Source organism: Bubalus bubalis, chromosome 7 (assembly GCF_019923935.1).
Source record: "Bubalus bubalis isolate 160015118507 breed Murrah chromosome 7, NDDB_SH_1, whole genome shotgun sequence".
Taxonomy (NCBI): domain Eukaryota; kingdom Metazoa; phylum Chordata; class Mammalia; order Artiodactyla; family Bovidae; genus Bubalus; species Bubalus bubalis.
The window spans coordinates 53,444,691-53,516,779 of record NC_059163.1 but is presented as its reverse complement, the minus strand read 5'-3'; the positions used below and the strand labels follow the sequence as shown (position 1 = coordinate 53,516,779).

Here is a 72,089-nt window from a genome sequence, read left to right as displayed (position 1 = left end):
CATATATATTTTCCAAGTGGAGGTATTTAAGAGTCATGAATGAGTACCTGTGCACACCTCCTCTGCCACAGCAATAGTGAAAGCACATGCTAATATGTAATGCCATAAAATCAAAGCAACCTGGAATGATGAGTAAAAATATAGAAGGCAGCTTCTCTAGGGAGTCATCTAGATGGTAGATTGCATGATTAAGAAAGAAACTTCAAAGTTTCTGTACATGTCAATCTGAAACAAAAACAGCATTGTTTACCAATCATGCTCCAATATAAAATAAAAATTTGAAATTTTCTGATATTTTGGTGATGTTACTACAATATCATGAAGCCTACTTTGGCTGAACTTCTAGATTCTCAAAAATTTGAGAAATGAAAAGTGATTTTATTTTTTATTTTTTTGAAATCCAACAGAGTAAACTTTGCATTTTATTCTACAATGGAGGTCAAAGTAGAGTGTCTTCCTCCAAAATGAGGCACCAAGAAGTTACTTTCTTTCTCAGACATTTCAAGACAATGTAAAAGTATTCAAGACAATAAAAAAGTAAAAAAAAAATCAAAATGTTTCAGAAGGACATCATCATAGTCTATATTAGGCACTTTGCATATTTACATATCTGTAATCCTCATGATAATATTATTTTTTTAATTTTATTTTATTTTTAAACTTTACTATATTGTATTGGTTTTGCCAAATATTGAAATGAATCCGCCACAGGTATACATGTGTTCCCCATCCTGAACCCTTCTCCTTCCTCCCTTGCCATACCATCCCTCTGGGTCGTCCCAGTGCACCAGCCCCAAGCATCCAGTATCGTGCATCGAACCTGGACTGGCGACTCATTTCATACATGATATTATAAATGTTAAAATACTTATTTTACTCATAAAATCTGTGGTGCGGGATAAAAATTTAAGCTCAGTATGTGGAAGGAAATGGAACTTGTAAGTTAACTTCAAAAGTAGGAAAATTCCTCCCTTCTTCCGACTACAGGTAAAGCTGGAATCCCTACCTGGAATATCTTCTCAATAAAGGATGAAGGAATAGGGATGGTGAGAAATTTTGGAACTTTGCTGGCAGACTCACTACCAAAAAGGAGAGGAGAGGAACCTAGTTGAACATGACCAGTTTATTGTTACCAAATTTTCTGAAGTTATTTCAGCTTCCCTGACATTAAGAGGATAAGGGGCAGAGAGACTGGGAGGGTACCAGCAACCCTACTTGTAAATAAACAGGATGGGGAAGAAGATTTTCTCTTGCTGTCCTGCAAGACTCTATCTGGTCCCTACCTTCTGTGCCAGTTACATAATGCATTCCTGTAGTTAGTCTTGAAGGCATATGAACATGCTATTTCCTTTTAATTAAACACACATCTCTCATTCATCATTCAAATCTCAACTGAATAGCTATTTCCCCAGTTAAACCTTCTTTGCCTCCATAACTAGATGTTTTCTTTATTAAGAGCTATTTTATTGCATCGTTTATCTCTTATGTACTTAACCACATTTGTGATTTTATATTTATTGTATAATTAATTTTATTAATGCCTGTCTCCCTAATGAGATTATAAATGAAATAATATTATGCCTGTCTTGTCCATCATTTATTCTTTGTGTTTTGCATGATGGAGCTGCTTTTCTTTCTCTTCCTCTCTTTCCTTCTATTTCCCTCTCTTCTTCCTGCTTGTCCTCCATCTTCTCCTCCTCTATTGCCTTCTATTTTCTTTGATCTCTCTCTCTTCATATATATGTGTGTGTATATACATATATACAAACAACTATATTTCTACATACATGTGAATATGCATCAAATATACACATAGTATATAGTGCATATGTATTATTTATAAATACACAATTGTATAGATGTATACATAATGTATATTAAGCTAAGCATATAAAATATTTTAAATATATTAAAGATATACATTCACAATGTATGAATGTATACAGGTGAGAAATACTTATAAGGTAGGTGAAGTATCTTAAGTAATTTGTATAAAATAACTGGTAAATAAAATCAGTTTTAAGGAAAACAAAGAATGTCAAATTATGGAGTGTAATAAAGATGTGAAATTAAACAGTTTGAAAGTAAATTATAAGTGAATATTTGTTTGCCAGTGCACTGATTTTGCCTATAAGTGGAGCACTTTGATGAACCAGAAGTGAAATTTCATGATGGGGACTCAGATTGATTTCATTATATATTAATTCATTATTGATATTTGCATGTAGAGTCCATATTAAAGTGTAAGTTAAGTGGCTACAACAAAGGAACACAGAATATAATGAATAAAAGCATACATTTAATGTAGGTAGGATATCTCTACTCCACAGAATCATCTAGGAATTGTCATAATCATTTCTTAAATCTTTTTCATTCAGCCCCCCTTTAATTTTAGTATGTGGTCAAAGCTGAGTTATTCTCAGCACATTCAGACCCTGAGTAAGGAGGTAAGAGTTTAAGTCCAAGAAAACAGATTTAATTTTAATTGACCCAGAATTACCCACTGTCTGTTAACCATCACTAGTTCCAGAGAGGCTGGGTAATGTTCTGTCTGGTAGAGAGACAGTTAAAACTCTTTTGTTAAGGGAGAAATCTGTATTTTGCCATACAGTTCATGTAGGAAAATTCTGACTGCAAGAACAAGAGCATTATTTTGAATATTGATTCTCTTACCTTTTTAAAAAAAATTTTTTTTTTGATGTAGAGCATTTAAAAAAATATTTATTGTGGGGGCTGTGCTGGGTCTTCATTGCTGCACGTGGACTTTCTCTAGTTGCAGCGAGCAGGGGCTGCTCCTCTTTGTAGTCTGGGGGCTTCTCACTGTGGTGAGTTTTCTTGTGGGGAAGCATGGGCTCTAGGTGCTCAGGCTTCAGTAGTTGCGGCAGATGGGCTCAACAGTTGTGGCTCAGGGGCTCTAAGTGTGGACTTCAGTGTTTGTGGCACAAGGGTATAGTTGCTGCACTGCACTGGGATCTTCCCAGACCAGGCATGGAACCTGTGTACCCTGCACTGGCAGGCAGATTCTTAGCCACTAGACCACCAGGGAAGCCCTGGTTCTCTTATCTTTTTAATTTTTTCAGAAAGTTACTTGGTTGCAAGATTTCTTTTTATGTCTTGCTTCTTTCTTAAGTAACTCATTTTTGTTTCAGAAGCATAAATAAATTTGCAATTTCATATTGCAGTTTAATGGAGAAGACAGATTTATTAAAGGAACAGAATTCTGTTTATATAAATTTGTGTTAATTCTGTTTCATTAAAGAAGGATATTTGAAAAAGAAAACAAGCAAACAGTAACATTTCAAAAATCTTAGATAAATTAGAAGTGAATGTTGATTTCCTTAATATGCCTAAGATTGCAGGTTTTCAAATTCTGTTGAGCAGTTACATAATTTTGAAGAGAAGACTGAGGAATGACTGTGAGTATGTGCATTTTGGGGGCAAGGGAGTGTTGCTGTTTTGAAGGAAAGAGAAGACTGAGTTCTAAACTTCTTCCTAGGATTTTAACTATTGCAAGTAGAACTGCTAGGAACATTGGTTGATATATGTTCACATATATCTTTCATATATATTTATGTTGAGAATATATGTGGAAATAGAATTGCTATATCATAATCATATGTTTAACTTTCATAGAAACTGCAAACAAAGTTTTCTATAGTTTTTCTACAAATTATCCACTGAAACTATCTGGGCCTGGAGATATTTCTGATTCAATTTCTTTAATATTTATAGAACTATTCAGTTAATCCATTACATGTTGAAGAAAGTTTGGCAATTTGTAATTTTAAGGAATTGGGCCATTTTCTCTAACTTTTCTAACTTATATTTGTAGAATTGTTGGTTGTTGTAATTTAGTCACTCAGTTGTGTCTGACTCTTTTGTGACTCCATAGTCTGTAACCCGCCAGACTCCTCTGTCTATGGGATTTCCCAGACAAGAATACCGGAGTGTGTTGCCATTTCGTATTCCTTTACTTTTTGTTTAATAGGCACTGGATTATAGTTATGTCAGTATTATTACTCTTTGATCTTGATAATTTTCTCTGCTCTGAAGTCTACTTCTTCTGATAGTAATATAGTTTTTGTGTTTTTTAAAATTCACTTTTGCATGGTATACCTTTTAATCATTTTATGTCAATACATTTTATTGTATTTGAAGTCAAGTTCTTGTACATAGAGTTGGGCATGGGGTACCTTTTGCAAACCACATTCATTTTGAATACAGTTCTTTCAAGTAAATGTGGGAGGATATAAAACCAATTCTACCAGTTTAGCCCACAGCATCATAGAGAAGCAACAGTCTGAAAGTGTAGCATGTGCTTCTTCCAAGAAGTGAGTCATTAAGAGGTATTTTCTAATTTAGTGTAAAAATGAAACAGCTCTTAAGAATACAACTGATAATACATCTTTAATAAAATCTTAAATGTAAACAGAGGCATATGGTGAACTTCAAAAATTTTGGAATTTAGTAATTAGTGAATTTCACAACAGTAAGGTAAATTTCATTTGACTCATTGGAAAAGACCCTGATGCTGGGAAGTGTTGAAGGCAAAAGGAGAAGAGGGTGACAGAGGATGGACAAGAATTTGAGCAAACTCCAGGAGATAGTGAAAGACAGGGCAACCTGGACTGCTGAAGTCCATGGGTTCACAAAGAGTTAGACATGCCTTAGTGACCGAACAACAAAACAAGGTAAAATTCAGGGATGACATGGGACATAGAACAGAAACAATTTTATGACAGAAAAAAATTCAAAGGAAAAAAAATCATTTCCCTTAGGATCATCTTAACATTATCGCTAATTCGTGTCCAACTCTTTTGCAACTCCATGGTCTGTAGTCGGCCAGGGTCCTCTGTTCATGGGATATCCCAGACAAGAATACAAGAGTGGGTTGCCATGTCCTTTTCCAGGGGATCTTCCCAACCCAGGAATCCAACCTGCTTCTTTTGATGAAGTTTTCAGACAGAAATCTTTAGACAATTTCTATCTATATGTATATGACTACCTTTACATTGTTTAGTCTTCATTACAAAGGATTACATTAATCATGCTTCTTAGGGCACACAGTTACTACTGATTCATGCAAGGGCTCTGTTTATGTATATGTGTGTATGCATGCATCTATGCACCTGTGTTATCTATGTATCTATCTATCTTTCCTTTCCCTTATCCAATTCTGATTGGAATTTTCATTCTGTTAACATCACATTTTGATAAAACTGAATTTCTAAAGTTTATTTTATCAATATTTCTATTATGCTTAGAAATGTTTACTTATAAATTATGATAATACTGTTACACTAAACTCTTTATATGGTTTACTATACACTATTTTAGGTGAGGTTCTAATACTTTGTTCTTATTGTAAAGTTCTCTGTTAAACAATTCATCTGAGAACTCTCGCGTTACTGATAAGAATAGGTACATCCCAGATAATAATTCTAGCCAATATTCCTTTGACTAAAAATAGTATAATAAACTCTCCATTACCTGTGGTTCTTACAATTTAGTTATGAACAGAAAAGTAGATTCTTAGGACCAACACAACACAACAATAACTACATATTACACACTGTGCTAAGTGATTTACATGGATTTTCTCACAGAATTATTGCAAAAGTCCCATGCATTACTTGTTATTGCCCTTTTTTTTTTTTTAAACAGAGAAAGCAAATCTAAAGAAGAATTCCATACTCTGAATTTTTAACCAGCACTTCAGATGAGTCTTTGGTAGGTGGTTAGGAATTACATGAGATAAGTTATATCATACAGCTTAATGCTAGGGTTATTAATATACAGATGTGATATGTATTTGCATATTTTATACTAGATTTTTAAAATTCTTGGTTTTACGTTCATTTATAAATAAATGTTGTGCACAAAATATATGTATTTATATAATGATAAGAGGGATGCATTCCTTTAATAAAGAAATGTACGTATGATAAATCCAACAGAGGAAAATATTTCTTTATCCTTGAACTATATTGTATATTCAAAAAACTGGTAATTATTTTTGATAAGGGATTTTCTGTTTTTAGATATAATATTTAATCATAATTTGAATAGTTTAAAAACTCAACATTGCCCTTGTTTGGACAATACTCCAAGCATTTTGATATTTATTTAGGGTTGAATTGCCAAATTATAATGATAGCAGGGTAATCTTCTTAGAATTGTTAAATTGCTTATAAATAGGCAATGTTCACAAACTAATTTCTAAAACTCAGTTTTTTATTTAATTTTGGGAAGGATTCATTTTTTCATTTTAAAGTTGTAAGCTTTCAAATTTCATATAATTTTCCAAGAACAAATAAATCACTTGCATATTATTTGCACTGGGACCATGGTTTCCTTCATCACTTTTCTTTTGGAAAGACTGAGAGTGTCCCTGTGGAGCTTGCCTTGATTCATCTTACTACTTTTTCAGTGAATGATTTTTCCTAAGATTTTCTTGAGTTACTAGAAGTACAGGACTGCTGACCATATTTGGGTGTCAGATAATAATTTTAGATCAGATATAAAGATAAACTACTTCTGTTCTGTGAAGTTAATTGGAATAGAGGACATCTGTTGCATATTTTGGGTGAGGGTTATATTTAGAATTGTCAACCTGACTGCTCCTTCCTTTTCTTGATTAAAAGTTAAAGAGGAATAAAACCAATAGTATATATAAACACACACAAAAGTATTTGCCATTTAGCCTTAAAAATACCTAGAGGATCAAATATGTCTACTGATAGAATTAAGATGAATAAAACAAATGCCTTAGGAGACGTTTAGGAGTTCTGATGTGAAGAGGAAGTTCTGACTTAGAAGAGGAATGTTGAAGTTCAGGTTTACCACCTGAGCTTCTGATTGGAGACTCATGAGCAATGAACTCACAATTTATTGCACATCAATCCATTAGACAATAGTATTTAGGCAAAAGTATTCCCAATACCTGACGGTGAAAATGAAGTATGGGAAATTGAATCATGTTTTTTCGTGGTTTCTTTGCATGAGTAGAAACCCCATCACAACCTGCATCTTTTCCTCACAAATCTTTAATATTTGCTCCTATACATCCTTTCCAATTTAGCAAGCACTGAATAAAAATAAGAACACTCTATTGTCAGACTCTCCTTCTCCAGCCCCTCTCAAGTTTAAACACTGAGTACCTTTAAATAATAGCCTTATTTCTGTCTAGTCCTTGATCATGTTCTGAACAAAGCAGGAGGGTTTTTTCCCTACATTCATATTAATCTCTGTACAGTGCACATTTGGAATAAAATTATACCTTTCTTCCCACTGAGATAAACTGTCCTATTGTCTGTTGTGTTTTCTCATTTCATTCATCTGGAGTTCTGGTAGACATTCAAGATCAAATTTAGTTAAGAAAGCAAATTTCATGATGGTAGCATATTTTAACCTTTTTTTCACTGCTATACTCCAGCAGATACAGCAATGCTTTATTCATCAGTTCAGTTCAGTTCAGTCGCTCAGTTGTGTCTGACTCTTTGCGACCCTATGAATCGCAGCACGCCAGGCCTCCCTGTCCATCACCAACTCCCGGAGTTCACTCAGACTCACGTCCATCGAGGCAGTGATGCCATCCAGCCATCTCATCCTCTGTCATCCCCTTCTCCTCCTGCCCCCAATCCCTCCCAGCATCAGAGTCTTTTCCAATGAGTCAACTCTTCGCATGAGGTGGCCAAAGTACTGGAGTTTCAGCTTTAGCATCATTCCTTCCAAAGAAATCCCAGGGCTGATCTCCTTCAGAATGGACTGGATGCTTTATTCATAGTGAACAACAATAAATGTTTATTCAGTGAATCAACACAATGAATGCCAATATTATTTCTCTGTGCCTTTACATTTTTGAACTGAAATCTGATATTCTGTTGATTAACTCAGGTCAGTGCTGACACTTAGGGATCTAGATCTCATTTCTATCTCCCCTAAATTCTTTCTGAAATTTTGTCCCAGATACAATAAATAGCACAAAAATTTCTATCTAATACAAAATGGTGCTATGAGTTTGCAAACTGTTGTCACATTTTAACCTCCAAAGTAGATACCTAGGAGCATTAACTATCTAGAATTAAATACAAATTTACCTTGTTCCTTTGCTGTATATAAATTGCAGTAACATAAAATAGTGGAAAGATCCTTGATTTTGTAATAACCCACATTAGGATTCCAATACTGTCTCTGACATTGTAATTGTGTGGTGTCCACAGGCAAGTTTCCTCATTCAATTCAATAAAAAATAATTGTGTGTTCCAATTCATCAGGTAGTGTACTATAACCCAGGGTTATGAAGATACATTCTTTATCCTTCAAGAGTTCCATATGTAGTAGGAGAAACAGCCACATAAACAGATAATAAAAAAAGGAGTTTTAAAATGCAATAATAATGATTTAACTGAGAATTATAAGAGGTCAAAAGAGGAGAATATTTAGCCTTAGGAAAGTCCTCATTGAAATTATATCCCATGTGATATTTCCAGCAATATATAGAACAAATTTAAATGTTCCTTGCTGCCTCCAAAGATAATAATCTAGTGTACCATACACCATCATGACATCATCTTTGCAAATAAAGGAGGTGCAAATTTTCTGTTAAAGTATCACCATAACAACCATGTTAACCTTAAAAATATAATTTTCCTGTTTAAAATTATCCAATAGTTTTCCACCATACTTAAAAGTATTATTCCTTATTGTGGCTCACATGGACTTGGCAGAGAATGCCTACCTGCTCACTAAAACTGCTTTCTTCTTATGGGCATATATGGGAATACAGCTAGACACCAAGTTTATATTTCCTTTTAGTGATTTGTGGGTCTATGAATATACTCTAAGTGATGGACTTTGAGCACAATATGAACTTAGAAGTCATATGTTAAAGATAATACTATTTCTGGATACCTTAAAGTCTTTATGGAGCAGTGACACCCCTACCCTACTCCTACCATGGGCCTGTTGAGAAAACTGGGGTTAATTTACAGATATTTCAGGTTTACCTATGAAATCTGTTAACATTAGCTTAACTAAGACCAGGACTCTATTTTGTACCTTCCCTGCCAATCTCTCTGCCTCATCTACCACCACTATACCTGGCCAGTCTGTTCAGTCTCATTGGCCTCCTTCTGATACCTTAAACATCCCCAATTCATTACTATTTCAGGACTCTACACTTCCTTCTCTATTTGGAATTCTATTTCTCAAGATACACTAATAGCTTACTGATCACTTCCATAAGTCTCTGACCAGAGTCACCTGTATAGGATGTCTCCTTGACTACCTCCACTTTTAAAACAGCCACTCCTTCCATCATGCTTTATCCCTTTTCCTTCCTTTTTCTCCATAGTATAATCTCTTCATATGGTTTTATATATTTGGTATTTCTTCATTGTGTAATTCCAATTAGTAAAAGTATACTATATTTATTGGCATTTTCTCTTCCTTACCAGAATATGTGTAGTTCCACAAGGCAGTGACACTTTCTTTTATCCCTAGAATAGTGCTTGTACATGGTAGGAAATTAGTAAATATCAAGTCAAAGGGTATTGAATGAATATTGGTGTTTAGATATCTAACATACAATGATTCTTACAACTGGAAGATCCAGGGCATAGTTTAGGAAACAGATGCCTAAGGTGAGTTTGTTGCCAAGAAATGAAGATAGTCCAACAAGATGAGACTTTCTATATTCATTTATGCAAAAATAGTTTATTGAATATCAGATAAATTCTGGGTATAGTAATATGTTAGCTTGCATTTTAGTGGGAAAAGACAAAGGGTAAAATCAAATTTAAGATGTAACAAGTGGCTTTCCCACATTACAAAAAAATCATTGCTCAGTCATGTCCAATTCTTTGTGAACCCATGGACTGTAGGCCATCAAGTTTCCTCTGTCCAAGGCATTCTCCAGGCAAGCATACTGGAGTGGGTTGCCATTCCTTTCTTTAGGGGATCTTCCAGACCTAGGGATCAAACCCAGGTCTCCTGCATTGCAGACAGATTCTTTACCATCTGAGCTACCAGGGAAGCCCTTTCCCACATTGACAGTAGATTATTCTATGGAAAAGAGAGCTTTGCACCTTTTCATTGTAAGTAGGGATAGCATCCTGAGGGGCAATCCAGTGTTAAAGCTAGACATAGGCTGGTAAAGGTGGAATTTATTGACCTGAAAGATGGAAGAGTTTTAGAAATCAGGTCTTCAATTCTGGATCAGAATTCTTTCCAACTAGTCCACACTGATGCTCAGAGTGTTTTTTTTTTTTTTTTTGTTTGTTTTTTAACTATTTAGAGTCAGCAACCAGGGCTTTCTTTACATGATGAAACACAATGGAACCTCCACACCTTTCCAGGGCAAGAGTCATCATGTCTGTTTATATGATGTCCAAAAGACCACAGTCCTAAGATGTCAAACATAGCCTACAGGGAAAATTTGTATTCAGGAAGGCACCTCTAGGCAAGAAGGAAACCTGCTATTTTGGGCAACAGGTGAAATCAGAATAAAACACCTGAAATGATTACGAGTTTATATTCTCCAAACGAGATACAGCTGATGCCTAGTCTGGACATACCTGATCTGTTGTTCTGCCTCTCTGTCATTATTTTATAGGTTTGCCTTTTAAACAGTGGTAATAGACTGCTATTTGAATCCCTGAACTATAATATAAACATTTTAAAAAATGGACATTCCCAAGCAAAGCACATTGCACATAACAAATCAAAATGATTTATTGAAATGAATTATATTTGTTATTTACCCAATATTCTTCAAAATTCCTCAGTTCAAAATTTTCACCCCTTCCATATTAAAGTGAAAAAGTAAAAGAAAATCTCTAACACTTTAGATATTTTATTTTTCACAGATAACTTATATGTTTATGTAAAATTCTTTTTTTTTTTTTTGTGATTCTGACTGCTAATCTTCATGCTAAATTTAGCAAAAAGTTGTCCTGCTGTGCATATCTGAGTTGCAGGTGCAGGGTTTCATTGCTTAAGTAAACATAAGGAGATTGGTGAGATCCATGGATTATTGGAAATATATTCACCTTTATGTTGGATTTAAAATATGATGTAATGGCCCTTGATTAAGAATGAAGATTTAGAAAGTCTAAGGTCAGAAGGAATTTAAACTCTTTCAAGCAAAATAATGTTACAGGAATCTAGTTCCATGAATAGCAAATACCTATTTTCATTTGTATTTTTAAGTTGTTTATTTTGATAGCATCATCTCCAAAATCGTGGATGATGCCAGCTGTATTCCCCATTACTGCTGCTGCTGCTAAGTCGCTTCAGTCGTGCCCGACTCTGTGCGACCCCATAGACGGCAGCCCATCAGGATCCACCATCCCTGGGATTCTCCAGGCAAGAACACTGGAGACGGTTGCCATTGCCTTCTCCAATGTATGAAAATGAAAAGTGAAAGGGAAGTCACTCAGTCGTGTCCAACTCTTCGCAACCCCATGGACTGCAGCCCACCAGGCTCCTCCGTTCATGGGATTTTCTAGGCAAGAGTGCTGGAGTGTGGCGCCATTGCCTTCTCCATCCCCATTCTAATTCCTGTTATTTATGAAGGGATTAAAGAAAATAGTGGAGGCACCTGGATTTGATGAGGACATGTTAAGAAACTTCAAAATGCTTATCACTGTCAAATTTGGATTCCAGCCAGAGTTTGATATTTGGTTTGGAATATATTTTAAGTGAAGCAAACTCTTTCATGTGTAAAAAATCCAGAAATAGCAAAATTAAAACCACCAGCTCAGTAGAACAGTACTTACGGTTTCTTGTGCATATAAGAATAGCTTATGAACTGGGAGCTGTTAAACCAACAATGAAATGACACGTAGAGATATATTGTTGTAAGACAGCTTATACAGTGAAAATGCAGAAGCTGTTTATTCTTAAAAATGGTTATAGCATTAAGAGTTTTTCTAGTGATAGGGGATTGGTTAAAGAGTGACTTCCCTTTCACTTTTCACTTTCCTGCATTGGAGAAGGAAATGGCAACCCACTCCAGTGTTCTTGCCTGGAGAATCCCAGGGACGGGGGAGCCTGGTGGGCTGCTGTCTGTGGGGTCGCACAGAGTCGGACACGACTGAAGCGACTTAGTAGCAGCAGTAGCTGCCTTATGCCAATTTTGGGGAACAGCTTAAGTTTCATTTATGATTTTCAGAGGCATTTACAAGAAGTGGCCCAAATTGTTTTACTTATTTTGCAGACTAAGGTAAACTGAATTTTGCTAACGAGGCTTAAATGGTTTTGTCTGTTCAGGGAATTCTCAGGTTTAATCTCCTTTTTGCAATTTATTTTAATATATGTAATCTTTTTAAAACATAGCAGCACCATTTCATAAGCAACTTGAAACTAAGAACGTGAATCACCTTTGAGGTTTTCATTTTCCATTTCTAGATTAAGAAAGTCATGTGGAAAGAGATTTGAACTTAATTTCTAAGACATTTGGGATATATAAAGATTTTTAAATGTTATTATATTTATTTGAGCAATGGTAGTATACTATTATATTTTACCTTTAGGTTGATGTCAGTTTTAATGTACAGAATATATTAGAAGAGGGATAAGACCAGAGACAGAGAAACTTGATAGGAAAAGGTTATGTGAGAAATGTTAAGGACTTTTACTAGGGTAGTGGTATTAAGAAGGATATAAAGAAAAATAGCATGTTTTAATAGATGTAAAGATGGTAGATCAGATCAGATCAGATCAGATCAGTCGCTCAGTCATGTCTGATTCTTTGCGACCCCATGAATCGCAGCATGCCAGGCCTCCCTGTCCATCACCAACTTCCGGAGTTCACTGAGACTCACATCCATCAAGTCAGTGATGCCATCCAGCCATCTCATCCTCTGTTGTCCCCTTCTCCTCCTGCCCCCAATACCTCCCAGCATCAGAGTCTTTTCCAATGAGTCAACTGTTCACATGAGGTGGCCAAAGTACTGGAGTTTCAGCTTGAGCATCATTCTCTCCAAAGAAATCCCAGGGCTAATCTCCTTCAGAATGGACTGGTTGGATCTCCTTGCAGTCCAAGGGACTCTCAAGAGTCTTCTCCAACACCACAGTTCAAAAGCATCAATTCTTCGGCACTCAGCCTTCTTCACAGTCCAACTCTCACATCCATACATGACCACAGGAAAAACCATAGCCTTGACTAGACGGACCTTTGTTGGCAAAGTAATGTCTCTGCTTTTGAATATGCTATCTAGGTTGGTCATAACTTTCCTTCCAAGGAGTAAGCATCTTTTAATTTCATGGCTGCAGTCACCATCTGCAGTGATTTTGGAGCCCAGAAAAATAAAGTCTGACACTGTTTCCACTGTTTCCCCATCTATTTCCCATGAAGTGGTGGGACCAGATGCCATGATCTTAGTTTTCTGAATGTTGAGCTTTAAGCCAACTTTTTCACTCTCCACTTTCACTTTCATCAAGAGGCTTTTGAGTTCCTCTTCACTTTCTGCCATAAGGGTGGTGTCATCTGCATATCTGAGGTGATTGATATTTCTCCCGGCAATCTTGATTCCAGCTTGTGCTTCTTCCAGTCCAACATTTCTCATGATGTACTCTGCATATAAGTTAAATAAACAGGGTGACAATATACAGCCTTAACGAGCTCCTTTTCCTATTTGGAACCAGTCTGTTGTTCCATGTCCAGTTCTAACTGTTGCTTCCTGACCTGCATACAAATTTCTCAAGAGGCAGATCAGGTGGTCTGGTATTCCCATGTCTTTCAGAATTTTCCACAGTTTATTGTGATCCACACAGTCAAAGGCTTTGGCATAGTCAATAAAGCAGAAATAGATGTTTTTCTGGAACTCTCTTGCTTTTTCGATGATCCAGTGGATGTTGGCAATTTGATCTCTGGTTCCTCTGCCTTTTCTAAAAGGCAGATACTAATTTTGACTGGATGTGGGATGTAACCATGAAAACTACTCAAGGACTGAATGTTATACGTTGTTAGTTGACACTTAATGGAGTACCTAGGGTATAGAAAGTTTTAGAATGTTTTAGAAGTGTTATTAAACTAGTAATCCATATTAATACTTGTAATAGTGGTGATGATGAATAGAGGTTCATTTTCATGAAGTGCATACTAAAGATAATATTGTAGACTTAAACAATATTCATAACCTCAAAACTGAGTTATGTTTTATTCAATGGGAATTTTTAGACTTCAAGCCCAGGAAGCAGCTTCTCAAGTAACCCTGAGGGAACTGCTCCAGGTGGTTAGGAGGGGACCTTGGTTATATAGAAGTTTTGCAACAAAGGGCAGGTAGTTGAATCATGAAAAGATGATTGTTAAAGAAAACTAGATATTCCAAGTGAAGAAATTTATCGCTTTTCTGTGTATGGGAAGATGCAAAAGTCTTGGTTCACTGAAAGCATTCCTTTGATATGGACCTCAGCTCTGTGGGGCCAGTATTGCTTTCAAATCCTGAGTTCCCTTTGGACACACCATAGCGAGTGGCTGTAGTTTGATGGCTGCTAGATGGCAGGTATTCTTTCCTTCCTGAATTTGCTCAGGGCTCACCAGCTCACTGTCAGTGGTAGCTGCAATCACTGATGACTACAATCCTTTGTTTACTGATAAGGCAGAAAATGATTCAATTTCTCAGTATCAAGGATGTAGGTATTAAAATATGTTGAATCAGTATATCAACAAAGCCAAGGTGGGAAGAATTTCAATAAGAAAGATGTAGAAAATGTCAGTAGCCATAAGGGATTTATTAAGAATATATGTTGCAAATTATGCATTGCAACTGATAGCAAGGTTATCAGAGACCATGGTGAGAAGAGTTGCTATGCAGGACTGGGGACAGAAGCCAGGAGCAGTTACCTGAAGCATGTCTTAGGACCTAAACAATTACTTTTGTTCCACTGTTGTCATTGGAGGCACTCCTGTGGCTACCAACCCTTAATATCCTTATAGGACAGCTGCCTAAGCACCAGCTAAGAATTTGTGATAATTTTCACAGGAGTCTAAGGTCTTGGGCTAATAATTCAGCTCACTTAATTGATTCTGTGCTTGGTATTCCCAATTGGATCACAGAGATAGCACTGGAAGTCTGCATCTCTCAACCCTTTAATCAACAATCTGTATTTGACACACTCTTTTGATATCTCCTGTAGTGTGTGACTAATTACTGCTTGGTGCCTCCAGGCACTGAGAGACCCACCAGGGACTCCCTCTGTATATTTTAGCACAAATAGAAATTTGCACATATTAGCTTGCACAATCAGTTTTAGAAGCTTAACACCTTTAGACATTTCCATCTCGAGCATAAAGGCTGCACCTTGTGACAGTTTTAAATGGTGCGTAAGGATGTTGAATGATAGGTGTGAACCGTTTCCAAAAAGCCAGAGCTGTAAACAGAAGGGCAGAGAGAGGGTGGTAACTAGAAGGACACACAAGAATAAGATAATTCTCTTTTCAACACAAGTAAGACTTGAGTACACTCTTAATGTTTTTGACACATTAATTAGAAACTTGACTACATTTTCAATATCAGGGAATTATAAATAACACATTAACTTGAAATGATCTTGTCATTTAGCTTTTCTCTTTGCTTTATTTGTATAACAAAAGAAGATTTACAGAAAGGACTTTTATGCTACTTTTATTTCTTTATTTCTAAAATTCTGACTCAACAGGTCAGCTTTTATGTAGAACAGAATCCATATAATTTTGCCGATTTAAGAAATTAACAATTATAACATTTGTATGTTTGATAATGTAAATAAGACTGTTCCCTTAACATATATAGCCTGCATTAAATAAAGCTGTTATTTCCCCCTCCCCAGCCAATTTCTCTTGAGATAAAAATTAGGGCAAGAGTTATGACTCAAGAGTTATGATTACTGAATTATTGCTGGCTTTTTAATTAATGACAGTGTTCCTAGGTTCATGTATTTGTGGGAATGATTAGAAAAATTGTAAACAATAGCTTTTTAACATGTTATTAATTGACTTCAAGTTTTTGAAGGTTTCACAAAGATATTTATGAAACTAGTTTGGAGGTGCCTAGGACAGAAATGTCAGTTAATAATCTGAAAGTATTTAAAAACGTTATCAGAGTGTTGACTTAAAAATTAGTCACAACCTGTAAGTAGACTGAAAGCAGAGAGTGTTTTGTTTGGTGTTTTATTTGAAATATTAGAACTTCAAGCCTGGGAGAAGGCATATGAAGTAGCCCCGAAAGACTGCTCCGAGGAAGCAGGAAAGGAATAGGGGTATATAGAAGTTCATAACAAAAAGGGCAGACCAGTTTGAAAAATCAAAGATTATGGTTAGGTATTAAGTAATTTAGCTTTCTTCCCTGCATGGGAAGATGTTAAGAGTCTGGGATTATTGAAGTCATTCCTTTCACATGCATTTCAGCTATCTGGGGCCAGCATCCTCTATTTTTACTGAGGTATTCTCTTTCTTGAATTCCTTTTGTTTTTCCGATTTGTTAAGTATATAGAACTTAAGAGTAGTTGTTGCCTTTTACTTGATATATTTTCCACATAGGACGTAACTGCACATAGTTCCTGGTAGATAAAGGCAAAGTCTTGCTACACCACAGGCCTTTTATAATCAAGCTCACATATGTTCAGGAACAATTAAGACTGTCTCTAAATATGTTTCCATTTAAAAGATTACATAATTAGTTTGTGATAATTCCTACGTACGCTGTATCAGCTGAGATACATCTTTGTTCTGGAAAACTTAAGTGTCCAAGGTGTCCCTGAAGGATGGTATTTCAGTCTTCAAGGCCAGTTTCTCAGCAAGCCTGTTTCCTCCCATGACTGTGTGTAACACATGTGCCTGTACTTACACATGCACACACTATTGATTTGTCTGTCTCTCCTGGCCAAGAAAGATAAAAAGAACAGACTCTTCATTACTACATTAAAATACAGAGATAAAACACTGCCAGTATACAGAATACACTGCAGAGGCCAACTTTGGTATAAATTTATTTTTATTATTTATATTAATGTCTACATTTTATTTTCGTCACTGTAGAAAAGATTCAGATCTTTGACACTAATATTACATTTCATAAGGTTACATTTTGCTAGTAATGAATTGGATTCAGCATTAAAATCTTTTTACTCAATTTAAGGTACTTTGTGTATTATAATTCAATTGAGTTAATATATACAGTGTTCCTTTTTCAACTCCTATAAACATTTTCCAGACATTTAGAATACAATGTCCTATGCAGACTAAAGAACTGATTAACATTGCAGATTTCACATTACAATGCTCACTGTAAGGTAATTAAAATAATTTTATTTTCCTGCAGACTGACAAAATGTAAAGAATTAAGGCAAATAAGAAAGTGCCATCTCTTTACTTCTAAAGCTAACTCAAGCCCATAGATGCTTCTAGCCCATATATGCCTCTAGCAAGGTTGGTGTCAACCTTGGGTGACTTTTAAGTCACATATTTAAAGGCTCAGTTACATAATGAAGAGTGAATAAGACTACCCAAAACAAAGCTACTTATGCTTAGAACAAAAACAACACCGTGGATCTAAAAGGTTTTAAAATCCATAAACTGATGTAATTAAATGAGCCTATTAGTTGTAAACTTAGGTTCAGGATATCCTTGCCCATTTTTTTTAAGGAACAATATAAAGAAATATATCCAGATTTTCTATATAGTTTTGTTCTGCTTGGTTCATCGATTTAATTTCTTGCCTAATAAAAAACAAGCATTATAGCTCTGATATTTACTCTCAAAATGCCTCAAGGGAGGGTATATATGTATTAAAGATACCTAATAAACAAAATCACTACAGATTGTGACTGCAGCCATGAAAGTAAAAGACGCTTACTCCTTGGAAGGAAAGTTATGACCAACTAGATAGCATATTCAAAAGCAGAGACTTTACTTTGCCAACAAAGGTCCGTCTAGTCAAGGCTATGGTTTTTCCTGTGGTCATGTATGGATGTGAGAGTTGGACTGTGAAGAAGGCTGAGTGCCGAAGAATTGATGCTTTTGAACTGTGGTGTTGGAGAAGACTCTTGAGAGTCCCTTGGACTGCAAGGAGATCCAACCAGTCCATTCTGAAGGAGATCAGCCCTGGGATTTCTTTGGAAGGAATGATGCTAAAGCTGAAACTCCAGTACTTTGGCCACCTCATGAGAAGAGTTGACTCATTGGAAAAGACTCTGATGCTGGGAGGGATTGGGGGCAGGAGGAGAAGGGGATGACAGAGGATGAGATGGCTGGATGGCATCACTGACTCGATGGACATGAGTCTGAGTGAATTCCGGGAGTTGGTGATGGACAGGGAGGCCTGGTGTGCTGCGATTCATGGGGTCGCAAGAGTCGGACACAACTGAGCGACTGATCTGATCTGATCTGATAGTATCCTAATGCAAAAATGTTAAATGAACTAAAGGGGTATAACAATGTGAAAAACAAATCAGTATACTTTACTTCTATTTCATCAAGCATTTCAGTATTCCTTACATTGCACCTCTGCATTTTAATTCAAACAATATTATTTTATATCTGTTATACTCCAGATATTTTATGATTCACAATGAAGGAAGACCTGCCCTACCCCAGGTCAGTGATTGGTAGGATGGAAATTTAATTGTATATCATAATGATGGTATAAAATCTGTCACATTATTGTCATAGTGCTGTGTGTGCTAAGTTGCTTCAGTCGTGTCTGACTCTTTGGGACTCGATGGACTGAAGCCCACCAGGCTCCTCTGTCTATGGGATTCTCTAAGCAAGAATACTAGAGTGGGTTGCCTTCCATGCAAATAAAAATCAATATGTATACTGACAGGTGGTTAAAGTATTAGTTTAAAAGTTATGAGGAAAACTGACATTGCAGTTATAGTCAGAGGCAACATGGAATATAATAATAAACACATGGCTTAGATTTTGTAAAGCTGTAAAATTGTAAGGTTGGACAAAATTTTCAAGCTCACAAGTTAGTGAGGAGAACATAAAATAGCCACAGTACAATGTGGTAATGCTATATCCAATCCCACACAAGTAAACAAAGCTCTCAAGGGTGTGAAGAGAGATGTAAGATCAATGTTTTGCTAGTTATTGTTGCTGAAAACCTGGATCTTATTCACTGGTGCCAAATAGAAATGTGGAGACAGAGCTTTGGAGTAGAACAGAGAACTTTATTACTTTGCAAGGCAAAGGGGCCACACCAGCCTAAGGTCCTCAAAACTGTGCTCCCCAAAACCCAGAATATAGCAAATGGTCTTACAATGTCAGGGTGGAAATAAGCCTGTAGATAGGGCTGAAGTAATCTTGCATTCTTCTTTCCTTCTGGAGACACTGAGATTTTTAGGGCTGGTGTCAAGTGGTTCCAGATCAGGTTCTGGTGTCCTCCAGGGTATGGTTCCATGACCTTCTTTCTGTAATAAAAGATGCCCACAAAGGAAAGGAGGGTTGGGGAATGTTGTCTTGCAGAAGTAAACATCAGGTGCAATGTACAACTTTAACTAGAGGGCAATCACTATCAGAGTGCAATTAAGTAAGAAAGAGAAGGGGAAAAAAAAATATAGGAGACCAGCTGGATGGGTGGAAAGAATAAGAGCAAACATAATAGGGGTGTCTCAACCAGTTTCTGATACAGCATTATCTCCACCTAATAGGTCTGCCAGAGACTCAAATGAAGGATGTAAAAATAAGTGCATTACATTCAGATTCACATATCTTCTGCCATCAATATTTCCCAAATGAGGCTATCATTTTCCCAGGAATGAAAGTTCAAAATTTGGAGCCTTCTTTGTCTGCTTACTCCTTTATTTATATATACAGTCTTGTACAATCTTAATTTATTTGTATTAATGCAGCTTATTAAATGTATGCTATTTTTAATGTATACAAACACAACTATAGTTCATGTTCTCTTAAACAAGTATTCATAGAGTAGTGTGTGTTAGTTGCTTAGTCGTGTCAACTCTTTATGACCCCATGGACTCACTGTAGCCTGCCAGGCTCCTCTGTCCATGGGATTCTCCAGGCAGGAAAACTGGAGTGGGAAGCCATTCCCTTCTCTAGGGGATCTTCCTGACCCAGGCATTGAACCCATGTCTAATTTAGATTCCTAAATTAGTTCATGAAACTTATGCCAGTCCTTTCTTCAGTAAGTTGTATATTTACTTCTAGTTCCTTTACTATTAATAGAGGAAATAAAACAATATGATTGCTTTAGTTTGCTTTACATATTAGAACCCATGGGGCCTGCTTCTTTGTCTTTTTAACTGTGGCATAATAACTCACAGTAAATGTGTACTGTAGTTTATGCAGGCATTTCTTTATTGGCTATTAATTTTTTTAACTGTTCCATAACACAATAAAACAATTATCACCTTTGAACATGCCTTCTAGTGTACATTATCACATTTCCCTAGGGTAAGTATCAAGTTTATTTTCTTGGGCTCCAAAATCACTGTATACAGTGACTACAGTCATAAAATTGAAAGACAGCTGTTCCTTAGAAGAAAAGCTATCACAAACTTAGTGTATTAAAAAGCAGAGACATCACTTTGCTGACAAAAGTCCATACATTCAAAGCTATAGTTCTTCCAGTAGTCATGTGAGAGCTGGACCATAACGAAGGCTGAGCGCCAAAGAATTGATCCTTTCAAACTGTGGTGCTGGAGAAGATTCTCAAAAGTCCCCTGGACAGCGAAATCAAACCAGTCAATCCTAATGAATATTCATTGGAAGGACTGATGCTGAAGCTCCAATACTTTGGCTACCTGATGCAAAGAGCTGCCACTTTGGAAAAGACCTTGATGCTGGGAAAGACTGAAGGCAGGAGAATAAGAGGGCAGAAGAGAACTGATGGTTGGATGCCATCACTGACTCAATGAATGTGAGTTTTAGCAAACTCCGGGAGATGGTAAAGGACAACGAAGCCTGGCGTGCTGTAGTCCATGGGGTCACAAAGAGTCAGACACGACATAGCAACTGAACAACAACAACAAAGTACTGAGGTGTGGCTTGGCTTTTTAAAAACATTAGTAGGTAGTGTGAAGCTGCTCTTCAGATGAACAATTCCAGTTTTAAAATCTTCAGTTCAGTCGCTCAGTCGTGTCTGACTCTTGTGACCCCATGAATCACAGCACACCAGGCCTCCCTGTCCATCACCAACTCCCGGAATTCACTCAGACTCATGTCCATCGAGTCAGTGATGCCATCCAGCCATCTCATCCTCTGTTGTCCCCTTCTCCTCCTGCCACCAATCCCTCCCAGCATCAGAGTCTTTTCCAATGAGTCAGCTCTTCGCATGAGGTGGCCAAAGTACTGCAGTTTCAGCTTCAGCATCATTCTCTCCAAAGAAATCCCAGGGCTGATCTCCTTCAGAATGGACTGGTTGGATCTCCTTGCAGTCCAAGGGACTCTCAAGAATCTTCTCCAACACCACAGTTCAAAAGCATCAATTCTTTGGCACTCAGCCTTCTTCACAGTCCAACTCTCACATCCATACATGACCACAGGAAAAACCATAGCCTTGACTAGACAAACCTTTGTTGGCAAAGTAATGTCTTTGCTTTTGAATATGCTATCTAGGTTGGTCATAACTTTCCTTCCAAGGAGTAAGCGTCTTTTAATTTCATGGCTGCAGTCACCATCTGCAGTGATTTTGGAGCCCCCCAAAATAAAGTCGAACACTGTTTCCACTGTTTCCCCATCTATTTCCCATGAAGTGATGGGACCGGATGCCATAATCTTCGTTTTCTGAATGTTGAGCTTTAAGCCAACTTTTTCACTCTCCACTTTCACTTTCATGAAGAGGCTTTTTAGTTCCTCTTCACTTTCTGCCATAAGGGTGGTGTCATCTGCATATCTGAGGTTACTGATATTTCTCCCGGCAATCTTGATTCCAGTTTGTGTTTCTTCCAGTCCAGCGTTTCTCATGATGTATTCTGCATATAAGTTAAATAACATTCCCTAATACATGATAATGCCAAAATTTTGATTTTTTTTCTTTTTCTTTTTTTTGCTTTTCTTTAATTTTATTTTATTTTTAAACTTTACATAACTGTATTAGTTATTAGTCCCAGTTAGAATAAAAACAACATGTATTATCCAACTAGGAATCTTTAAAAGGAGAAAGAAGGTGCTATTAACAATTTTCCTGGGGTAATAAGCCTAAACAAGGGTGGTTAGGACCAAACTAGTACATACTGTTACCACAGTTAGAACTAAATTTCCAAAATCCCAATCTTATTATTTCAATAACTGCTTAATTCTTTTTCTTTATAAACAGTATGTATAAAGTCCAGATGTTTCATCTAAAATATATAACTTTTCATGATGTGAATTTACCACCTTTGAATTCTAATCGCCTACTTCCTTCTGCTGTTTACTATGAATGACTTAGTCACTGTCGTCCCCAGGTTCTTCTGGCTTGGTTGGGCTCCTGCTGTGTGTCTTCTCTTCCCTGTCTGCCTTCCTGTCATGTCCAGTGTCAGTGCCCTACATTTCCTTAAAGGTCCAGCTTAATTCTACATCCTTTAAGGAGCTTTTGAAGACTTTCCTATTCAGAATTACTTGCTTATAATGTTGTGCTCTATCGGCTACTACTCTTGCATTTTTATGTCTTCCTCTTCTGCTCTGGGGACAATATACATAGTGATTAAGATAATAGATGCTGGACTGGAATCCTAGATCTGTAATTTGCATGTTGGGCAAGTTACTTAATGATGCTGTCACAGAATCCTCGTGGTAAAATAGGGATAATACTTCCTAACACCTAAGACCTTCGTAGTGGTTAAATAAGTAATACATGTAAAGTACTTAGAAATAAGCACCTTACTGTACACTTGTAAATAATAAGATTTCTCTTAACTTTTGGTTTTCCCTGGAAGTAGGTTATAGCTTTTCTAAAATTCTCTTCAGCTTAGAAAAACAAACGTGCATCTATACCTACTATATCTGAATTATCTCATGGGGCCCCAGAATATGGAGTTGAAAGTTTAATTGGGGAATAGGCTTGGCTCAGGCTGATATATCTGCTACCAAATACTGTGCCCTTAATCTCTGCTTCTTTCCCTCCTCTCTAAAGTGCAAATAATAAAAACACATACCTTGTAAGTTTGCAGTGATAATTAAAATAAGTTTCTAGCATAGTACGTGGCAGTGCTGGTTAAATAAATAATAACTATAGACAATGTACTTTGAACACAGTGACTCTAGACACTGAGGTGAAAGATCTCTTTGTTTACTATCATCAACCAACCAACAAATATATAGGATGTTTAATTATCTACATTAACTAGAATGTAAACTCATCTAAAGGATTCACTGAAATCATTTGTAATGTTATGAAGCAAAATGTAGTGATTTAATAGAAGTTCTTCACATGTTTTCCTCAAAATTCAGTATAATGAGGAAGGAGTTTCCCTCTCAATCATATGAATATTACCAAATATTCACATTCAAAGGAAAACCTAAATCTGAGTGGCACACCAGAAGGCTTCCTGAAGTAACTTAAGATTCCCACAGTATTACAAGAGATTTAAGTAAATTGTGCCCACATTTACTTTTCTGATGTCATATATTTGTGGTATGTGTAGCACTTCTTCAACTTTATATACATAAAAAAGAATGGAATTATGTTTTTGACCCCAAACAGACTTTCATCATAATGAGAAACAAGTTGCATATCACACTGCCATTAAGTGACAACAATGTTTCTTCATAATAAGGGATAAAATTTGACAAATAGCATAATATCAAAGTTAAGTATTTTTTATGTTTTAAAATGAAACAACATGATTTTATAATTACCTTCTACTATGGCGATTCATGGGGTCGCAAAGAGTCGGACACGACTGAGCGACTGAACTGAACGGAACTGACAGAGAATAAAGTTGGTTTTGGTGAATGATTTTCTAAATATTTTTATTTTATATTGGGATTTAGTTGATTAACAATATTGTTAGTTTCAGGTATATAGCAAAGTGATTCAGTTATACATATACATGCTTCTATTATTTTTCAAATTGTCTTCGAATTTAGGTTATTACAGAGTATTGAGCAGAGTTCCATGTACTATCCAGTAGGTCTTTGTTGGTTATCTATTTTAAATATAGCACTGTGTACACATCAACCCAAAACTCCTAATCTTAAGTATCATTCAGTTCAGCCATTCAGTCTTCTCTGACTCTTTAGAACCCCATGGACTGCAGCACGCCAGTTTTCCCTGTCCATCACCAACTCCTGTGCTAGCTCAAACTCATGTCTATTGAGGAGGTGATTCCATCCAACCATCTTATCCTCTGTTGTCCCCTTTCTTCTCCTGCCTTCAGAATTTCCCAGCATCAGGGTCTTTTCCAATGAGTCAGTGCTTCACATCAGGTGGCGAAAGTATTGGAGTTTCAGCTTCAGCATCAGTACTTCAAATGAATATTCAGGACTGCTTTCCTTTGGGATTGACTGGTAGTATCTCCTTACAGTCCAAGGGACTCTTAAGAGTCTCCTGCAACAACACACTTCAAAAGCATCATTGTTCAGTGCTCAGCTATCTTTATAGTCCAACTCTCACATCCATACATGACTACTGGAAAAATCACAGATTTTACTAGATGGAGCTTTGTTGGCAAAATAATGTCTCTGCTTTTTAATATGCTGACTATATTGGTCATAGTTTTTCTTTCAAGTAGTATCTTTTAATTTCATATTTCACAACACATGGAGATTAAACAACAGGTTTCTAAATAACCAGTAAGTTACTGAAGAATCAGGGCAAATTGGAAGTGGTCAAATAGGAGATGGCAAGAGTGAACATCGACATTTTAGGAATCTTTGAACCCAAATGGACTGGAATGGATGAATTTAACTCAGATGGCCATTATATCTACTACTGTGGGCAAGAATCCCTTAGAAGAAATGGAGTGTGGCCATCATAGTCAACCAAAGAGTCCAAAATGTAGTACTTGGATGCAATCTAAAAAATGACAGAATGATTTCTGTTCACTTCCAAGGTAAACCATTCAATATCACAGTAGTCCAAGTCTATGCCCTAAGCAGTAATGCTGAAGAAGCTGAAGTCGAATGGTTCTATGAAGACCAACAAAACCTTCTAGATGTAACACCCAAAAAAGATGTCCTCTTCATTACAGGGGACAGGAATGCAAAAGTAGGAAGTCAAGAGCTACCTGGAATAACAGGCAAATTTGGCCCTGAAGTGAAAAATTAAGCAGATCAGGGCTAACAGAGTTCTGCCAAGAGAACGTACTTGTCATAGCAAACACCCTATTCCAACAACACAAGAAAAGACTCTGCACATGGACATCACCAGATGATCAATACTGATATCAGACTGATTATATTCTTTGGAGCCAAAGATGGAGACGCTCTATACAGTCAGCTAAAACAAGATTGGGTCCTGACTCAGAACTCCTTATTGCCAAATTCAGACTTACATTGAAGAAAGTAGGGAAAACCTCTAGACCATTCAGGTATGTCCTAAATCAAATTCCTTATGATTATACAGTGGAAGTGAGAAATAGATTCAAGGGATTAGATTTGATAGACACAGTGCCTGAAGAACTCTAGACAGAGGTTAAGAACAATGCGCGAAGGACAGGGATCAAGAAAAAGAAATGCAAAAAGGCAAAATGGTTGTCTGATAAGGCCTTAAAAATAGCTGTGAAAAGAAGAGAAGCGAAAAGCTAAGGGGAAAAGGAAAGATATATCCATTTGAATGCAGAGTTCCTAAGAATAGCAAGGAGAGATAAGAAAGCCTTCCTCAGTGATTAATGCAAACAAATAGAGGAAAACAATAGAATGGGAAAGTCTAGAGATTTCTTCAAACAATGAGAGATACCAAGGGAACATTTCATGCAAAGATGAGCACAATAAAGGACAGAAATGTTATGGACCTAAGAGAAGCAGAATATATTAAGAAGAGGTGACAAGAATATACAGAAGAACTATACAAAAAAGATCTTCATGACCCAGATAACCACAATGGTATTATCACTCAGCTAAAGCCAGACATCCTAGAATGCAAAGTCAAGTGGGCCATAGGAAGCATCACTACAAACAAAGCTAGTGGAGGTGATGGAATTCCAGTTGAGCTATTTCAAATCCTAAAAGATGATGCTGTAAAAGTGCTGCACTCAATATGCCAGCAAATCTGGAAATCTCAGCAGTGGCCACAGGAAAGGAAAAGATCAGTTTTCATTCAATCTGAAAGAAAGACAATGGCAAAGACTGTTCAAACTACCGCACAATTGAACTCATCTCACATGCTAGCAAAGTAATGCTCAAAATTCTCCAATCCAGGGTTCAATAGTATATATGAACTTTGAACTTCCAGACATTCAAGCTGGATTTAGAAAGGCAGAGGAACCAGAGGTCAAATATTCAACATCTGTTAGATCATCGAAAAAAGCAAGAGAGTTCCAGAAAAACATCTAATTTTGTTTTATTGACTACGCCAAAGCCTTTGACTGTGTGGACCACAACAAACTGCACAAAACTCTTAAAGAGATGGGAATACCAGACCACTTACCCGCTTCCTGAGAAATCTGTATGCAGGTCAAGAATCAGCAGTTAGAACTGGGCATGGAACAATACACTGGTTCCATATTGGGAATGCAGTATGTCAAGGCTGTGTTTTGTCACCCTGCTTATTTAACTTATATGCAGAGTACATCAGGCAAAATGCTGGGCTGGATGAAGCACAAGCTGGAATCAAGACTGCTGGGAGAAATATCAATAACCTCAGATATGCAGATGTCACCACCCATTTGGCAGAAAGTGAAGAACAAAAGAGCCTTTTTTTTTAAAAATTTTATTTTATTTTTAAACTTTACAATATTGTATAAGTTTTGCCAAACATCGAAATGAATCCACCACAGGTATACCCGTGATCCCCTTCCTGAGCCCTCCTCCATCCTCCCTCCCCATACCCTCCCTCTGGGTCGTACCAGTGCACCAGCCAAAAGCATCCAGTATCGTGCATCGAACCTGGACGGGCAACTCATTTCATACATGATATTATATATGTTTCAATGCCATTCTCCCAAATCTCCCCACCCTCTCCCTCTCCCACAGAGTCCATAAGACTGATCTATATATCAGTGTCTCTTTTGCTGTCTCGTACACAGGGTTATTGTTACCATCTTTCTAAATTCCATATATACTGTATTGGTGTTTTTCTTTCTGGCTTACTTCACTCTGTATAATATGTTCCAGTTTCATCCACCTCATTAGAACTGATTCAAATGTATTCTTTTTAATGGCTGAGTAATATTCCATTGTGTATATGTACCACAGCTTTCTTATCCATTCATCTGCTGATGGGCATCTAGGTTGCTTCCATGTCCTGGCTATTATAAACAGTGCTGCAATGAACATTGGGGTACATGTGTCTCTTTCCCTTCTGGTTTCCTCAGTGTGTATGCCCAACAGTGGGATTGCTGGGTCATAAGGCAGTTCTATTTCCAGGTTTTTAAGGAATCTCCACACTGTTCTCCATAGTGGCTGTACTAGTTTGCATTCCCACCAACAGTGTAAGAGGGTTCCCTTTTCTCCACACCCTCTTCAGCATTTATTGCTTGTAGACTTTTGGATTGCAGCCATTCTGACTGGCATGAAATGGTACCTCATAGTGGTTTTGATTTGCATTTCTCTGATAATGAGTGATGTTGAGCATCTTTTCATGTGTTTGTTAGCCATCTGTATGTCTTCTTTGGAGAAATGTCTATTTAGGTCTTTGGCCCATTTTTTGATTGGGTCATTTATTTTCTGGAGTTGAGCTGTAGGAGTTGCTTGTATATTTTTGAGATTAGTTGTTTGTCAGTTGCTTCATTTGCTATTATTTTCTCCCATTCTGAAGGCTGCCTTTTCACCTTGCTAATAGTTTCCTTTGTTGTGCAGAAGCTTTTAAGGTTAATTAGGTCCCATTTGTTTATTTTTGCTTTTATTTCCAATATTCTGGGAGGTGGGTCATAGAGGATCCTGCTGTGATGTATGTCGGAGACTGTTTTGCCTATGTTCTCCTCTAGGAGTTTTATAGTTTCTGGTCTTACGTTGAGATCTTTAATCCATTTTGAGTTTATTTTTGTGTATGGTGTTAGAAAGTGTTCTAGTTTCATTCTTTTACAAGTGGTTGACCAGTTTTCCCAGCACCACTTGTTAAAGAGATTGTCTTTAATCCATTGTATATTCTTGCCTCCTTTGACAAAGATAAGGTGTCCATATGTGCGTGGATTTATCTCTGCGCTTTCTATTTTGTTCCATTGATCTATATTTCTGTCTTTGTGCCAGTACCATACTGTCTTGATAACTGTGGCTTTGTAATAGAGCCTGAAGTCAGGTAGGTTGATTCCTCCAGTTCCCTTCTTCTTTCTCAAGTTCGCTTTGGCTATTCGAGGTTTTTTGTATTTCCATACAAATTGTGAAATTATTTGTTCTAGCTCTGTGAAGAATACCATTGGTAGCTTGATGGGGATTGCATTGAATCTATAGATTGCTTTGGGTAGTATGCTCATTTTCACTATATTGATTCTTCCAATCCATGACCATGGTATATTTCTCCATCTATTAGTGTCCTCTTTGATTTCTTTCACCAGTGTTTTATAGTTTTCTATATATAGATCTTTAGTTTCTTTAGGTAGATATATTCCTAAGAATTTTATTTTGTGTGTTGCAATGGTGAATGGAATTGTTTCCTTGATTTCTCTTTCTGTTTTCTCATTATTAGTGTATAGGAATGCAAGGGATTTCTGTGTGTTGATTTTAATCCTGCAACTTCACTATAGTCATTGATTAGTTCTAGTAATTTTTGGTGGAGTCTTTAGGGTTTTCTATGTAGAGGATCATGTCATCTGCAAACAGTGAGAGTTTTACTTCTTCTTTTCCAATTTGGATTCCTTTTATTTCTTTTTCTGCTCTGATTGCTGTAGCCAAAACTTCCAAAACTATGTTGAATAGTAATGGTGAAAGTGGGCACCCTTGTCTTGTTCCTGACTTTAGAGGAAATGCTTTCAATTTTTCACCATTGAGGATAATGTTTGCTGTGGGTTTGTCATATATAGCTTTTATTATGTTGAGGTATGTTCCTTCTATTCCTGCTTTCTGGGGAGTTTTTATCATAAATGGATTTTGAATTTTGTCAAAGGCTTTCTCTGCATCTATTGAGATAATCATATGGCTTTTATTTTTCAATTTGTTAATGTGGTGTATTACATTGATTGATTTGCAGATATTGAAGAATCCTTGCATCCCTGGGATAAAGCCCACTTGGTCATGGTGTATGATCTTTTTAATGTGTTGTTGGATTCTGATTGCTAGAATTTTGTTAAGGATTTTTGCATCTATGTTCATCAGTGATATTGGCCTGTAGTTTTCTTTTTTTGTGGGATCTTTGTCAGGTTTTGGTATTAGGGTGATGGTGGCCTCATAGAATGAGTTTGGAAGTTTACCATCCTCTGCAATTTTCTGGAAGAGTTTGAGCAGGATAGGTGTTAGCTCTTCTCTAAATTTTTGGTAGAATTCAGCTGTGAAGCCGTCTGGACCTGGGCTTTTGTTTGCTGGAAGATTTTTGATTACAGTTTCAATTCCCGTGCTTGTGATGGGTCTGTTAAGAGTTTCTATTTCTTCCTGGTGGAGTTTTGGAAAGTTGTACTTTTCTAAGAATTTGTCCATTTCTTCCACGTTGTCCATTTTATTGGCATATAATTGCTGATAGTAGTCTCTTATGATCCTTTGTATTTCTGTGTTGTCTGTTGTGATCTCTCCATTTTCATTTCTAATTTTATTGATTTGATTTTTCTCCCTTTGTTTCTTGATGAGTCTGGCTAATGGTTTGTCAATTTTATTTACCCTTTCAAAGAACCAGCTTTTGGCTTTGTTGGTTTTTGCTATGGTCTCTTTTGTTTCTTTTGCATTTATTTCTGCCCTAATTTTTAAGATTTCTTTCCTTCTACTAACCCTGGAGTTCTTCATTTCTTCCTTTTCTAGTTGCTTTAGGTGTAGGGTTAGGTTATTTATTTGACTTTTTTCTTGTTTCTTGAGGTATGCTTGTATTGCTATGAACTTTCCCCTTAGCACTGCTTTTAAAGTGTCCCGTAGGTTTTGGGTTGTTGTGTTTTCATTTTCATTCGTTTCTATGCAAATTTTGATTTCCTTTTTGATTTCTTCTGTGATTTGTTGGTTATTCAGCAGCGTGTTGTTCAGCCTCCATATGTTGGAATTTTTAATAGTTTTTCTCCTGTAATTGAGATCTAATCTTACTGCATTGTGGTCAGAAAAGATGCTTGGAATGATTTCAATTTTTTTGAATTTACCAAGGCTAGATTTATGGCCCAGGATGTGATCTATGCTGGAGAGGGTTCCATGTGCAATTGAGAAAAAGGTGAAATTCATTGTTTTGGGATGAAATGTCCTATAGATATCAATTAGGTCTAACTGGTCTATTGTATCATTTAAAGTTTGTGTTTCCTTGTTAATTTTCTGTTTAGTTGATCTATCTATAGGTGTGAGTGGGGTATTAAAGTCTCCCACTATTACTGTGTTATTGTTAATTTCTCCTTTCATACTTGTTAGCATTTGTCTTACATATTGTGGCGCTCCCGTGTTGGGTGCATATATATTTATAATTGTTATATCTTCTTCTTGGATTGATCCTTTGATCATTATGTAGTGACCTTCTTTGTCTCTTTTCACAGCCTTTTGTTTAAAGTCTATTTTATCTGATATAAGTATTGCTACTCCTGCTTTCTTTTGGTCCCTATTTGCATGGAAAATCTTTTTCCAGCCCTTCACTTTCAGTCTGTATGTGTCCCCTGTTTTGAGGTGGGTCTCTTGTAGACAACATATGTAGGGGTCTTGTTTTTGTATCTATTCAGCCAGTCTTTGTCTTTTGGTTGGGGCATTCAACCCATTTACGTTTAAGGTAATTACTGATAAGTATGATCCCGTTGCCATTTACTTTATTGTTTTGGGCTTGATTTTATACACCGTTTTTGTCTTTCCTGTCTAGAGAATATCCTTTAGTATTTGTTGGAGAGCTGGTTTGATGGTGCTGAATTCTCTCAGCTTTTGCTTGTCTGAAAAGCTTTTGATTTCTCCTTCATACTTGAATGAGATCCTTGCTGGGTACAATAATCTGGGATGTAGGTTATTTTCTTTCATCACTTTAAGTATGTCTTGCTATTCCCTCCTGGCTTGAAGAGTTTCTATTGAAAGGTCAGCTGTTATCCTTATGGGAATTCCCTTGTGTGTTATTTGTTGTTTTTCCCTTGCTGCTTTTAATATTTGTTCTTTGTGTTTGATCTTTGTTAATTTGATTAATATGTGTCTTGGGGTGTTTTGCCTTGGGTTTATCCTGTTTGGGACTCTCTGGGTTTCTTGGACTTGGATGATTATTTTGTTCCCCATTTTAGGGAAGTTTTCAACAATTATCTCTTCAAGTATTTTCTCATGGTCTTTCTTTTTGTCTTCTTCTTCTGGGACCCCTATGATTCGATGTTGTAGCATTTAATATTGTCCTGGAGGTCTCTGAGATTGTCCTCATTTAATTTGTTTTTCTTTTATCCTCTCTGATTCATTTATTTCTACCATTCTATCTTCTAATTCACTAATCCTATCTTCTGCCTCTGTTACTCTACTATTTGTTGCCTCCAGAGTGTTTTTAATTTCATTTATTGCATTATTCATTATATATTGACTCTCTTTAATTTCTTCTAGGTCCTTGTTAAACCTTTCTTGTATCTTCTCAATCTTTGTCTCCAGGCTATTTATCTGTGATTCCATTTTGATTTCAAGATTTTGGATCAATTTCACTATCATTATTCGGAATTCTTTATCAGGTAGATTCCCTGTCTCTTCCTCTTTTGTTTGGTTTGGTGGGCATTTATCCTGTTCCTTTATCTGCTGGGTATTCCTCTGTCTCTTCATCTTGTTTAAATTGCTGAGTTTGGGGTGTCCTTTCTGTATTCTAGCAGTTTGTGGAGTTCTCTTTGTTGTGGCATTTCCTCACTCTGTGTGGGTTTGTACAGATGGCTTGTCAAGGTTTCTTGGTTAGGGAAGCTTGTGTCGGTGTTCTGGTGAGTGGAGCTGTATTTCTTCTCTCTGGAGTGCAATGAAATGTCCAGTAATGAGTTATGGGATGTCTATGGTTTTGGGGTGACTTTGGGCTGCGTGTTTCTTGGAGCTCAGGGCTGTGTTCCTTGTTGCTGTAGAATTTGCTTGGTATGTCTTGCCCTGAAACATGTTGGCCCTTGTGTGGTGCTTGGTTTCAGTGCAGGTATGGAGGCATTTGATGAGCTCCTGTCAATTAATGTTGCTTGGAGTCAGGAGTTCCCTGGAGTCAGGGTTTGGACTTAAGCCTCCTGCTTCCAGTTATCGGTCTGATTTTGACAGTAGTTTCAGAGCTTCTCCTTCTATACAGCACCATTGATAAAACATCTACGTTAAAGATGAAAAGTTTCTCTACCGTGAGGGTCACCCAGAGAGGTTCACAGCATTATATGGAAAAGAGAAGAGGGAGGAGGGAGTTAGATGTGATCCAAATGAGATGAGGTGGAATCAATAGAGAGAGTGGGCTATCCAGTAATCTCTTCCTTATGTGCACTCCACAACTGGACCGCTCAGAGATGTTCACGGAGTTATACAGAGAAGAGAAGAAGGAGGAAGGTGACAGAGGTGGCCAGGAGGATAAAAGGGGGGAATGAAAAGGAGGGAGACAGACCCAGCCAGTAATCAGTTCCCTGAGTGTTCTCCACCGTCTGGAACACACAGAAATTCACAGAGTTGGGTAGAGTAGAGAGGGGTTAGGGAGGAGACACAGGCGACCTGGTGGAGAGAAAGGAGAGTCCAAAGGGAGAGAGAGCAGTTAAGCCAGTAATCTCGCTCCCTAGTGAAAAATGGGTACTGAAGATTGGGTTCTTAAAGGTACAAAATTGGTAACAAATACATAAAAGCAAAAATTAAAAATCTAGAGTAGAGTTTGGAATTTCAAAAATACAATGTTAAAGAAAAGAAGTAGGAAAAAGGAAGAGAGAAAAAACGAACAAACAAAAACAAACAAGGTCACGAAAATTATAAAGAAAATATAGGTACAAAATTGATAACTATTACCAACAAGCAAAAGTTAAAAATCTAGAGTAGAGTTTGGAATTTCAAAAATACAATGTTAAAAAAAGAAGAAGAAAAAGAAAGAGAGAGAGAGAAAAAAACAAACAAGAACAAACAAAGTCGCATAAATTATAAAGAAAATACAGGTACGAAATTGATAACAAATACCAAAAAGCATAAATTAAAAATCTAGAGTTTGGAATTTCAGATATACAATGTTATTGAAAAGAAGAAGAGAAAGAAACAGAGAAAAAGAAAAAGAAAAAAGAAAAAAGGGTCACAGAAATTATATATAAAAAAAAACTATAGGTACAAAATTGATAACAAATACCAAAAAGCTAAAAATCTAGAGTAGAGTTTGGAATTTCAAAAATATAATGTTAAAATAAGGAAAAAAAAAGGTCAAAAAATTATAAAAAATATATATATGAGTGAAGTAAGCCAGAAAGAAAAACACCAATACAGTATACTAACGCATATATATGGAATTTAGAAAGATGGTAACAATAACCCTGTGTACGAGACAGCAAAAGAGACACTGATGTATAGATCAGTCTTATGGACTCTATGGGAGAGGGAGAGGGTGGGAAGATTTGGGAGAATGGCATTGAAACATGTAAAATATCATGTATGAAACGAGTTGCCAGTCCAGGTTCGATGCACGATACTGGATGTTTGGGGCTGGTGCACTGGGACAACCCAGAGGGATGGTATGGGGAGGGAGGATGGAGGAGGGTTCAGGATGGGGAACACATGTATACCTGCGGTGGATTCATTTTGATATTTGGCAAAACTAATACAATTATGTAAAATTTAAAAATAAAATTAAATTAAAAAAATATATATATGAAGTTTGCTTTAAAAAAATGGGGTCTTTTTTTTTTTGCAAAGTAATCGGTTATAAAAGTGAAAATTAAAGGAATAAGAGAGGACTTAAAGATTTTTTTAAAAAAATTAAAAAAAAAGAAAGAAAGAATGATTGTAAAAATATATCTAGGACTTTCTCCGGTTTTGTTGTGAGTATTGCGGGTTCAGTTCATTTTTGGCTAGTTCCTTGGTCCGACTTATATTTCTCAAGATCTATAGGCCCCTTCCTATGTAGTTGGTACTAACCACAGGGTTTTAATCTATTGCCTGTAGCTTCCAAGGCGGTTCCCTCTGTTATAGCTTCTTCTGTTTGCTGGTCTCTTCAGTGTCTGGTTTCTGCCCTGACACAAAGGGGACGGTGGAGGACACTTTTTTTTTTTTTTTTTTTTTGGCTCACTTGTTCAGTCGTGCTGAGGGGAGGTAGGGAGGGATGCTGCAAACAAATAACACTGGCGTGTGCTCGCAGTGCCTCAGCCCCACTGGGTCTGCCCCCTGTTCACGGCGCGTGTAGCCTCCCTGCCCATGCTGCTCAGGCTCTAGGTTGCTCCTCCGGGAACCATCCGTGGCCGGCCCTGGGCTGCCTGCACTTCCCAGGTCCAAGCCGCTCAGGTTCAGGCACTCGGGTAGTCCTCAGAGGCGCAGACTCTCGGTCGGGCCTGCGTTTTGTGCCCTTCCCAGATCCGAGCAGCTCAGGTGGTGAGGTGTTTGGCGCACGCGATTGCTGTGACTTATCGTCTCCCTGCCACTCGGTTATCTAGGAGTGCAACCGGCGCACCTTCTCAGGCAGATGTTGACCGTCCAGACCCGCAGGAAGTTTTAGTTAGCAAAGAAGCCTGCTTACAGTTTTATAGATAATGTCTCTCTGGGGCTGCGATTGTCCCCTTCTGGCTCTGGCTGCCTATCACCGGAGGGGGATGGTCTGCCGCCGGCTATCTCTGTTCAGTCCTTTGTTCCATGCGCGGGCCTGGCGGTGTCTAGGTTAGGGCTGGCTTTTTGCGTGGTAGATATCCCACAGTCTGGTTTGCTAGCCCAAATTATTTCGCTCAGATAGCGCTTGGGGTATTCAGGCCAGATCCTTGCGATGCAGCCCGCGCCGTGCCTCCCTGCCCAGCCCCCGCTTGATAATGGCGGATGCATGCGTCTGCGCTGCTTCTCTGCTGGGGGACTTACCGTAGGGCTCGCAATGTGCGGGTTTTAATTGTTTATTTATTTTTCCTCCCTGTTATGTTGCCCTCTGTGCTTCCAAGGCTTGGCACAGATCCAGCAGTGAGAAGGTTTCCTGGTGTTTGGAAACTTCTCTCTTTTTAAGATTCCCTTCCCGGGATGGAACTCCATCCCTCCCTCTTTTGTCTCTTTTTTTGTCTTTAATATTTTTTCCTACCTCCTTTCGAAGACTTGGGTTGCTTTTCTGGGTGCCTGATGTCCTCTGCCGGCATTCAGAAGTTGTTTTGTGGAATTTACTTGGCGTTTAAATGTTCTTTTGATGAATTTGTGGGGGAGAAAGTGTTCTCCCCGTCCTACTCCTCCGCCATCTTAGCTCCTGCCCCAAAAGAGCCTCTTGATGAAAGTGAAAGAGGAGAGTTAAAAAGCTGGCTTAAAACTCAACATTCAGAAAATTAAGATCATGGTATCTGGTCTCATCACTTCATGTCACATAAATGGGGAAACAATGGAAACAGTGAGAGACTTTATTTTTTGTGGGGCTCCAAAATCAGTGCAGATGGTGACTGCAGCCACAGAATTAAAAGACACTTGCTCCTTGGAAGAAATGCTATGACCAACCTAGACAGCATATTAAAAAGCAGAGACATTACTTTACCAACAAAGGTGTGTCTAGTCAAAGCTATGGTTTTTCCAGTAGTCATGTATGGACGTGAGAGTTGGACTATAAAGAAAGCTGAGTACTGAATAATTGATGCTTTTGAATTGTGGTGTTGGAGTAGACTCTTGAGAGTCCCTTGGACTGCAAGAAGATCCAACCAGTCCATCGTCCATCCTAAAGGAATATTCATTGGAATATATTCATTGGAAGGACTGATGCTGAAGCTAAAACTCCAATACTTTGGCCACCTGATGCAAAGAACTGACTCATTTGAAAAGACCCTGATGCTGGGCAAGATTGAAGGCAGGGGGTGAAGGGGACAACAGAGGATGAGATGATTGGATGGCATCACAGATGCGATGGACATGACTTTGAGTTGGCTTCAGGAGTTAGTGATAGACAGAGAAACCTGGAGTGCTGCAGTCCATGGGGTCACAAAGAGTCGGACATGACTGAGCAATTGAATTGAACTGTACTGCTGAATAAATAAAAAGGAAATAAAATTCTAGAAAAAAATGACAATGAAAATATAACAACTCAAAACCTATGGGTTGCAGCAAAAGCAGTTCTAAGAGGGAAGTTTATAGCAATAGAGCCCTATCTCAACAAAACAGCATTGTATAGACAACCTAACTTTACACCTATAATGACTGGAAAAAGAAGAACAAAAAACTCTCAAAATTAATAGAAGGAAATTTGAAATCATAAAGATCAGAGCAGAAATAATTGAAAAAGACATGAAAGAAACAGTAGTAAAGATAAAGAAAACTGAAAGCTGGTTCTTTGATAAACAAAATTGGCAAATGTTTAAACAGACTCATCAAGGAAAAAAAGAGAGAAGACTCAAATCAACAAAATTAGAAATGAAAAAGGAAAGGTTACAACAGAAAATGCAGAAATACAAAGGGTTTTAACACATTATTATGAACAACTATATGGCAATAAAATGGATAACCTGGAAGAAATGGACAGATTCATTCAAGAAGAAATAGAAATAATGAACAACCAAATCACAAGAACTGAAATAGAAGCTGTGATCAAAAATCTCTCAAATCAAAGGCCCAGGACCAGATGGCTTTACAAGAGAATTGCATCAAACATTTAGAGAAGAGCTAATGCCTATCCTTCTAAAACTCTTCCAAAATGCAGAGGAAGGAACACTTCCAAACTGATCCTACGAGGCCACCATCACCCTGATACTGAAACTAGACAAAGACAACACAAAAAAAGAAAGCCATAGGCCAATATCACTGATGAACATAGATGCAAAAGTCCTTACAAAATTCAGCAACACATCAAAAAACTTATTACCATGATGAAGTTGGGTTTATTCCAGGGATGCAAGGATTCTTCAATAGACACAAATCAATCAATGTGACACACAATATTAACAAATTGAAACATAAATCTCAATAGATAAAGAAAAAGCCGTTGACAAAATTCAGCACCCATAAATGATTAAAAATGTTCAAAAAATGGGAATAGGAGGAACATATCTCAACATCAGTTCAGTTCAGTCGCTCAGTCATGTCCAACTCTTTGCGACCCCATGAATCACAGCATGCCAGGCACCCCTGTTCAACACCAACTCCCAGAGTTTACCCAAACTCATGTCCATCGAGTCGGTGATGTCATCCAGCCATCTCATTCTCTGGCATCCCCTTCTCCTCCTGCCCCCAATTCCTCCCAGCATCAGGGTCTTTTCCAATGAGTCAACACTTCACATGAGGTGGCCAAAGTATTGGAGTTTCAGCTTCAGCATCAGTCCTTCCAACGAACACCCAGGACTCATCTCCTATAGGACAGACTGGTTGGATCTCCTTGCAGTCCAAGGGACTCTCAAGAGTCTTCAACAACACCACAGTTCAAAAGCATCAATTCTTTGGTGCTCAATTTTCTTCACAGTCCAACTCTCACATCCATACATGGCCACTGGAAAAACCATAGCCTTGACTAGATGGACCTTTGTTGGCAAAGTAATGTCTCTGCTTTTTAATATGCTATCGGGGTTGGTCATAACTTTCCTTCCAAGGAGTAAGCATCTTAATTTCATGGCTGCAATCACCATCTGCAGTGATTTTGGAGGCCTAAAAAATAAAGTCTGACACTGCTTCCACTGTTTCCCCATCTATTTCCCATGAAGTGATGGGACCAGATGCCATGATCTTAGTTTTCTGAGTGCTGAGCTTTAAGCCAACTTTTTCACTCTCCTCTTTCACTTTCATCAAGAGGCTTTTTGTTCCTCTTAATTTTCTGCCATAAGGGTGGTGTCATCTGCATATCTGAGGTTATTGATATTTCTCCTGGCAATCTTGATTCCAGCCTGTGCTTCTTCCAGTCCAGCGTTAATCATGATACACTCTGCATATAAGTTAAATACGCAGGGTGACAATATGCAGCCTTGACGTACTCCTTTTTCTATTTGGAACCAGTCTGTTGTTCCATGTCCAGTTTTAACTGTTGCTTCCTGACCTGCATATAGGTTTCTCAAGAGGCAGCTCAGGTGTTCTGGTAGTCCCATCTCTTTCAGAATTTTCCACAGTGTATTGTGATCCACACAGTCAAAGGCTTTGGCAAAGTCAATAAAGTGAAATAGATGTTTTTCTGGAATTCTCTTGCTTTTTCCATGATCCAGTGGATACTGGCAATTTGATCTCTGGTTCCTCTGCCTTTACTAAAACCAGCTTGACCATCTGGATTTTCATGGTTCACGTATTGCTGAAGCCTGGCTTGGAGAATTTTGAGCATTACTTTACTAGCGTGTGAGATGAGTGCAACTGTGCAGTGAAAGTGAAAGTGAAGTCGCTTAGTCATGTCTGACTCTTTACCTCCTCATGGACTGTAGCCTACCAGGCTCCTCTGTCCATGGGATTTTCCAGGCAATAGTACTGGAGTGGATTGCCATTTCCTTCTCCAGGGGATCTTCCCTACCCAGGGATCAAACCCGGGCCTCCCACATTGTAGACAGATGCTTAAATGTCTGAACCACCAGGGAAACCCTAAGTGTGCAGTAGTTTGAGCATTCTTTGGCATTGCCTTTCTTTGGGATTGGAATGAAAACTGACCTTTTCCAGTCCTGTGACCACCACCGAGTTTTCCAAATTTGCTGGCATGTTGAGTGCAGCACTTTCACAGCATCATCTTTCAGGATTTGAAATAGCTCAACTGGAATTCCATCACCTCCACTAACTTTGTTCATAGTGATGCTTTCGAAGGCCCACTTGACTTCACATTTCAGGGTCTGGCTCTAGGTCAGTGATCACACCATCGTGATTATCTGCATCGTGAAGATCTTTTTTGCACAGTTCTGTGTATTCTTGCCACCTCTTCTTAATATCTTCTGCTTCTGTTAGGTCCATACCATTTCTGTCATTTATTGAGCCCATCTTTGCATGAAATGTTCCCTTGGTATCTCGAATTTTCTTGAAGAGATCGCTAGTCTTTCCCATCCTTTTGTTTCCCTCTATTTGTTTGCATTGATCACTGAGGAAGTCTTTCTTATCTCTCCTTGCTATTCTTTGGAACTCTGCATTCAGATGCTTATATCTTTCCTTTTCTCCTTTGCTTTTCACTTCCCTCTTTTCACAGGTATTTGTAAGGCCTCCTCAGACAGCCATTTTGCATTTTGCATTTATTTTCCATGGTGATGGTCTTGATCCCTGTCTCCTGTACAATGTCACGAACCTCAGTCCATAGTTCATCAGGCACTCTGTCTATCAGATCTAGTCCCTTAAATCTATTTCTCACTTCCACTGTATAATCATAAGGGATTAAAGACCATATATGATAAGTCTACAGCAGACATTATTCTCAATGGTGAAAAACTGAAAGCATTCCCTGTAGGTCAGCAACAAGACAAGAGTGTCCACTTTCACCGCTATTATTCAACATACTTGTGGAAATCCTGGCTATAGCAATCAGAGAAGAAAAAGAAAAAAGGAGTCCAGATAAGAATAGGAGAAGTAAAGCTCTCACTGTTTTCATATGACTTGATACTGTACATAGAAAATATTAAAGATATTATCAGAAAATTACTAGAGCTAATCAGTGAATTAGATTGACTACTTTTCTGTGAGTATGGTTTCAGTGTGTCTGCCCTCTGATGCCCTCTTGCAACACCTACTGTCTTACTTGGGTTTCTCTTACCTTGTGTGTGGGATATCTCTTCACGGCTGCTCCAGCAAAATGCAGCCTCTGCTCCTTACCTTGGACGAGGGGTATCTCCTCACCGCCGCACTTCCTGACTTTCAACCTGGGATAGGTCCTCTAGGCCCTCCTGCACCCATGCAGCCACCAATCCTTGGACGTGGGGTTGGTCCTCCCCACACTGAAACCATAGTCACAGAAAACTAGTCAATCTAATCACACTAGGACCACAGCCTTGTCTAAATCAATGAAACTAAGCCATGCCCTTGGGGCATCCCAAGATGGGCGGGTCATGGTGGAGAGATCTGACAGAATGTGGTCCACTGGAGAAGCGAATGGCAAACCACTTCAGTATTCTTGCCTTGAGAACCCCATGAACAGTATGAAAAGGCAAAATGACAGGATACTGAAAGAGGAACTCCCCAGGTCAGTAGGGGCCCAATATGCTACTGGAGATCAGTGGAGAAATAACTCCAGAAAGAATGAAGGGATGGAGCCAAAGCAAAAACAATACCCAGATGTGGATGTGACTGGTGATAGACAAGGTCCGATGCTGTAAAGAGCAATATTGCATAGGAACCTGGAATGTCAGGTCCATGAATCAAGGCAAATTGGAAGTGGTCAAATAAGAGATGGCAAGAGTGAATGTTGACATTCTAGGAACCAGCAAACTCAAATGGACTGGAATGGGTGACTTTAACTCAGATGATCATTAGATCTACTACTGTGGGCAGGAATCCCTCAGAAGAAATGGAGTAGCCATCATGATCAATAAAACAGTCCAAAATGCAGTACTTGGATGCAATCTCAAAAATGAAAGAATGATCTCTGTTCATTTCCAAGGCAAACTATTCAATATCACAGTAATCTAAGTCTATGCCCCAACCAGTAACGCTGAAAAAGCTGAAGTTGAATGGTTCTATGAAGACCTACAAGACCTTTTAGAACTAACACCCAAAAAAGATGTCCTTTTCATTATAGGGGACTGGAATGCAAAAGTAGGAAGTCAAGAAAAACCTGGAGTAACAGGCAAATTTGGTCTTGGAATATGGAATGAAGCAGGGCAAAGACAAATAGAGTTTTGCCAAGAAAATGCACTGGTCATAGCAAACACCCTCTTCCAACAACACAAGAGAAGACTCTACACATGGACATCACCAGATGGTCAACACCGAAATCAGATTGATTATATTCTTAGCAGCCAAAGATGGAGAAGCTCTATACAGTCAACAAAAACAAGACCAGGAGCTGACTGTGGCCCAGATCATGAACTCCTTATTGCCAAATTCAGACTTAAATTGAAGAAAGCAGGGAAAACCACTAGACCATTCAGGTATGACCTAAATCAAATCTCTTATGATTATACAGTGGAAGTGAGAAATAGATTTAAGGGACTAGATCTGATAGACAGAGTTCCTGATGAACTATGGAATGAGGTTCGTGACATTGTACAGGGGACAGGGATCAAGAGCATCCTCATGGAAAAGAAATGCAAAAAAGAAAAATGGCTGTCTGGGGAGGCCTTACCAATAGCTGTGAAAAGAAGAGAAGCGAAAAGCAAAGGAAAAAAGGAAAGATATAAGCATCTGAATGCAGAGTTCCAAAGAATAGCAAGAAGAATTAAGAAAGCCTTCTTCAGTGATCAATGCAAAGAAATAGAGGAAAACAACAGAATGGGAAAGACTAGAGATCTCTTCAAGAAAATTAGAGATAGCAAGGGAACATTTCATGCAAAGATTGGCTCAATAAAGGACAGAAACGGTGTGGAACTAACAGAAGCAGAAGATATTAAGAACAGGTGGCAAGAATACAAAGAAGAACTGTACAAAAAAGATCTTCACGACACAGATAATCACAATGGTGTGATCACTGACTAGAGCCAGACATCCTGGAATGTGAAGTCAAGTGGGCCTTTAGGAAGCATCACAATGCAGAAAGCTAGTGGAGGTGATGGAATTCCAGTTAAGCTATTTCAAATCCTAAAAGATGATGCCATGAAAGTGCTGCACTGAATATGCCAGCAAATCTGGAAAACTCAGCAGTGGCCACAGGACTGGAAAAGGTCAGTTTTCATTCCAATCCCAAAGAAAGGCAATGCCAAAGAATGCTCAAACTACCACACAATTGCCAGGCTTCATCAATATGTGAACTGTGAACTTCCAGATGTTCAACCTGGTTTTAGAAAAGGCAGAGGAACCACAGATCAAATTGCCAACATCTGCTGGATCATGTAAAAAAGCAAGAGAGTTCCAGAAAAACATCTATTTCTGCTTTATTGACTATGCAAAAGCCTTTGACTGTGTGGATTACAATACACTGTGGAAAATTCTGAAAGAGATGGGAATACCAGACCACCTGACCTGCCTCTTGAGAAATCTGTATGCAGGTCAGGAAGCAACAGTTAGAACAGGACATGGAACAACAGACTGGATCCAAATAGGTAAAGGAGTATGTCAAGGCTGTATATCATCATCCTGCGTATTTAACTTATATGCAGAGTGTATCATGAGAAACGCTGGACTGGAAGAAGCACAAGCTGGAATCAAGATTGCCGGGAGAAATATCAATAACCTCAGATATGCAGATGATACAACACTTATGGCATAAAGCGAAGAGGAGCTAAAAAGCCTCTTGATGAAAGTGAAAGAGGAGAGTGAAAAGTTGGCTTAAAGCTCAATATTCAGAAAACGAAGATCATGGCATCTGGTCCCATCACTTCATGGGAAACACATGGGGAAACAGTGGAAACAGTGTCAGACTTTATTTTTTTGGGCTCCAAAATCACTGCAGATGATGACTGCAGCCATGAAATTAAAAGACGTTTCCTCCTTGGAAGAAAAGTTATGACCAACCTAAATAGCATATTGAAAAGCAGAGACATTACTTTGCCAACAAAGGTCCATCTAGTCAAGGCTATGGTTTTTCCAGTGGTCATGTATGGATATGAGAGTTGGATTGTGAAGAAAGCTGAACACAGAAGAATTGATGCATTTGAACTGTGGTGTTGGGGAAGACTCTTGAGAGTCCCTTGGACTGCAAGGAGATCCAACCAGTCCATTCTGAAGGAGATCAGCCCTGGGATTTTTTTGGAAGGAATGATGCTAAAGCTGAAACTCCAGTACTTTGGCCACCTCATGTGAAGAGTTGACTCATTGGATAAGACTCTGATTGGGGGCAGGAGGAGAAGGGGACGACAGAGGATGAGATGGCTGAATGGCATCTCTGACTCGATGGACATGAGTCTGAGTGTAGTCTGGGAGTTTGTGATGGACACCGAGGCCTGGCGTGCTGCAATTCATGGGGTCGCAAAGAGTAGGACATGACTGAGCTAGTGATCTGAACTATTTTTTTAGATATAATGTGATTGTACACATAAAAGACTACAGTATAGTAGTAATATAAAAATAACATTTATATGCACTGGGAAACCAAAATTTATGTGATTATTTGTATTGCAATATTCACATTTTTAAGGTGGCTTAGAACCAAACCTAAAATGTCTTTAAATTATGCCTCTAATATCATTCAGGAGTACTCATCCATATGTCATTATGTAATCATTCTATTTATCCTTGCAAAACTTTGTCATTTTGAAATTAGCTTTGTGTGATATTAATGCAGCTATTTCATCACTCTTGATTAGCATTAGTGTTACATTTTTCTCTTCCCTTTTACTTTTCATCTGACTTTTTATATTTAAAATGAGTTTCTTGTGGGCAACATATATTTGGGTCTTTTATAAAATCCACTCTGACAATATGAATTATATCAATCACATTTAAAGTGATTGATATTTAATGGATTAATTAAATATTAATCTATACCAAATTTGTAATTATTTTCTATTTATCATAGTACTTTTTTTCTTTGCCAATCTTTTTCTTTATCATCTGGTTTTAACTGAACATCATTTATGATTCTCCTTTAACTCTTCTCTTAGATATCAATTATCAATTTTTTAATTTTTTAAAATGTAATGTTTTCTCTCAAGTTTTTAATATATAGTTTGACACTATATCACTTAATATGCCATTAGAAATTATATAAGTATTCCTAATTCTTTTCTCCCATCCTTTATTCCATTTTAGCATTCATTTATATTATACAAATGTTAGAGTAAGTCAATATAATATTATTATTAATCAGTTATCTAATACTCTATTAATAAGAAAACCAAGAGAATTTATTTAACCTTTATTAGAATACACAGAAGAACTGTACAAAAAAGATCTTCATGACCCAGATAATTATGATGATGTGATCACTGACCTAGAGCCAGACATCCTGGAATGTGAAGTCAAGTGGGCCTTAGAAAGCATCACTACGAACAAAGCTAGTGGAGGTGATGGAATTCCAGTTGAGCTATTTCAAATCCTGAAAGATGAGGCTGTGAAAGTGCTGCACTCAATATGCCAGCAAATTTGGAAAACTCAGCTGTGGCCACAGGACTGGAAAAGGTCAGTTTTCATTCCAATCCCAAAGAAAGGCAATGCCAAAGAATGCTCAAACTACCACACAATTGCACTCATCTCACATGCTAGTAAAGTAATGTTCAAAATTCTCCAAGCCAGGCTTCAGCAATACATGAAACATGAACTTCCTGATGTTCAAGCTGGTTTTAGAAAAGGCAGAGGAACCAGAGATCAAACTGCCAACATCCACTAGATCATGGAAAAAGCAAGAGAGTTCCAGAAAAACATCTATTTCTGCTTTATTGACTATGCCAAAGCCTTTGACTGTGTGGATCACAATTAGCTGTGAAAAATTCTGAAAGAGATGGGAACACCAGACCACCTGACCTGCCTCTTGAGAAATCTGTATGCAGGTCAGGAAGCAACAGTTAGATCTGGACATGGAACAACAGACTGGTTCCAAATAGGAAAAGGAGTACATCCAGGCTGTATATTGTTCCCTGCTTATTTAACTTATATGCAGAGTACATCATGAGAAATGCTGGACTGGAAGACCACAAGCTGGAATCAAGATTGCCAGGAGAAATATCAATAACCTCAGATATGCATATGACACCACCCTTATGGCAGAAAGTGAAGAGGAACTAAAGAGCCTCTTGATGAAAGTGAAAGAGGAGAGTGAAAAAGTTGGCTTGAAGGTCAACATTCAGAAAACGAAGATTATGGCATCTGGTCCCACCACTTCATGGGAAACACATGGGGAAACTGTGGAAACAGTGTCAGACTTTATTTTTCTGGGCTCCAAAATCACTGCAGATGGTGACTGCAGCCATGAAATTAAAAGATGCTTACTCCTTGGAAGGAAAGTTATGACCAACTAGATAGCGTATTCAAAAGCAGAGATACTACTTTGCCAACAAAGGTTCGTCTAGTCAAGGCTATGGTTTTTTCTGTGGTCATGTATGGATGTGAGAATTGGACTGTGAAGAAGGCTGAGTGCTGAAGAATTGATGCTTTTGAACTGTGGTGTTGGAGAAGTCTCTTGAGAGTCCCTTGGACTGCAAGGAGATCCAACCAGTCCATTCTGAAGGAGATCAGCCCTGGGATTTCTTTGGAAGGAATGATGCTAAAGCTGAAACTCCAGTACTTTGGCCACCTCATGCGAAGAGCTGACTCATTGGAAAAGACTCTGATGCTGGGAGGGATTGGGGGCAGGAGGAGAAGGGGACAACAGAGGATGAGATGGCTAGATGGCATCACTGACTCGATGGATGTGAGTCTTAGTGAACTCCGGGAGTTGGTGATGGACAGGGAGGCCTGGCGTGCTGCAATCATGGGCTCACAAAGAGTCGGACACAACTGAGCAACTCAACTGAACTGATTTCTGTTTCCAGCACTTTTCCTTTCTTTATGTATATCTCAGTTTCTGACATATCATTTTCCTTCTGCTCTAAAACCTTCTTTCAACGTTTGCTTTAGGACTGGTTTACAAATGATAAATATCCTCAGTTTTTTTTTTTTGAGGGTCTATATTTCTCCTTTACATTAAAAAATTATATTTATTTATTTACTATGTTGTGTTAGTTTCAGGTGTATAGCAAATTGATTCAGTTATAAACATATATCCATTCTTCTCCAGATTCTTCTCATATAGATTACTATAGGATATTAACTACAGTTCCCTGTATTATACAGTAAGTCTTTATCATCTATTGTATATATAGTAGTGTATATATTTTAATCCCAAACTGCTAATTTATCCTTCCCCATTTTCTGTTTCCAAAACCTGTGAGTCTGTTTTGTTCTTAAGTTCATTTGAATCATTTTGTAGATTCCATATATAAGCGATATATATTTGTCTTTCTCTGACTTCACTTAGTACAATAATCTCTAGGTCTATCAATGTTGCTGCTTTTTAGAAAAACATAAACAAACAAATGTGACCTAATTAAACCTAAAAGCTTTTGTCCAACAAAGGAAACCATAAACAAAATGAAAAGACAACCCACAAATTGGAGAAAACAGCTCGTATAAAAGTAAAGCAGCTCAATATTAAAGAAAAAAACAAAAACAAACCCTCCCAAACAACCCAATCAAAAAATGGGTAGAAGATTTAAATAGACACTTCTCCCAGGAAGACAAATATATGGCCAAAAAGCACACGGAACGATATTCAGCATCACTGTTACAGAAATGCAAATCAAAACTACAATGAATTATCATGTTATGGCTCAGAATGCCCATCCATGAAATGTCTACAAGCAATAAATTCTGGAGAATATATGGAGAAAAGGGAACCCTCCCACTCTGTTGGTGATACTGTAAATTGGAACAATCACTTCGGAGAACAGTATGGGGGTCCCTTAAGAAACTAAAACTAGAACTATCATACGATCCAGCAGTCCCACTCCTGAGCATATAGCTGGAGAAAACTATAAATTGAAAAGATACATGTACTCCATGTTCATTGCAGCATTATTTACAAATAGCCACGACATGGAAGCAGGCTAAATGCCCATCAACAGAGGAATAGAAAAAGAAGAGTTGGTACATATATACAATGGAATATTACTCAGTCATAAACACGAATGAAATAATGCCATTTGCAGCAACATGGATGGACATAAGATTACCTCTTTTATTTTTAAAAGTTATTTTAAAAAATTACTTTTAATTGGAGGATACTTGCTTTACAATATGTGTTGTTTTCTGCCATACATCAATATGAATAGGTTAAGGTATCAGGGCAGGTACATATGTATACCTCCTTTACTTTTAGGGGATAATTTCAATGAAGATAAGATTCAAGACAGAAGTGCACACTGTTTATTCCCATTCTTCTGTAGGTAAAGTGATCCCCATCACAATTTCTTTCAAGAATTCTCTTTCTTTAGCTTTCTTCAGGTTGAAAATAACATGTCCAGTTGTAGAATTTTTTTGTGTATATAGCCTCCTGGACCTGCCATTTGGTCTCTGTCATTAATTTTAGAAAATTCACTATAACTCAAAAGGAAACAAACAAATCCACTTTATAGATGGTTTTTGTTCAGTTGTTCAGTTGTGTCTGACTGTGACCCCATGGTCTGCAGCACACCAGGCTTCCCTGTCCTTCACCATCTCCTAGAGCTTGCTCAATCTCTTGTCCATTGAGCTGGTCGTGCCACCCTACCATTTCAGCCTTTGTCATTCCTCTCCTACAACCTTCAATCTTTCCCAGAATCAGAGTCTTTTCTAATGAGTCGGCCCTTTGCATCATGTGGCCAAGTACTAGAGCTTCAGCACCAGTCCTTGTAATGAATATTCAGGACTGATTTCCTTTAGGGTTGACTGGTTTGAATTTCTTGCTGTTCAAGGGACTCTCAAGAGTCATCTTCACCACCAAAGCTCAAAAGCATCAGTTTTTCAGTGTTCAGCTTTCTTTATTGTCCAGCTCTCACATCCATACAAGACTACTGGAAAAACTACACCTTTGACTATATGGAACTTTGTCAGCAAAGTAATGTCTCTGCTTTTTAATATGCTGTCTAGGTTTGTCATAGGTTTCCTTCATGGAAAGCGTCTTTTAATTTCATGACTGCTGTCACCATCTGCAGTGATTTTAGAGCTCAAGAAAATAGTCTGTCACTGTTTCCATTGTTACAAGTTGCCATGATCTTTGATTTTTTAATGTTGAGTTTTAAGCCAGCTTTTTCACTCTCCTCCTTCAACTTCTTCAAGAGGTTCTTTAGTTCTTCTTTGCTTTCTGCCATAAGGGTGGTGTCATCTGCATATCTGAGGTTATTGATATTTCTCCTGACAGTCTTGATTCCAGCTTGTGCTTCATCCAGTCGGGCATTTCACATGATGTACTTTGCATATACGTTAAATAAGCAATGTGACAATATACAGCCTTGACGTACACCTTTCCCAATTTGGAACCAGTCTGTTATTCCACTTCTGGTTCTAATTGTTGCATCTTGACCTGCATACAGGTTTCCCAGGAGGCAGGTAAGGTGGTCTGGTAATCCCATCTCTTGAAGAATTTTCCAGTTTGTCATGATTCACACAGTCAATGGATTCAGCATAGTCAACAAAACAGAAGTAGATGTTTTTCTGAAATTTTCTTGCTTTTTCTATTATCCAACAGATGTTGGCAATTTCACCTCTGATCCCTATGCCTTTTCTAAATCCAGCTTGAAAATTTGTAAGTCCTTGGTTCACATACTGTTGAAGCCTGGCTTGGAGAATTTTGAGCATTTACTTTGATAGCATGTGAAATGAGTGCAACTGCGTGGTAGTTTGAACATTCTTTGACATGGCCCTTCTTTGGGACTGGAATGAAAACTGACCTTTTCTAGTCCTGTGGCCACAGCTGAGTTTTCCAAATTTGCTGGCATATTGAGTGCAGCACTTTCACAGCATCATCTTTTAGGATTTGAAATAGCTCAACTGAAATTCCATGACCTCCACTAGCTTTGTTTGTAGTGATGCTTCCTAAGGCCCACTTGACTTCACATTCCAGGACGTCTGGCTCTAGATGAGTGATCATGCCATCATGGTTATCTGAGTCATGAAGATCTTTTTTGTATACTTCTTCTGTGTATCCTTGGCACCTCTTCTTAATATCTTTGGCTTCTGTTAGGTCCATACAATTTCTTTCCTTTATTGTGACCATCTCTGTGTGAAATGTTTATTGGTATCTCTAATTTTCTTGAAGAGATCTCCAGTCTTTCCCATTCTATTGTTTTCCTCTGTTTCTTTACACTGTTCACTTGCTAAGGCTTTCTTATCTCTCTTTGCTCTTTTCTTGCAACTTTGCATTCAGATGGGCATATCTTTCCTTTTCTACTTTGTCTTTTGCTTCTCTTATTTTCTCAGCTATTTGTAAGGCCTCTTCTGACAACCATTTTGCTTTTTTGCATTTCCTTACCTTGGGGATGGTTCTGATCACTGCTGCTGTATACTGTCAAGAACCTCCATCCAAATTTATTCAGGCACTCAATCAGATCTAAACCTTTGAGTCTATTTTTTGTCACTTTCACCATACAATATAAGGGATATGATTTAGGTCATACCTGAATGTTCTAATGGTTTTGCCTACTTTCTTCAAGTCTGAAATTGACAATAAGGAGTTCATGATCTGAGCCACCATCAGCTCCTGGTCTTTATATTTATTTATTTAGTTTTTTTTTCTGACTGTTCAGAGCTTCTCCATTTCAGCTACAAAGAATATAATTAATCTGATTTTGGTACTGACCATTTGGTGATGTCCATGTGTTAAGTCATCTCTCATGTTGTTGGAAGAGAGTGTGTGCTATGATCAGTATATTCTCTTGGCAAAACTCTGTTAGCCTTTCCCTGATTCATTTTATACTCCAAGTCCAAACTTGCCATTATTCCAGGTCCCTCTTGACTTTCTACTTCTGCATTTCAGTTTCCTATGATGAAAAGGATATCATTTTTTTGTGTTAATTCTAGAAAGTCTTATAGGTCTTCACAGAACCATTAAACTTCAGCTTCTTTGGCTTTAGTGGTTGGGGCATAGACTTGGATTACTCTTTTGTTGGATGGTTTGCCTTGGAAATGAACGGAGATCATTGTCGTTATTGAGATTGCACCCAAGTACTGCCTTTCAGACTCTTGTTGACCATGAGGGCTACTCCGTTTCTTCTAAGGGACTCTTGCCCATAATAGTAGATACAATGGTCATCTGAATTTATTTTGCCCACTCCAGTCCATTTTATTTCGCTGATCCCTAAAATGTTGATGTTCACTCTTGCCATCTCCTGTTTGACCACTTTCAATTTACCTTGATTCATAGACCTAACATTCCATATTCCTATATAATATTTTTCTTTACAGCATTGGACTTTACTTTCACCACCGGGCACATTCACAACTGTGTGTTGTTTCCACTTTGGCCCAGCCTCTTCATTCCTTCTGGAGCTATTTCTCCACTCTCCTCCGGGAGCATATTGGACACCCACCAACCTGGGGAGTTCTTTCAGTGTCATATTTTTTGCCTTTTCATACTGTTCATGGGGTTCTCAAGGCAAGAATGCTAAAGTGGTTTGTCATTCCCTTCTCCAGTGGACCACGTTTTGTCAGAATTCTCCACTATGACCTGTCCCATCTTGGGTGGCCCTACATGGCATGGCTCATAGTTTCATTGAGTTAGACAAGGTTGTGATCCATGTGATCAGTGTGGTTAGTTTTCTGTGATTCTGGTATTCATTCTGTTTGCCCTGTGAAGGATGAGGATAAGAGGCTTGTCTATAAGGTGGCGGAGTAGAAGGACGTGTGTTCATCTTCTGCTCTGAGTGTCTGGGAGTCTCCAGTGGAGGTGTGGATCAACAGTGGCCTACCACAGGGTCAGAGGCACTGACTACAACAGTCCTTGGAGCCGTGATGTGCTGGCAAGTCCTTTTGAAGGAGGTCACCATTACCACCATTACCCTCGTTCAAACAAGCTGAAATCCACACGGAGACGAGGTTGAGGCTCATGTCCCCATGACCCGAATGGCAGGGATGCTTTTTCTTTCTGGAAAGAGAGCAGAGGATACTTTTGCAGGCCAATTAAGTAGGAAGATGGTTCTTCAACTCTTGCCTGAAGCCAATTCACCCTGACTGCTGGGCCCTCACAGGTGGAGACTTCAAAATATATATATTAAAAAAAAAAAAAAATATATATATATATATATATATATATATATATATATGCTCTTTGTTTCTATCTTTACATATTCTAATTATACATATGTGCATCTATTTACACTGTCCCACAGTCCTTTGATGGTCTGTTCTATATATATATATATATTTTTTTTTTTTTCCATTTTTACTCTCCTTTCATTTTGTGTAGTTTCTATTGATGTATCTTAAAGCTCACTGATTCCTCAGTTGTGTCTAACTGATGTACCAAAGGCATTTTTCATTTCTGTAATGTTTATGATTTCTATAGTTTTCTTTTAAATTATTTCTTAGAGTTTCTTTCTCTTTGCTTACATTATCCACCTGTTCCTTCATAGTTTCTATTTTTCCCATACAGTCTTTAATATTTTAATCATAAATCTTTCACATTTCCTACGTAGTTATTTTTATTTGCAAAACCTGCACCATATCTGAATCTTTCTGTTGTTTGTTTTGTCACTTCAGGCTATGTTTCTCTTGTCTTTAACATGCCATGTAATTTTTTTGTTGTTTAAATTTGTATACAGTGTATTGGATAACAGGAACTGAGACAAAGATTTTAATGTAGCTGTATGTTACTTTGGCTAGGAGTTGGGCCTGCTTAATTTCTGATACTTCTGTATGTGTTAGACTTTAAATTCTACTAGTTTCCTTAATTTTTCCTCTTCTCTTGTTTTCAAGCTTTCCTAAGAACTCTTCCATGTACTGAAGCTCTTTCAATGGTTCTACACAGGTTTTATCCTGGGGCCCTCTTAGTATGGTGGTAAAGCTGAGGGAAGAGTAAGTATTGTAAAATTTTACAATTAAATATCTGTTTTTTAATGAGACGTGCTCTGGATTGTGACATTCACATGTGTCTCTTAGTTTTCCCCATCCAGCATTTTAGGTAAGATAGTTTTTTTTTTTTTTTTTAATTTAATTTTATTTTTTAACTTTACAATATTGTATTGGTTTTGCCATATATCAATATGAATCTGCCACAGGTATACACATGTTCCCCATCCTGAACCCTCCTCCCTCCTCCCTCCCCGTACCAGTTTTGCTATATGTGTGTGTGTTGAGAATAGACCTTTGTGTAGGCTCTAGGTGTACTTCACAATAGCTACATTTGCCCTCACTCTTCAGATCTATGAGTAATATTTCTTGACACTTGACTGTAAGAAGTGGGCAGGATTCCTGAAGTTAGTGTCCATGAAAATTTTGGTGATCTCATCCCCTCAAGGTGGTGGAAATCAGGAATTTTTAACTCTCAGGCTAACCCACACTTAGCTTCAATCAATTTGACAAAATTACCGTTCTGTGTTACTTAAAGTTTATAGCTCCAAAACCTTCTGCTTCAGGTAAGCAGTTCTTGGAGGAACTCTCTGGATTAATCCAAATATCCAGATTTTGGAGTGATAAATGTATCCTGCAGACATGTTTTTCTGATGAGTTTAAGACTAGTCATTGCTTTCCAATTTATTAAGCTCTTTTCTTGTTTCAAGAATGGGAATGACAACTTCAAACTCTTTATATGTTACAGCTAAAATAAGTTGATTGGTATATTTTAATGTGAAAATATTTATATTGTTAAGAATTTTAGTGCCTTGAATTCCTCTATGTGATCCTAATTTACTTGTTTACATGTGGGTATTTTGCACATAATAAATTTTGATTGAATAGAATATATCTAATAATTCAATATGTAATTGAGAGAATTTTATATTTAAAATTTTATTTTTAAAGTATTTTTGTAGTGTAGAAATTTCTTTGTGAATTGTTCATAATAACATATCACTCATCTCTGAAAATTTTAATACTATGTGTTAGGATTTTTATAAGTAAGTAAATAATCTGGGACTGGTCACCACAGAAGCATTAATGACAAATTCATAATAAACAACATATTCATATACACTAGTGATGAGAGGTAAAATGCTATTGAGTGATAACCAATGTGATAGCAGAATTAGTTCAAAGATTAAAAAGCTCATATATTTCCTCTAAGATGGGTATTATTTGATTTCCAAATAATAATACAGAATATATTAAAATATTATGTTCTTATTAATATAATCAAGTGCTTTCATTAAAGAGCTTTGCAAAATAGTTGTGTACTATCTCATAAACAGAATTTGGTCTTATTATTCTTTCCATTTAAAAAGAACTAAAGGATGGACAAGATCAAGACAGCAGAGGAGTAGGACATGGAGCTCATCTCCTCCCAAAAATACATCAAAAATAGAGCTACAGGTTGTACAAGGCAGAGCCAAGATGGCAGAAAGGGAAGACATGCAGTCCATGTCTCCCCACAACTAGGTTACTTACCAGACACTGGTGGGGGACATCTGATAACCAGGAAGATGGCAGAAATTCCAGCAACCAGGTAGGATGTCAGGGGAGCAAGGAGAAGAGGGGAAGTGGAAGCCAGACAGGACCAGCACACATGAGGGGCAGCCGAGGGAGGGGAGTGGTTCTCACACCCAGAGAGGTACATTTGTCTCTGGGGATCTGCATAGGGAAGGAGGCACCCTCATGGGTTGGAGGGCCATACTTGGAGTTCGTTTCCCCTTATACACTTGGCCCAGGGAGCTACCTAAGGCTCCTCTGTCCTCCAGCACCCCTCTGCCTGAGTTGGTACAAGGGCCATGGTAGGGAAGTGGAGGAGGAAAATCTAGGCCAGCTGGGGGGACCTTTACTGGGTTGGAGGATCAGAGGAAGCGCTTGCAGTTCTGTGGCCCACTCAGCCCCAAGCAGCCTCCAGAGGCCCCAGGCCTAGTTCTTCACATTTTCCAGGGCCCTCTCCACCTATGGAGGTCCTGTAGGCATAACAGAGGCTCCCTCTGGAGTTAGAAGATCAGGGTAACCTGCCTGGTGTTCCCTGTCCACATGGCCCGGGGCACCTCCTGGGGCCCCAGGCTTGATCCTCTACATCCTGAGGCCAGAGGCACTTCAGACTCCCCTCTCGGGGTCTTTTCTTGGCATAGGTTCTGAATCTACATCCCACTCCCCCATAGCCAAAGTTTTTTCTGGTTTTTTTTTTCTTGTCCTTTCTTATTGGAGTTAGGTTTTGCCCTCTGGTGGTTGTTTCATATATATTCTGATTTTTTCCCCTAATATACCTGTTAGCTTTTACAATTTATTTTTTATTATGTTATTGTTCTGTCCACCCCCCTCTTTTTATTTTATTTTTTTCTGCACCCGGTGGCTTCCAGGGTCTGTTTATGGGATGGAAATTGGGCCTGAGCTCTTGTGGTGGGAGCTCCTTGGACTTGTTAGTCCAAGTCTGAACTGCTGGACTAACAGAGAATGTCAGGCCCCAGGGAATATTAATCAGAGTGAGGTATCCCAGAGGTCCACATCTCAATACCAAGACCTGGCTCTACCCAGCTTACTGCAAACTCCACTGCTGGAAACCTCAGTCAGAACAACTAATAAAACAGGAACACAGTCCCACTCATCAAGAAATGAGACAACAATAAATATGTTACAGATAAAGGAGCAAGGTAAACACATACAAGACCAAATAAATGAAAATGGAATAGGCAACCTATCTGAAAAAGAGTTGAATATAAAGAATGTACTATCATTCTTTTTCAAGAATGATAGTAAAAGATGTTCCAAAATTTTGAAAGTAGAATGTAGAAAATGCAAGAAACATTTAACAAGAATCAGGAAGAACTAAATAAAAAACAATGTCAAACAACACAATAACTAAAATTAAAAATACTCTAGAAGGAATCAATAGCAGAATAATTGAGGCAGAAGAATGGTGAGCTAATAAGTGAGCTGGAAGACAGAATGATGAAAATAACTGCTGAGGGACAGAATAAAGATAAAAGAATGACAAGATTGAGTATAGTCTCAGAGCCCTCTGAGACAATATAAACACACTAACATTTGATTTATAGGATACCAGAAGAAGGAGAGAAGGGGTCTGAGAAGATTATTTGATGGGATTAAAGTGGAAAACTTCCTTAACATGGGAAAGGAAATAGCCACCCAAGTACAGGAAGCACAGAGAGTCCCAGACAGGATAAAACCTAGGAAAAACACACCAGAACACATATTAACCAAAGTAACAAAAATTAAATACAAAGAAAAATATTAAAAGCAGCAAGGAAAAAGCAAAAAATAATATACAAGGGAATCCCCTATGGCTGTCAGGTGATTTTTCGGCAAAAACTGCAGATCAGAAGGGAGTAGCAGGATATATTTAAAGTGATGGAAGGGAAAAACCTTTAACCAAGATTACTCGAGCTAGCAATGATCTCATTCAGATTTGATGGAGAAATCAAAAGCTTTACAGTCAAGAAAAAGCTAAGAGAGCTCAGCACCACAAAAGCAACTGTACAACAAATGCTAAAGGAACTTCTCTAGCCAGGAATCAAAAAAGAAGGAAAAGGTCCACAAAAACGAACTCAAAACAATTACGAAAACGGCAATAGGAACATAAACATTGATAATTTTCAGATAATGTGTCTGAAAGTAAAAATGGAATTAATAGAATAACTGAGGCAGAAGAATGCGTAAGTAAGCTGGAACACAGATTGATGGAAATAAATGCTGAGCAGCAGAATAAAGATAAAATAATGAAAAGAACTCAGACCTCAGACAATATTAAACACACCACCAACAAACACTGGGGAGGATGTAGAGAAAAGGGAATCCTCTTGCACAGTTGGTGGAAATGTAAATTGATACAGCCACTATGGAGAACAGTATGGAGGTTCCTTGAAAAACTAAACATAGAAGTGCCATATGACCCAGAAATCCCACTACTGGGCATATTTCCCAAGAAAACCATAACTCAGCAAGACACATACACCCCAATGTTCACTGCAGCACTGTTTATATTAGGACATAGAAGCAACCTAGATGTCCATCGACAGAGGAATGGATAAAGAAGATGTGGTATATATATACAATAGAATATTACCCAGTGATAAAAAGAAAAAAATTCAGTCATTTGCAGTGATGCGGATGAACCTAAAGCCTGTCATACAAAGCAAAGTTAGAGAAAAACAAATATAATATATTAATGTATATATATGGAATCTAGAAAAATGGTACTGGTGAACCTACTTGCAGGGCAAGAATAGAGATGCAGACATAGAGAACGTACCTGTGGTCACAACTGGGGGAAGAAATTGGGGGACAAGTGGAGAGAGAATAGCATTGACACACACACACACACATATATAAATATATATATATATACACTGCTGCTGCTGCTGCTGCTGCTGCTAAGTCGCTTCAGTTGTGTCTGACTCTGGGCAACCCCATAGACGGCAGCCCACCAGGCTTCCGCATCCCTGGGATTCTCCAGGCAAGAACACTGGAGTGGGTTGCCATTTCCTTCTCCAATGCATGAAAGTGAAAAGTGAAGGTGAAGTCACTCAGTCCTGTCCGACTCTAGCGACTGCAGCCTACCAGGCTCCTCTGCCCATGGGATTTTCTAGGCAAAAGTACTGGAGTGGGGTGCCATTGCCTTCTCTGATATACACTGCTGCTGCTGCTGCTGCTAAGTCGCTTCAGTCGTGTCCAACTCTGTGCGACCCCATAGATGGGAGCCCACCAGGCTCCCCCGTCCCTGGGATTCTCCAGGCAAGAACACTGGAGTGGGTTGCCATTTCCTTCTCCAATGCATGCAAGTGGAAAGTGAAAGGGAAGTCGCTCAGTCATGTTTGACTCCCAGTGACCCCATGGACTGCAGCCTACCAGGCTCCTCCATCCATGGGATTTTCCAGGCAAGAGTACTGGAGTGGGGTACCATTGCCTTCTCCGCTGATATACACTACCATGTGTAAAATAGACAGCTGGTGGGAAGCTGCTTATAGCACAGGGAGCTCAGTTTGGTGCTCTGTGATGACATAGAGGATGGAATGGGAGAGTGGAAAGGAGGCACAAGAGGGATGGGATGGGATACACACAGCTGATTTGCTTTGTTGTACAGCAGAAACTAACACAGTATTGTAAAACAATTATATTCCAAGAAAAAAAAAAATTACTGCCTGAGACACCTTCAGATCACCTCCAACCAAGTGATCGATCCACAAATATAAAGACTTAATGTATATTATTATATTTATGTTTTAAGGTTGGGGAAGGGAAGAAGCAGTCTTTAGTTATCTTCTATTGCACCCTCTAAAACTTGATGTAATAAACTATATGGGGAAAGAATCTGAGAAAAAATGGATCTATAAATAACTGAATTACTTTGCTGCACACTTGAAACTAATAAAACTTTATAAATCAACTACATGCGAATAAAAAATAAAAATTAAAAAAAAACACACAAAGGAAATACCTTGAAACGAATACACAATACAGTAATCTAGGAGTTTTTGTTTGTTTTTTTAATCATGATGCCTACATTTCACATCCATTAAATTAAATAATTCTTTGGCAGTATGGATTCTGTTACTTTGTTTTTAAAAATTGCTTATTTTGTTTTCTAACCAGCTCTGTTCAATCTGAATCAAAGGGATAACTGATCATCTTCATTATAGAAGAATATAAAGGCAGGAATATAACTAGGAAGATGCAAATTGTTCTGTCAGAGGCTGTTTAGTTCACTATTGATGTTTTATGCTATACTATTTAAATGGTTTTATTAAATAAATGAAGGAATGAAACAAAATTTCCAAACTACATAAAATAAAATTTATGTATTTTTTTATTATTTGACATTAGGATAAAAATTCTAACAATTTCCCAAAGTTGCATTAAAATGTTTTCCTTTTTTGCCGTAGAATCTAAATTTTATATCAGATCAGATCACATCAGATCAGTAGCTCAGTCGTGTCCGACTCTTTGCGACCCCATGAATTGTAGCACGCCAGGCCTCCCTGTCTATCACCAACTCCCGGAGTTCATTGAGACTCATGTCCATCGAGTCAAGTGATGCCATCCAGCCATCTCATCCTCTGTTGTCCCCTTCTCCTCTTGCCCCCAATCCCTCCCAGTATCAGAGTCTTTTCCAATGAGTCAACTCTTCGCATGAGGTGGCCAAAGTACTGGAGTTTCAGCTTTAGCATCATTCCTTCCAAAGAAATCCCAGGGCTGATCTCCTTCAGAATGGACTGGTTGGATCTCCTTGCAGTCCAAGGGACTCTCAAGAGACTTCTCCAACACCACAGTTCAAAAGCATCAATTCTTCAGTGCTCAGATTTCTTCACAGTCCAACTCTCACATCCATACATGACCACAGGAAAAACCATAGCCTTGACTAGACGGACCTTTGTTGGCAAAGTAATGTCTCTGCTTTTGAATATGCTATCTAGGTTGGTCATAACTTTCCTTCCAAGGAGTAAGCGTCTTTTAATTTCACAGCTGCAGTCACCATCTGCAGTGATTTTGGAGCCCAGAAAAATAAAGTCTGACACTGTTTGCACTGTTTCCTCATCTATTTCCCATGAAGTGATGGGACTGGATGCCATGATCTTCATTTTCTGAATGTTGAGCTTTATGCCAACTTTTTCACTCTCCACTTCCACTTTCATCAAGAAGCTTTTTAGTTCCTCTTCACTTTCTGCCATAAGGTTAACCAAAGCTATAAGACATGCAATCATAGTTTCAGAGATCATTGCAATATATCAATGATATGGAAGCTTCAAGAATTGGTAAAAGAAAAGATTTGTCATATATTCTATAGATGGCTAATGCTAAAATCATGGTGTGCAATGTTGATAAACCAATAGTTTCATCTACGTAAATATTAAATTTCTGTTAGGTAAAAAGTTAATGCATTAAAGTTAATGCTACCTAACAGAAATTTAATATTTATGTAGATAAAACTATTGGTTTATCAACATTGCATACCATGAATCTTTTCTTTTACCAATTCTTGAAGCTTCCATATCATTGATATATTGCAATGATCTCTGAAACTATGATTGCATGTCTTATAGCTTTGGTTAACCTACCAAAAATTTACTGACAAGCCTATGCCAAAGCAAATTTCTGTCACATTTTTTCCCTCCGTTCTTTTTCTAATACCTAGTTTAGAATGGACATTAATACCATTTTCCATTTTTTAAAAAGATTAAATGCTTGCAAGTCCTCATCAGGAAAGAAATTAGTTTTAGGACTAATAATGCTTTTGATACAAAGTGCTTTCTCCAAAAGGAATTTAATAATATTTGGAGTTTTTGAATGAGTTGCTTTAGGACTTAGGAATTATTTTTGCCAAGTTTTTAGGCTTATAAACAGAATTAAAGAAAAAAATATCTTAAACAGTTCAAAAATTGTGTTTAGATTAACAAACCAAGGTTATTTTCAGATGAATATATTCTGGGTTTTATCATGCTGAGTTTTTATTTTTTTGTTAGCACATTAGATGAATATATCTACAGATCTAAAGTGGTATAATACTGAATATATCTATAAGGAAGAAATCCTTTTTTTTAAAAAAAGTGCTTTTCTGAGACCCTTCAGAGAGTTTGGGACTTTTGGAGGCATGAGCCACCCTGTCTCCTTGCCTACATAAAATCCTTCCTCTGCTTCCACCCCCCCAAAAAAAAAATCCCTTAATATTGAATAACTTTTGATATTCTATATGGCTGCTTTTCAACATGCAAAAGGTGAGGAAAAATAAATCTCTGGGCTAAAAATTTCCTTTAGAGCCTTAACTATAATCAGAGTGAAATTTCCACCTGTCCAGAGTTCAAGACCTAGGGCGATAATTTTCTACCTGTAGAATATTTCCATTCCTTACAAATTACCAGTAGTACTGTTGACATTAACATGCATTAGTAAGAGGATGTATGCACTAGAGGGAGATGGGTGGAGTAGAAAATAAATGACTCTACTTCTCCTCTAATGTTAATAGTTTTAAATCTATCTCTTTTCTCCTTGCAATCATCTTTTCTAAATTCTGTCCCATCTTATACCATTTCCAAGTACTTTTTCATGGAAATAAATATGTACATAAAATAGAAGAAAATAAAGTATGTTGAATGAAACATAAAAGACAGTAAAACAGTAGGCCATCATTTAAGCAATTATGTTCAATGAATATATTAGAGCTTAGACTACCCAATTTGAGAATGGCATTGAAATATGTATAATATCATATATGAAACGAGTCGCCAGTCCAGGTTCAATGCACAATACTGGATGCTTGGGGCTGGTGCACTGGGACGACCCAGAGGGATGGTATGGGGAGGGAGGAGGGAGGAGGGTTCAGGATGGGGAACACATGTATACCTGTGGCGGATTCATTTTGATATATGGCAAAACCAATACAATATTGTAAAGTTAAATAAAATAAAATTTTAAAAAAAGGAAAAAAAATAAAACAATATAAAATAGTGCTTTCTTTATATAGAATACATTCAATGTTGTGTTTGTTTCCAAATAAATTTAAAATAAAAAAGGAGATAGTTACAAATAGTACATTTTTACAGGCTACATTTAATAGAAGACAATGCTAAATTAAGAAAAAATATATATTATGATCATTTAGGCCATGGTAGCTAGTTACCTGGTCAAATACTCATCTTGATATTGCTGTGAAGGTATTTTGTAGACATTATTTACATTTAAAATTACTGACTTTAAGTAAATCTTCAAAGACTGAAGCTTATTCAATCAGCTGAAAGATCTCAAGAGCAAGACCTAACATTTCCTGAAGAAAAAGCAATTGTGCCTCAAGTCTGTAATAAAAGTTCTGCCTGAGGCTCTAGCCTGCTGACCTGCCCTACAGATTAAAGTCTTGCCAGCCCCCATAACAGTATGAGCCAATTAACTAAATTTGCACTGGTCATAGCAAACACCCTCTTCCAACAACACTAGAGACAACTCTACACATGGACATCACCAGATGGTCAATACCAAAATCAGATTGACTATATTCTTTGCAGACAAAGATGGAGAAGCTCTATACAATCAGCAAAAAACAAGACTGGGAGATGACTGTGGCTCTGATCATGAGCTCCTTATTGCAAAATTCAGATTTAAAGTAGGGGAAACCACTAGACCATTCAGGAATGACTTAAATCACTTATCATTATACAGTGGAAGTGACACATAGATTAAAGGGATTAGATTTGACAGACAAAGTGCCTGAAGAACTATGGGTAGAGGTTCATAACACTATACAGGAGGTGGTGACCAAACCCATCTGCAAGAAAGAGAAATGCAACAATGCAAAATGGTTGCCTAAGGAGACTTACAATTAGCTGAGAAGAGAAGTGAAAGGCAAAGGAGAAAGGGAAAGATATACTCATCTGAATGTAGAGTTTCAAAGAATAGCAAGCCTTCTTAAATGAACAATGCAAAGAAATAGAGGAAAAGAATAGAATGGAAAAGACTAGAGATCTCCAAGAAAATAAGAGAATTGCAGAGGAAGGAAAACTCTCAAACTTATCCTACGAGGCTACCAACATCCTGATACCAAAACCAGACAAAGCTGCCATAAAATAGAAAAGAAAAGAAAGAAAGAAAGAAGGAAAGTGAATCACTCAGTTATGTCTGACTCTTTGCGGCTCCATGGCCTGTAGCCTACCAGGCTCCTCCATAGCATTGCCTCAAAAATGGGATTTTTGAGGCAAGAGTACTAGAGTGCATTGCCATTTCCTCTCCAGGGAATCTTCCTGACCCAGAATCAAACCTGGGTCTCCTGCATTGTAGGCAGATGCTTGACTGTCTGAGCCACCAGGGAAGTCTTTAACTAGAAAACTACATGCCAATATCACTGATGAACATAGATACAAAAATCCTCAACAGAATTCTAACAAACAGATCCCAAAAACATATTAAAAATATCATATGTCATGATCAAGTAGGCTTTATTCCAGGGATGCAAGGATTCAATATTCACAAATCAATGTGATACAAAATATTAACAAATTGAAAGATAAAAAAAACACATATGATTGTTTCAATAGATGCAGAGAAAGCCTTTGACAACATTCAACATCCATTTATGATAAAAACTCTCCAGAAAGTAGGCAAAGAAGGAACATACCTCAAGATAATAAAAGCCATATACAACAAATCCACAGCCAACATAATCCTCAATGGCAAAAAACTGAGAGCATTTCCTTTAAAATTAGAACAAGACAAGGGTGCCCACTTTCACCACTACTATTCAACATAGTTTTGAAAGTCCTATCCACAGGAATCAGAGAAGAAAAATAAAAGGAATCCAGATTGGAAAAGAAGAAGTAAAACTCTGTTTTCAGAGGACATGATCCTCTGAATAGAAAACCCTAAAGATGCCACCAGAAACCTACTAGAACTAATCAATGAATATAGTAAAGTTGCAGGATATAAAGTGAATACACATAAATCCCTTGCAATCCTATACACTAACAATGAAAAATCAGAAAGAGAAATTAAGGAAACAATCCCATTCACCATTGCAATGAAAACAATAAAATACTTAGGAATAAACTTATCTAAAGATATAAAACACCTGTATACATAAAATTATAAAACACTACAAAAAAAATCAAAGATGACACAAATAGATGGAGAAATATATCATGTTCTTGGATTGGAAAAATCAATATAGTGAAAATAAGTATATTATCTGAAGCAATCTATAGATTCAATGCATTCCCTATCAAACTACCAATGGTATTTTTCACAGAACTAAAACAAATAATTTCAATATTTTTATGGAAACATAAAAGACCCCAAATAGCCAAAGCAATTTTGATAAATAATGGAACTGGAGGAATTAACCTTCCTGTATTCAGTCTATATTACAAAGCTACAGTCATCAAAACACTATGGTACTGGCACAAAGACAGAAATATAAATCAATGGAACAAAACAGAAAGTCTGGAGATAAATACACACACCTATGGGCACCTTATATTTGACAGGAGGCAAAAAATATACAATGGAGCAAAGATAGCCTCTTCAACAAGTGGTGCTGGGAAAACTGTCAACTGTGTGTAAAAGAATGAAACTAGAACACTTCCTAACACCATACACAAAAATAAACTCAAAATGGATTAAAAGCCTAAATGTAAGACCAGAAACTATAAAAGTCTTAGAGGAAAACATAGGTAGAACACTCTCTGACATAAATCACAGCAAGATCCTCTGTAACTCACCTCCCAGAGTAATGGAAATAAAAACCAAAGTAAAGAAATGGAACTTATTAAACTTTAGAGCTTTTGCACAATGAAGGAAATTGTAAGTAAGGTGAAAAGACAGTCTTCAGAATGGGAGAAACTAATAGCAAATCAAACAACTGACAAAGAATTAATCTCCAAAATATACAAGTAGCTCATGCAGCTCAATACCAGATAAGTGAACAACCCTATCAAAAAGTGGGCAGAAGACCTAAACAGACATTTCTCCAAAGAAGACATATGGATGGCTAATAAACACATGAAAAGATGCCCAACATCACTCATTATCAGAAAAATGTAAATCAAAACCACAATGAGGTATCATCTCACACTGGTCAAAATGGCCATCATCAGAATCTACAAACAATAAATGCTGGAGAGGGTGTGGAGAAAATGGAACCCTCTTAAACTGTTGGTGGGAATGCAAACTGGTACAGACACTATGGTGACGAGTGTGGAGATTCCTTAAAAACTGAGAAAAGAACTGCCGTATGACTCAGAAATCCCACTGCTGGGCATATACTGCAAGGAAACCAGAATTGAGAGAGACACATGTACCCCAATATTCATTGCAGCACTATTTACAATAGTTAGGGCTTGGAAGCAACCTAGAATGTCCATTGACAGATGAATGGATAAGAAGTTGTGTACATGCACACAATGGAATATTACTCAGCCATAAAAAGGAACACATTTGATTCAGTTCTAATGTGGTGGATGAACTTAGAGCCTTGTATACAGAGTGAAGTAAGAAAGAGAAAGACATATACTGTACATTAATGCATATATATGGACTCTAGGAGAAGGCAATGGCACCCCACTCCAGTACTCTTGCCCGGAAAATCCCATGGACGGAGGAGCCTGGTAGGCTGCAGTCTATGGGGTCGCTAAGAGTCAGACATGACTGTGCGTCTTCACTTTCACTTTTTACTTTCATGCATTGGAGAAGGAAATGGCAACCCACTCCAGTGTTCTTGCCTGGAGAATCCCAGGGACGGGGAAGCCTGGTGGGCTGCTGTCTATGGGGTCGCACAGAGTCAGACACGACTGAAGTGACTTAGCAGCAGCAGCAGAAGAAGAATAATACCAAGGATCCTACCTAAGGGGCAGCAAAGGAGACACAGACGTAAAGAACAGACTTTTGGACTCAGTGGGAGGAGGAGTGGGTGGGATGATTTGAGAGACTAGCACTGAAACATATATATTACCATATGTAATACAGATGACCAGTGAGAGACTGATGCATGAAGCAGGGCACCCAAAGCTGGTGCTCTGTGGCAACCTAGAGGGATAGGGTGGGAGGGAGGTAGGAGAGGAGTTCAGGATGGAGTGACACAGGAACACTTATGACTGATTCATGTTGATATATAGGAAAAAAACATCATAATATTGTAATTATTCTCCAATAAAAATAAAATTAAAAAAATATGAGTGACACTAAGGGAACATTTAATGCAATGATGAGCACAATAAAGGACATAAATGGTAAGGACCTGACATAAGCATAAGAGATTAAGAAATGTCAAATACACAGAAGAAATACACAAAAAAAGATCTTAATGACCCAGATAAATATGATGGTGTGGTCCCTCACCTAGAACCAGACATCCCAAAATGTGATGTCTAGTGGGCCTTAGGAAGCATTACTATGAACAAAGCTAGCGGAGGTGATGGAATTCCAGCTATTTCAAACCCTAAAGATGATGCTATAAAAGCACTGCACTCAGTATACCAGCAAATTTGGAAAACTCAGCAGTGGGCACAGGACTGGTAAAGGTCAGTTTTCATTCCAATCACAAAGGAGGGCAATGCCAAAGAATGTTCAAACTACTGCAAAATTGTGTTCATTTCACATGCTAGCAAGGTAATGCTCAAAATCCTTCAAGCTAGGCTTCAACAATATGTGAACCAGATGTTCAAGCTGAATATAGAAATGGCAGAGGAACCAGAGATCAAATTGCCAACATCTGTTGTATCATAGAAAAAGCAAGAGAATTTCAGAAAAAATCTACCACTGCTTCACTTATTACACTAAACCCTTTGTGGATCAAAGAGATGGGAATACTAGAACACCTTACCTGACTCCTAAGGAACCTGTATGTAGGTCAAGAGGCAATAGTTAGAACTGAACATGGAACAGTGGACTGGTTCAAAGTTGAGAAATGAGTACGTCAAAGCTGTATATTGTCACCCTGCTTATTTAACTTATATCCAGAGTACATCATGCAAAATCCCAGGCTGGATGAAGCACAAGCTGGACTCAAGATTGCCGGGAGAATTATCAATACAGTCAGATATGCAGATGACACCACCCTAATGGCAGAAAGTGAAGAAGAACTAAAGAACCTCTTGATGAAAGTGAAAGAGGAGAGTGAAAAAGCTGGCTTAGAACTCAACATTCAGAAAACTAAGATCATGGCATCCAGTCCCATCACTTCATGGCAAATAGACGGGGGAACAATGGAAACAGTGACAGGCTTTATTTTCTTGGGCTCCAAAATCACTGCAGATGGTGACTGCAGACATGAAATTTAAAGATGCTTGCTGCATGGTAGAAAAGCTATGACAAACCTAGACAGAGTATTAAAAAGGAGAGACATCATTTTGTTGACAAATGTCCTTATAGTCAAAGCTATGGTTTTTCCAGTAGCCATGTACGAATGTGTGAGTTGGACTGGAAAGAAGGCTGAGTGTCAAACAATTGACGCTTTTGAACTGTGGTGTTGGAGAAGACTCTTGAGAGTCCCTTGGACAGCAAGGAGATCAAACCAGTTAATCCTAAAGAAAATCAACCCTAAATATTCACTGGAAAGAATGATGCTGAAGCTGAAGCTCCAATACTTTGGCTACCTGATACAAAGACCCAACTGACTGGAAAAGAACCTGATGCTGGGAAACATTGAGAGCAGGAGAAGGGGGCGGCAGAGGATGAGATGGTTAGATGGCATCACTGACTCAATGGACATGAGTTTGAGCAGACTCAGGGAAATGGTGTCAGACAAGGCAGCCTGATGTGCAGCAGTCCATGGGCTATGCAAAGAGTCAGATATGACTGAGTGACTGAATAACAGGAAATTAATTAAATTTCTCCATCTTTCTTGAAATAACCCTCAGTATATGTTAATCTGATCAGCATAGAAAGAATCAGAAATTATGGGAATAAAGAGGCTTATCAAAGATGCTTTTAATTTACTGTTTGGGTGATGTTTTTAGCCAGTAAACCCAGCATTTATTGCGGAGGAAGGCTTGGTATACTGGTATAGTTAATTCTACTTAAAGTTCACTTTTAAAACCCAAATTGGTAATAGATATTAGTATTTTCTTGTAATTTGTCACATATTTTTAAATTATGACTAATGTTATGCTTACTTTCAAAATTATACATCTATATTTTATCTAGGGAAAGCAATTTAGCTTGTCCATTTTTGACACCTGTGTTAAAGTCAAGTCCATGACATTATTTGTGATAGCAAGAAAAGTAGAAACCACCTAAATGTCCAGTAAATGATGAATGGATGAACAAAGTATGGTATGTCCACACTATGAAACATTAGTTAGCAATACAAAGAAATGAGCTACTCATTTATGCTATAACATGGATATACCTGAAAATATTTTGTGAAATGAAAGAAGCTAGTCATAAAGGGCAACATATTGAATAATTTCACTTCTATAAAATGTCCAGTATATATAAATCCACAGAGACAGAAAATCAGTGACTTGCTGTCAGGAGAAAGAGAAGGAAATGGGGAGTGATTGTTAATGATTATGGGGTTTCTTTCTGGAGAGATTACAGTCTTAACTAGAGAGCGATTATATTGGCACTATTTTGTGAATGTCCTAAAAATGAACTGTACATTTTAAAAGGCTGAATTTTATATTATGTGAATTATATCTCAGTGAGGCTACTATTCACATAGTAATACAAACATTTTTCGAAGCATGGAAATTCCTGATTTCAAATTATATTACAAAGGTAGAGTAATAAAAAAGTGTGGTACTGGTACAAAGACAAATAGACCAATAGAACAAGATAGACCAAGAATAAACTGTCTCATATATGGTCAGGAAAAGGGTGCCAAGACCACAGTAGGAGGAAAGGATAATCTCTTTACCAGTGTTTTGAAAACTGAACATCCAGAAGCAAAAGAATAAAATTGGAGTTTTTACAATATTACAAAAATTAACTCAAGATGATTAAAGACCTAAATATAAGACTTAAAACTATAAAAGTGCTAGAATATAGGGAAAAAGCTTGATGACACTGGATTGACATTATGTCTTAGATATGTCACCAAACACAGTCTGTAAATAAAACAAATTGAACTGCATTAAAATTACAAACTTCTTCATATCAAAGGAAACAACCAACAAAGTGTAGAAATTCAACGTGTAGAATAGGAGGAAACATTTGAAAATCATGTTTGATAAGGGGTTAAATATGTAGAATAATCAACTCCTACAACTCAACAACAAAGCAACCTGATTAATAAATGAATAAATGTACACAGGGCTTGAATAGACATTCTCCAAAGAAGATGTGCAACAATCAAAACTCTTGTGCACTACTGGTGGGAATGCACAATGTTGCAGCCTCTATGGAAAACAATATGCATGGTTTTTGAAAAAATTAAAAATAGAATTGCCAGATGATCCAGAAATTCCACTTCTGGATATGTACCCCAAATAACAGTCAGTAGAATCTCAAAGAGATATTTGTACACCCATGTTTGTTGCAGCATTATTCACAATAGCCAAGAGGAGAAAGCAAGCTAAATATCCACTGTTGGGTGAAAAAACAAAAAACTATCATGTAGACAATCAGTGAAATATTACAGGCCTTGCAAGAGAAGGAAATTGTTGTATATTACAACATAGATGAACCTTGAGAATGTTTTGCTAAGTGATAAAAGCCAGTCACAAAAAGACAAATACTGTATAATTCCATTTATATGAGATATCTTAAGTATGTCAATCTATAGAAATAGAAAGTTGAATGGTATTTGCCAGGAACTGAAAGGAAGAGAAAATGGGGAGTTGTTCAATGGGTACAGAGCTTCAGTTTTGTGAGATGGAAATGTTCTAGGGGTCTTGGTTGTACCATAATGTGAATATAGTTAATACTGCCAAACTGTGAGAAAGAAAGATAAACCAAAACCATATAATTATAAAAAAGTATGAAATATAGAGAAAATAAAATTCATAAGCAAAATCATCTACAATTGTACTGCCCCCAAACTAACACTGATTCAACTCTGACATAACACATAAGGTTTCTGAACAGGAGGGAATCTCCCTTTTTTCCATCTAGGGAAACAGGCTCAGAGAAGGGAAGTGCTTGAACTTCCCAGGTGGTGCTGGTGGTAAAGAACCTGCCTGCCAATGCAGGAGACATAGGAGATATAGGTTTAATCCCTGGGTTGGGAAGATCCCCTAAAGAAGGGAATGGCAACCCACTCCAATATTCTTGCCTGGGAAATCAACAGAGGAGCATGGAAAGAGAAGCTTGGTGGGTTTCAGTCCATGGGCTCACAAAGAATTGGACACAACTGAGCAACTAACACTTAACTAACATCACACAGATTTGATAACAGAGTCAGGACTAGAGTACATATAATTTGAGTTTCAGATAAAACCAATAATATTTTTACAATGTGTTATTTTTTTATAATATGAAGTTTGAAAATACAGAAAATTCTGAGGAGTATGGGGAGGGAGGAGGGAGGAGGGTTCAGGATGGGGAACACATGTATACCTGTGGCAGATTCATTTTCATATTTGGCAAAACTAATACAATTATGTAAAGTTTAAAAATAAAATAAAATTTAAAAAAATAAAAAAATAAAATGGATAACCAACAACAACAAAAAAAAACAAAACAAAAGGGAGATTTGACAAAAGTGCCTGAATGGGGTGGGTTTAACCAAGTTGTTTTTTTTTTTTTTTAATATATTTTATTCCCACACAACTGTAAGAATGACATATTTTTTTCTTTGTTCCAAATTTATAAATGAGGAAACAAAGCCACCAAAAGATTAAATAACTAGCACTAGGCCCTCTGGGTGTTGTTGTTCAGTTGCTAAGTTGTGTCTGACTCTTTGCAAACCCATGGACTGTAGCATGCCAGGCTTCTGTCCTTCACCATCTCCCAGAGCTTGCTCAAACTCATGTCCATGGTGATGCCATCCAACCATCTCATCTTCTGTTATCCCCTTCTCCTCCTACCTTCAATCTTTCCCAGCATCAGAGTCTTTTCATAATAAATCAGCTCTTTGAATCAGGTGGCCAGAGTATTGGAGCTTCAGTGTCAGTCCTTCCAATGAATATTCAGATTTGATTTCCTTTAGGATTGACTGGTTTGATCTCTTTGCAGTCTACAGGACTCTCAAGAGTCTTCTCTAGCACCACAGTTCAAAAGCATCAATTCTTTGGTGTTCAGTCTTCTTTATGAAGACTCTCCATACTTGAGTACTGGAGAAACTATAGTTTTGACTATATGGAACTTTGTTGACAAAGTGATGTCTCTCCTTTTTATTTTATTTATTTACTTTTGATATATATATATATATATTATTTATTTTAATTGGAGGCTAATCACTTTACAATATTGTGGTGGTATTTGCCATATATTCACATGAATCAGCCATGGATGTACGTGTGTTCCCAATCCTGAACCTCCCTCCCACCTCCCTCCCCATCCCATCCCTCAGGGTCATCCCAGTGCACCAGCCCTGAGCACCCTGTCTCATGCATCAAACTTGGACTGGCGATCTATTTCACATATGAAAATATACGTTTCAGTGCTATTCTCTCAAATCACCCCACCCTCGCTTTCTCCCACAGAGTCCAAAAGTCTGTTCTTTACATCTGTGTCTCTTTTGCTGTCTTGCCCAAGTTTTAAATGTTGATTTACAAAAATGGATTCCAGGGCTTGTGAAACCACACGTTTATACAGTCTTGGTGGCCACTAAGAGGAATGAAATGACCAAATAAACACATTGCAAAGGCTAATCCTATGTCATCAGAAGGGATCTGTGCAAACGAGAGTCTTTGAAGCTTAATTTTCATTATCTCAACTAGAAATTTGCTCTGAACATTTCAGTAGCCCAGGTCTGCAATATCACTTTAGGAAATGGTGACCAAATTACTTGGAGATCTGGTCTTTATAAAGATTTTTATGTCAAAGGCAAAGTATTAATGACATAAGAATTCTTTTTATATGAATATATAACATTAAAATAAATCACTTACATGAATTAAGGGGGTCCAGTCAATGAAGACAGCATATACTAAATAAAATGAAAAGCAAGGAGCTTCCTGGTGATTAAGACTCTGCACTTCCACTGCAGGGGATGTGGGTTCCATCCCTGATTGGGAAAGTTCTGCATGCAATGAGGTGCAGCAAAAAAAAGAAAAAAATTAAAAGGTAAAATCAAGCTGTGTCTATATAATAAAAAATACAAACAAACACACATTTTTAAATATTCCAATGAAATCAGTAAAGTATGTTATGTATTTAGGTTGGTAGTTTTAGGTACTATATTCTGTTCAGTAATTTTACTACTTCACATTGAGTAAGTAATCTGTTCCCTATAAGCTTTGGTTTCTCCATTTGTAAAGTTATCATAATGCCAACTTCAGGGGTAATTACCACAGATATATGCTTATAAGTTTTTTAAAGGGGATACGTATACATATAAAATTGCTGGGACACACAGAAACTACTTAAAAATATTTAGGCCATGTGTTGAATAACTGTTAGTGATATCCTATACCTTTAACAAGGATTTAAATTTGATAATTTTTAAATATCTACATCCAGTTCAGTTCAGTCGCTCAGTTGTGTCCGACTCTTTGAGACCCCACGAATCGCAGCACGCCAGGCCTCCCTGTCCATCACCATCTCCCGGAGTTCACTCAAACTCACGTCCATCAAGTCGGTGATGCCATCCAGCCATCTCATTCTCTGTCATCCCCTTCTCCTCCTGCCCCTAATCCCTCCAAGCATCAGAGTCTTTTCCAATGAGTCAACTCTTCGCATGAGGTCACCAAAGTACTGGAGTTTCAGCTTTAGCATCATTCCTTCCAAAGAAATCCCAGGGCTGATCTCCTTCAGAATGCACTGGTTGGATCTCCTTGCAGTCCAAGGGACTCTCAAGAATCTTCTCCAACACCACAGTTCAAAAGCATCAATTCTTCAGTGCTCAGCTTTCTTCACAGTCCAACTCTCACATCCATACATGACCACTAGAAAAACCATAGCCTTGACTAGATGGACCTTTGTTGGCAAAGTAATGTCTCTGCTTTTTAATATGCTGCCTAGATTGGTCATAAATTTTCTTTCAAAGAGTAAGTGTCCTTTAATTTCATGGCCATAGTCACCATCTCCAGTGATTTTGGAGCCCCCCAAAATAAAGCCTGTCACTGTTTCCCCATCTATTTGTCATGAAATGATGGGACCAGATGCCATGATCTTAGTTTTCTGAACGTTGAGGTTTAAGCCAACATTTTCACTCTCTTCTTTCACTTTCATCAAGAGGCTCTTTAGTTCCTCTTCACTTTCTGCCATCAGGGTGGTGTCATCTGCATATCTGAGGTTATTGATATTTCTCCTGGCAATCTTGATTCCAGCTTGTGCTTCTTCCAGCCCAGTGTTTCTCATGATGTACTCTGCATATAAGTTAAATAAGCAAGGTGACAATATACAGCCTTGATGTACTCCTTTTCCTATTTGGAACTAGTCTGTTGTTCCATGTCCAGTTCTAACTGTTGCTTCCTGACCTGCATATACGTTTCTCAAGAGACAGGTCAGGTGGTCTGGTATTCCCATCTCTTTCAGAATTTTCCACAGTTTATTGTGATCCACACAGTCAAAGTTATAACTAAAATGAAATCAGACCCATTCTAATGATTCAAGAATATGACCAAATTTATTTTAGCTGATATAATCTTGATATTGTTATTTTCTTTTTTTAAAGTCAAATCTAAAAAATACTCAAAAGCTTAATTCA

The 72,089-nt window shown here is 37.7% G+C and overlaps 1 long non-coding RNA gene across 1 annotated transcript; it reads right to left on the bottom strand.

Moving 5' to 3' along the window:
• Positions 1-19,137: 19,137 nt before the first annotated feature.
• On the bottom strand, positions 19,138-70,479 carry LOC123334428. Its single transcript, XR_006641276.1, has 2 exons — positions 70,330-70,479; positions 19,138-19,398 (listed from the first exon to the last, which is right to left on the bottom strand). It is a non-coding gene; the product is annotated as an uncharacterized LOC123334428 (long non-coding RNA).
• Between the last annotated feature and the right edge of the window lie 1,610 nt (positions 70,480-72,089).